General features: G+C 28.0%; 1 protein-coding gene across 2 annotated transcripts; it reads right to left on the bottom strand.

Annotated features, from left to right (window-relative positions):
• Positions 1-18,401: 18,401 nt before the first annotated feature.
• On the bottom strand, positions 18,402-65,560 carry LOC107452295 (uncharacterized). 2 transcript variants are annotated; one of them, XM_087167961.1, is made up of 3 exons: positions 65,405-65,560; positions 23,426-23,746; positions 18,402-21,559 (listed from the first exon to the last, which is right to left on the bottom strand). In XM_087167961.1, the coding sequence occupies exons 1-3, from the start codon at positions 65,460-65,462 to the stop codon at positions 21,123-21,125; spliced, it is 816 nt and encodes a 271-aa protein (XP_087024087.1). In that variant the 5' UTR covers positions 65,463-65,560; the 3' UTR covers positions 18,402-21,122. The 2 variants fall into 2 exon arrangements, with proteins under 2 accessions (XP_087024087.1, XP_087024088.1); XM_087167962.1 differs by lacking the exon at positions 65,405-65,560 and adding an exon at positions 35,608-40,229.
• Positions 65,561-72,089: the final 6,529 nt, after the last annotated feature.

Genomic DNA, 72,089 nt, shown 5'->3' with positions numbered 1-72,089 from the left:
GCACAGTTTGTCAAAAACAGGGTAAGTCACACTGGATTTCATAAGCAAACTTCAAACTTTGTAAATTAATATTAAATTCTATGAAATAAACTTGAAAATTACTTCATAAAATTCTACTTGAAAGTTATTTTATGTTTAATTTTAAAGAAAGCATAAAAATTAAAAGACGAAATAATAAAATTTAAGAGGCTGTCAAAACCTAATAATGTGGGAGACATTAAAATAAAACGTATTCTTAGAAAATCAATTTTCTTTTTATCACATCTTACGTTTACCTAGGCACAGTTTGTCAAAAACAGGGTAAGTCACACTGGATTTCATAAGCAAACTTCAAACTTTGTAAATTAATATTAAATTCAATGAAATAAACTTGAAAATTAATTCATAAAATTCTACGTGAAAGTTATTTTATGTTTAATTTTAAAAAAAGCATAAAAATTAAAAGTAGAAATAATAAAATTTGAAAAGCTATCAAAACCTAATAATGTGGGTGACATTAAAATAAGACCTATTCCTTGAAAATCAATTTTCTTTTTATCACATCATTAGTTTATCTAGGCACAGTTTGTCAAAAACAGTGTAGGTCACATTGAATTTCATAAGCAAACTTCAATTTAAAAGTTCAATAATTCAGTGTAAAAATTTCCAATTTATATTTTTAATCAAAATGAATAAATCGTTATCAAATAAAAAATAAATGTTTCAGCAGTCAATGTTTAAATTTTTTTTTCTACCTTCTAACTAATTATTAATTTTGTCTTTGAGCAAATGATTTATAAAAAAAGAAAATCATCGATAGAAAACGAAAAAAAAAAAAAAAAAATTCTCCCGATGAAACTGGATTTTTCTTTGCTTTTAATAAAGTTACACGGGCTTTAATGAAATGTTTGCCAAAGCTTTAGGAAAATCCATTCACCGAGAAAAATTATGGTATTAGAGTAAGTAGAAAGACACGTGATTTACAAAACTGCTTTAAATGTCATTGAAATGGAAGCTAATTTTCCAAAGTCAATGTTAACTTACTGAGTCGAAAAGAGTTTTGAATGCTTTAGATAATAAACCGGAAACTAATTAAAAGCTTTTAAGTGCTTTTTTATGATTCTCCTTTCATCACTACTAATAAATTCTCTTTATTAAACAAAGGAATAAAAATAGAATTTCATAATGCAAAATACGTGTTTTCTTTTTTGAAAAAATTTAACTGAATAGGCCCTTTAATGCAACAGAATCATACAAATCTGACGTTAAAATATTGGAAGCATAAGTAATTGTATCAAAATGTGCTTTTTTTCCCGTGTAGCTGAAATAGTATTCAATACTTTTTCCTTGACTTTTACGCTTGTAAAAGATTAAGTAAGTAGGTTGTGAATTTGTCTGTAATCTTTATGATATCGATTTTAACATGTTGAATAAAAAGTAACCTAACTTTAATAGCATTTCATTCCATCAAAATACTTAATTTTCGCTAGTACCGTGAAGTTTTTTAAACTTTAAATAATGTGAAATAAACGAAATAAAGTTGACTGATGCAAATGAACTAAAATTAACAAAAATGTCTTTTTTTATTTCAGTTTTGTTTCTAAAAATTTTACTTACAAAAGTAAACATATTTGCGTGCTATTTGACCCTCGAATGACCAGCAAAAAAATTGAAACATAGAAGATCAAAGGAGGTCATTTTGAAAACAATGTTTTTGTTTAACGTAATAAATAAAACTCAAAACTTCACTTTTAATGCTCTACATAAGAGATACAGACAAAGAAGAAAAAAAAGGAAAGTACCATGCAATATACACTATCTGGAAGAAAGTGACGGGACAACTGTAAAGTTTGGTGGAGGAGGATTGATGGTATGGACCTCTTTCTCCTGGTATGGGGCTGGCCCACTGGTGAAGGTTGATGGTATGATGAATGCCGATGGATACTGTGATATTCTCGACAATCATGTCCTTCCTACCTTGTGGGCAACGTACGGTATGGGTGATTGCTTGTATCAAGACGACAACTCAAGATCCCATGTTGAAAAGAATACTCTTGATTGGTATGTGAACAGCAACGTTAAACGCATGGAGTGGCCGGCGCAGAGCCCTGATCTTAACCCAATTGAACATCTCTGGGACGAATTGGACCTGGAACGAATTGGTTGAAGGAAATTCCTCTTGCCACTATTGCTAATTTAGTGGAAAGCATGCCCAGAAGGGTTGCAGCCGTGATCGCAGTCAAAGGAGGTCCTACCTCCTATTAATTTTAATAAATATGGGTTTATGTCGTTATGGTGTCGTGTCCCGTCACTTTCTTCCAAATAGTGTAGTTTCAATCTCAAGATTTTCAATGGTGGTGGGATTCCTTATTTTACTGAGATGTTAAGTAATAATGACCTTCAAGTTACGTAGTGTGGGTATCTCGATCATGATTGCTTGTCGAAATGTGGCATTTGTTTCTGTCAACAACTGTTCTTTCCATTCTATTTCGAGTAAGCCAAGTAAGTCAGGTTTTAAATCTCTTAAATGTATGTAATAAGTCTTAAGCACATTCTATATTCTTTCACAAGGATTTAAATTACCGCACTATACATTTTTTATTTAACACAAAGTCAGGCTCAAAGCCATGTAGAACATAAGCAAATTTTTTCGTGCTATTAAATCATAGTTAGGTTGTTAAGCCTGTGCCTGCAGGTACAGTGAGCGAAAAAAGAAAAAGATATCTCCCAGAATAATTCACCCTGTGAAAGCCCATCAAGTATCAATTCTCTTAAGAGACACATTTATTCTATATTCTTACACAAAGATTCTTTCACGAAGATTTCAATTCTTTCACTATATATTTCTTACTCAACACAAAGATAGGCATGAAGCCATGTAGAGCATAAACAAACTAATTATGCAGAAAAGGTAAACAAAGCAGAAATCTATCACGGTTACAATAAAATACATAAACAAATTATAAATCCAAGTTAAGTAAAAGAAGTAGACGAGAAAGAATTATATTTCAATAAATTCGATGTGCGGTACGGCGCTGCATTTTATTAACTTCAGGCTAATTAACATTATAACTTATGTGGAGAAAGTTTGCTCAACTTTAACACGCCATTTTGCTTATTATTATCAATTGACGAGTGATTTAATATCATCTTCACCTAAGTCTAGCTGCATTGGCAGAGGATTACCACATTGGAATTCCAATTAATCTGAATCTTGAAAGTTTATCTTCTGTAGTTCAAAATTAGGTTTTTGCACAACAAATTCTGGTCAACCAACAATGTATGCTGTACATTTTAAAGAGAATCGTCAAGAAATATTCTCCAGAAGACTAGTTCCTTCATCCCCTTCAATTCGGATAACTGTGGTCCACCAAGTTTTTGGGCAGTATATAAGAAGGATCTTAAAAGCAAGACAAACTTTTCTAAAGAAAAAGACTATTCGAAATTTTTTACTGCCAAAAATAAACTTTCAACATTCAAATTACTTTGAAATCATTATTAAGAATTCTTGTGTAAGTATATTCTTCCCCAATGTAGTACAACTAAAGTGAAGGTGATATGAAATTATGAGAAATTCCAAAATTGCTCTATTACTCCCACGCTGGGGAAAGGTGTCTCAAACTTGATAAAGAGGCTTCAAATAAAACATCTGAACTTGAAGCTAGAGATGGATATACCCGAGCAAGTCTAGTTATGTCTCAATTTTCCAAGCAATCAGATGTGTGAAAAAAAGGAACCTGAACAATCTTGTAAACTAAAGAACCTTACTCCATTGAAAATATTATTGTGACTATCTGTAAATATAATTTAAAAACCACATCAAAAACTGGATGGTGTAGAAGAGTGGATGGCTGAGTGTAAGTGGTATCTCACGTGGTAAGCATCTTCACGTGGGGTACGTGCAAGTATTTTCCCGTGTTGTTCTGTCCTAATATAATAAGAAGTACAAATTAAGGAAAACTGGTAAACTTCTGATTTTCTTACTTCTAGAATGTAGCTTTAACGTAAAAAAATTGCATTATTAACTAAAATTTAATTTATTCAAACAATGAAGCAAGCAAGAACAAATTACGTGTGTCTATTTCAAATGGCTTAACTTAAGAAATCGTTTAAAAAGGCTTGATTTTTTTTAAGTCTTCATTATTTTCAAGTACGATAAATACCTGTTTTAAAATTTATGTCAAATGTGAAATCCTACATTAGGAAGCAAACTTCAAAATAAATAACATATCTGAATACCTAAAAAAGACTTATTTACCTTCTACATAAATGAATAGAAATTGAGTAATCGTCCACGCTCGAGAAAAATTATACTACAAGAAAAATTTTCTCTTTCTAGAGAAGATAGGTATGAATTTTTTCTATCTATGAAGCCATCTTCAACAAAGAAATTTTCGGAATATGCGACATAGAAGTGGAAAGCGTCCAAAGATCTAAACATGGACGAGGAACTGTTGCTAAAATACATAAAAGTTGACGTACCAGAGAAATTTCGAAATTTCTGAGTATAGCATCTCCATCTACTGTTGAAGAACTTACTAAAAATTTACTCAAAATTAGAAAAAAAAATGAAAAGAGTGCCTTCAATTGACCTCCTTCCCAACGACAACACTGGAATGATAATCCAAGATACTATGAACAGTCAAGACAATGGATTCCCCAAAATCGGCACAGAATGGCGGAGCCGAGGAAGTGGATTCTCCAACATCGGTACAGAATAGAGCAGCTTAAGCTAGTTAATTCTCCGAATTGCTATGGAGTACCTCAGCATGATTCCCATCCTTCGCAGCACAGCAATAGCAACAGCTGGCCATCCAATGATTATTTATGTGTGACATCACGTGTGAACCATAAGAATTTACTAACTATATTGGACACATGATCTATCATCACAATAAGTTTGAAACATTTTATAGAAAAAACAAAAAGATAAAACATTTGAACTCTACTAGGATTATAATTTCTCGATTTCAATAATCAATTTTAAATATCAAGGGAAACCTCCAAAAGGTAAGTGTTAAAATAGGAATTGTTGCAAAAATCATTTCATGCGCATTTATAGACACCCCTCTTAATTTTTCTATACCTAGTCTTAACCTTCCGTTAGTCGCGCGCACCTCACAGGTGCATCCCTACTGCACTTCCACCTCCTTTGCCGTCAATAGATTTTTCCGGGGGTCGAGCCTAATGTTATGTTCCTAACTTTGGATTACTCAAATGTCTGTGTAAAACCGACCTTAGAACATGTCGATGGAGAGTTGGAATCGCTCAAATCACCCCTCTGGTGCAGCGCGACCATTGAAGCAAGTATTATGGATATAATATTTTTCTGAATTAAATATATATATTTTATCTCATTTTCTGTCCTTCTCAACGTAGCAGGTATAAATGGTCAAGTTATATACACAGAAAATGGTTACGGAGTAAAAAACCGCAGAACCTTCTTGCGTCAATTGGTTGAACATCTTGTGATGGAAGAAGAGATCCGACGCGGGAGCAAGAAAAATTTATCTTCGGTACTTCGCTAAATAAGTTTGTTGATATTTATCTCTCTAAAGAGTCTTAAATTGGTAAGAATTAACTATTTAAACTAGACTAAATTTCATTTGGCTTTCAAAAAATTAGAAACACCTCATAGGTGCAACGCGACTAACCATGTCAGAAACAAGTGCGCGACTAACGGAAGGTTAAATATCCTTTTTCAAATTACCTATTGATTTTAAAAATTTTAGAATTTTTCAAAAATTAAAAGATGTTGCATATTATGATGACTTTCCTAAGTCTAATAATTGTTATCGCGCTAAAAGTAAATATCATAAAAACATATTTTACAACCAAAGGAATTGAGATAATCTTAAGAATGTGACTTGTTTGGTAAATGATTGTTTTAATAATAGGTATATAGAAATTAATAATTTTTATAATGCACGAAATTTTTATAGTTTAAACTTCCATTAGCTTTGGCATAACCCACCCTCAGGACCTTCAGGAATTTCAGCACCTGCAATTTCCGAAGAGGATAGGGCAAAGTTAAATAATCTTTTATCTAGATATGATCATGTATTTTCGAAAAATTGTTTTTATATTGGCAAGTTAAAACTATTGTTAAAGTAAAGTCAACTTCTGAAATGCGTATTTTATTGCGTAAATATCGAGCATCTTTTAAAGATGATGCTGAAATCAAAAATCAAATTGATAATTTATTAAAAGCTAACATAATTAAGCCTTCCTAAAGTCCATGCTCCTCTCCAGTTACTCTCGTTTACAAAAAAAGATGAATTTAATAGAACCAGATTATGTTTAGATTTTAGATAACTTAACCAGATAACCAAAACTGACTTTGAACCTGTACCTAGATTTCATGATTTAATTGATAAAATATCTGATGCGAAATGTTTTTCGACTATTGACTTAAAATGTGGTTAATTGGAATTTAAAAATAGATCCAAATAATACAGAAAAATTAGCATTTACAACCAATTTTGTCCTTTATAAATTCTTACGTTTACCGCTCGGTTGGAAAAATTCCCCCGTATTTTTCAAAACTGTTCGTTAAATTTTACAAAACATGGAGGTTTTTGCTTTAAACTATTTTGATGATATTATCATTTATTCTGATAACCATTTAGAACATTTAGAGAAAATTTTTAAAAATATGTTAAACTGAAAATTTAAAAACTTAATTTTCAGAATGTCAATTTGCTAAAACTAAAATCAAATGTTAAACATACCAAATAGAACAAGGTCAATGTTCAAATGCAAATGCTAAAATTGAAACTATTCGACAATTAAAACCTCCAAGAAATATGAGAGAGTTACAACGATTTCTTGGTAATGTATATGTATATCATAAATTTATTAAGAATTGCGCGAAACTTAGATTGCCACTTAATAATCTCCTTCAGAAAAATGTTAAATTGAATTGGACTGTAGATTACGAAGCATCATTTAATCAGTTAAAGTCGTCTTTAATTTCTAAACTTATTTTAACTTTATATAGTACTAATTAAAGTCATTTGCATGTTGATGCCTCAAAGATGCAATTGCTGCTGTTTTAAAACAGAAAGATCCATATAGGCTCAATGCACCCAATAGATTTTCACTCTATTCATTTCTGAACCTGTTTTTGGAGTTCCGTTATTCTATTATTTTTCAATGTATTTATATGTATGAGTTTCTTTAATTATTATTTGAAGTTTGAGAGTTGAGGCAAAAGTTGAGACAAATTTCCTAAATTTTATTTTTGCAAATGGAATAGAATGACGTAGAATATTGCTTTCCTCATGTTTTCTTCTCAATATAAAGGATCAAACATGAGTAAACAAACTTAAAACCATATCCCCCCCCCTTTCTAGTTGGGAACATTTTACCCAACTTAGACAATCGAACGCCATCAATGAATAATGCATATATTTTTATAATTTTTGAATAAAGTACGTTTTCTATAAAGATTTATTATGTACTTAGTGATTAAATTTTTATGCTATTGAAATATTTTAAATATTATTTGTAAAAGTAAGCACTTTAAATTAGATTACTTGTATTAAATGTTAAATGATTTTTAAGTGTATTTTATATGTTGTGAATAACTTTACACACAATATTTGCAAAAATACATAATTATTAATGAGATATAAAGTAAAAACTATTTGAATGATAAGTGGATTCAAATGACTTTATCAATAATAAGTGTTTGAAACACTGATGACAAAGACTGCAAATATTGTTTCTTCTTCCATGGATGAATAATTTAATAAGTTTAGAAAATTACAGGCCAGAACAACAGATCCAGATAATTTCAAGAAAAGAATTTTTACACAAATTGTGAAATTTTGGTTCGTTGTTCTTAGATCTTTTCAACAGAAAAAGGAAATGTGTACTTTATCATTAGTAAGTATTATAAAATTATTGTGTACAAAGTTATGCTGAAATATTATATTATTTTTATATACATGTTATTGTTACAATACTTTATTTATAAATGTATAATGTTGGACAATGTTCTAAATTTTAATTGTAATCGCGTGAATGGGGAATTTCTGATCAGTCTGCTAGCATACTAGCCAACTATATAGTTGGCTAGTATGCTAGCCAACTGGCATACTGGCCAGATCTTCTTTCCTAAGGGGAAATATAATGTACTGTTAAAAGAATTATATACAAATTATAATACATAAATAGAGTTTACATCTAACACGCAATTGTTCAAAATTTTCCCTACAAGGAAAGTAATAATATTGTTCTAATTATCCCGGAAAATGTGATAATGTGTCTTTAGTAGCTTGGAATACTGATCAGTCTCACTTAACTAAAACCTATTAATATTTAATTATATTGTCTGGAAAGATATAAAAACACTCTTTCAAAGTTGAATCTTTCTCTTCTCTGTCTACCCACTAGCATGTGATGTTCCACTTTTTGACCTTTCGACCTTTACTTTAATGAAATTCTAATATTTCTTCATGTTCCTGCATCTTTTTCAATAAGCACCGGCCACACTTCGAAGAGTAACAATTCGATTATATATATATATAAAAAGAGAGAGATAGACATATGTAAATGATGCAGAATAATCAGCAAAAAAAAATGCTTACTTTATTTATCAATAAATATTTGGAAACCAATGCATATCGGCGAAGGCAGAATTACTGACTAGGGGTGATTCTTCTATTATTGGATTGAGGAGCTCTCGGTTCAAAATGCCGATACGTTCTGGCGAGGCTGGGATAGCCTGGTTGGTAGGGCACTGGTCTTGTCCAAGAAATCGTCAGTTCGATCCCCGCCGTCCGAAAACTCCCCGTGTAGTAAATGGTGACTGATGCACGGTAAATCTGTCAAGTCGCAAAGTCTTCCATGTTCCCATAACAAATCAATACCTCTGGGGGTACTGATCCAGGAGTTTCCTTGTCTTCTGGATTCAAAATTACAAGGCTACGGAGTTGAACATTAGTAGTCGTAAACCCAAAATTGGGTCTGCTGTTCAACGACGGATATGAAATAAAATAAAAATATACCTTCTGGTAGACCTATTTTTTTAATTGCAAATGTTTGGCATAATATTACTTTTTTTAAACACTTCATTTGATTTATATTGATCAATTTCGAATAATTTATAGTAATATGTTACAATAAGTAATAATAAATTTCCAATTTATGACAAAATGATAATTTTTTAGTCAATCGATATGTCAATCGATTATTCCGCCAAAAAAGAATTGTCTAATTTGAGAAATCGCAATAAGTTCTTGACAAACAACTTTAAAAGATATTAGAGACTGGATATTAGGATTTTCTTCTAACTTTATAGAAACCAAAGTAAACAATAAATTTCACACCACAAGTTTTTCGAGTAGTCTTCTCTTTGACATAAACTTGAAAATAATTCACATCGGAGTTGGGGAAGAAATCTGTAAACACCATTCCGTCGCAATAGAATTCTTTGGATTCCGAAGCTCGTGGGAAAACAAAGAAAGAAAGAAATTTGAAAAGAAAGTAGAATTCTATGTTACCTCCGGCAGAACAAACGACTTGGCACCATTGCGAAGTCTTCTCAATGTAAACAAGAAACAGAACTTGTCAAAGATTAAGTGTCTAACTTTAACAGCTCTTCAAAATCTCTGAGCCCTTAACATTCAACTTTCCTGTGGATTACATTCATTTAATTTCTATTACATTTGAATATTAAACGACACTCCGTGTCATACAAAACATTAGTGGAGCCTTTAATTTTTATATTTACCCGAATACATTCGGTGTCAAAATGCTGAAAATTTTAATTTAGAAATTATTATTTGGAATTATGTGTGTACTGTACACTAAAACATGGTATAAATACAAAATACTTGAAAATTGTTTTTAGAAAATATGGAGGGGAAACTAGAAAAAAAAGACAAAAAATCCTTTTCTTTGCAATATCATTTACCTTTATTGAAACCTATTATTTTTTCCTTATTCTTGCTTTATAATCCTCACCAAAAACCCCATTTAAAAAATAGATTGTGCATTAGATATAATATTAACAACACATCAAATAATACAGCAAATATTGAAACTTATTTGGCAAAAAAGCCAAAATGTTTACTTTTTGCTAAGAAATATCAATTATATGTTTATTCTTTTAATAATTTTAAAATATCGTACTGACAATCTCTTCATTTATAGTTGCAAAAAAAAGTTTAAAATGTTAAACATATTATTATTTGCATTTCAAATTACGGATTATTTAAAAAACTCTGAAAGCGTGTGAATAGAATATATGCTTCAAAGCAAAATGCTTTTATATTCCATAGAAAATTTATCACCTTTTCATCCTCAAGAAATCTTTGTTATGCAAACATAATAAGTTTTATTCAAATTATTAGCAAAATAGAATAAAGCATTTTATTCAAGCTTAAAAGATCACAAAACAATTATAAAAATGCTTAGTTTAAAGAATTTCTCACTCAAAAACTGTGTTATTTCTCTACCGATGTAATAATATTCATGTATTAAATAAATCTTATCAAGACTGTTTGTTTAATTTGAAATATTTGAAAAAACAAATTTAAGCATATAATTTTGAAAACCGAAGAAACATCCGATTTTTTTCATTAAATAGACAATATTAAACATTAAATTTATTTAAATACTGTCTGCTAATATAAAAACGGGTCTATTTATATTCGAAGTCTTTTTTTTTCTCCCTGATACTGTGAGCCTAAGAAAATGGAATAATATTTTACGAATGCAATTTCTTCTTGAAAAAAAAATACTCGTTTACGGAAACTTTTTAAAAAAAATCATTTTGAGAGGCTTTTGAGACTATTTAAAAGTATCCCAAATAATTGTGAATATGATTATTTGGACCATTTTTGACTATTGTAATTCACATATTTAATTTTTAAAAATTAGTTGCAAAATTTTTTTTCTTATTTCGAAAAACTTCTCTTCATCTGTTTTTTTTTTTCGTTACAGAAATCTTTTAAGTGACTAACTTCAATGAAACAAGTCACTAAATGGAATGTACTTCTCTCCACTTCACTGAAATGATTTCTCTAAAAAGTAAGTATGAGTCGCAATTGGCAAAAAAATAACTCTGTGGCCTTAAAAAAACAAGTCATTAACTAATTCACATGTGACTTTCAAGGGATCAAAGTTGCATCTAAGTGGCAACAAAGTTTCTCTGTGTCTCTAGCCCCAGTAAACTGCTAACTGTCAATATTTTCAATAAATAGTCAGGGGGACTTTTATGTGATATCACAAGATAAAATAACATCCAAGTCATATTATGACCTCCTAGGGACGATTTGAAACGGATATCCCTGTGAATGTGACTGTTGTGACCGTTTTTGACTTTTTTATGTTGTCACTGTGACAAACTGTGATATGTCTTTAAAATAAAATCATTACACACTGATAGTTTTTGCATGGATTATTATTCTTTTGACAGCCTATTTTTGTACGGGATGGTTAAAAACAAATCCCCTGCAAATGCATTTACATCTTAATTAGAGAGCGCTAATTAGAAGACCTTATTTATCATTCATATAGATACTTTTAATTGATTGCCTCGTGTTATTATCGTCCAATTATAAAGAACTTTCAATTAATCCGCAAACTACTTTTTTAAACAATAGCTTTTGTGCATCTTATCATTTTTTTTTCAAAATTCAAACGCTAAGCCCTTTTTTTTCATCTTTTTAATTTAGTTTTAATTAAAAACAGCGTTATCTTTGAAAATTCTTCCATCAGTGGCGGTAAGAAAGATAAGATTTATAAGAAGTAAAAAAGTAAATAAATCGAACTTTAAAAACCATTTTTTAAACAATATTGCATTAAAAAACTTAATTAATGTAATTGATTAATTACTTTCCCGAGCTCTTTGCTACGATATCACTCTTATTTAAATAAAGATAGTTTTTTATTGTTACATTTCCATCTTTATCTTTCTAAGTGTAGAAGATTTTTTTTTCTTTCAAGAAAATAATTCCCTTTTAAATAGAAAGAAAAAATATGAATGAATGGTTATATTTAAAATAAATCAATTCTTTAACTAGAATTACAAAGAGTCTCCAATTATAATCAAACTTAATATTTTGATACAGAATGATAATTAAAAAAAAAAATCCTGTAAAAATTTTATGTGATAGAATTTATGTTTTTTTTTTAAGAATTCATGTTTTTCGATCAAATTTTTTCGTCAGAGGGCGCTGACAATGGTAAAAAGAAAAAAAAATACATTTGAAAATTACAAGCTTCCTAAAATCTTTTAATGAAAGTAAATCATATTACTCTATTTTTGAAATGTCCAAATACATCATCTGATATTCTTTATTTTTTGCATACATCAAAGAATAACAGCGGGAAAAACTATAGAATAGACTTATAGCGCCATCTACCAGAAATTGTTTGCATTATAAGAATGAATTATGAAATTTTTTTTCTTCCTTTTACATGAATTTTTTTCTTTCTAATATGACCATTTTTCTATACATAAATATTTGAAAACTGTCAGTTTAATTTAAGACATACAGTATATGAAAGTTGTGAATATTACCGATTACTTAAATATTGCGCTGACGATCTTGCTTTTAAGTTTACTTTTAGTAAAAAACTGACACTTGCTTGAATAGTGGATAAAGTGGCTTATTTTACAAGGTCCACAATTTTCAATAACTTCTCGCTGCCATACTTTAGTAGTTCTGCGAAAATTAAATCCTCTTCAGGTGCTTTTCCGTTACGTAACTTTTTAATTGCTTCTTTAACTTCCTCCATCTCTAACGGTTCACAATCACTCTCTGATGTGGCTAATTCACCTTCTGTTTGTCCAATTACTTCATTTCTGTTTAAAAGGCTTTCAAAATGCTCTGCCCACGTTTCCAAAATCTCGTCTTCTTTTCCAACGAAGATTCCATTTTTTCTACGACAAAGTGTGGCTCGTGGTTGGTACCCTCTTTTTAAAGAAGATAATTTCGCATATATTCCACGGATGTCCCCTATCACAGATAGGTCCTCCTCTTCCTGTATCTTTTCTTTTTCCAATGTTTTTTTTTTGGTACGAATTATTCTCTTAGATAGTTTTCTCTTTTCATTGTACACTTTTTGGTTGTTTCTTGTATTGTGGGCAATTAACCGAATCTGAGTTTCACGGAGAGGAAAATCATAAGACCTCCCACGGTTAGCCAGACGGCAAGGGGACTCTAACCCATGATCAGTCTACCACTGATGATATTTCACGTCAGCACTGTGGTCGGTGCCAGCCTGATGCGGAATCCGTGTCGACCAGCCATCGCTGGGATTCGAACCCGGTACATCTAATGGAAGACAAAGTCTCTATCCTCTGAGTCATAGCGACTATTTTATATATATTTTTTATTTTATAACCGTCATTGAACAGCCGACCCAATTTTGTATTTATGACTACTAATGTTCAACTCCGTAGCCTCGTAATTTTGAACCAATCCAGAAGACAAGGAAAGTGATGGATCAGCACCCCCAGAGATTCCATATGATTTGTTATGGGAACGTGGAAGACTTTGTGACCTTACAGATTTAACGTGCATCAGTCACCATTTACTACACGGGGAGTCCTCGGCCGGCGGGGATTGAACCCATGACCTGTCCACGATGGTCCTAGTGCCATACCAACCAGGCTATCCAGACCCTTTCAAATTGTAAAGAAATAAAAAATATTTTTTGAAGCACAAGTCAACCCCTGCGATTTATCATGAAATGACTTATCATAGTTTTGCACAGATAATGTGTTTCCTCTATTTTCGAGTGTAGTACAATGCAGGCACAAGCTAACCACTGAAAAAAAAATTTACTGATTTACTGTAGAATAACCTGTCTTTTATTTAAACCGCCATCACACAAAAGTTTTCTCTATTTCGAATGTAATTATTATGCCCATACTTATCTTAAAAACAATGCAGGTAGAAGCAAACATTTAAAATTTTATTGTAGAATGAATTACGAATTATTTTACACAGATAATATAAATTCCCCTTCTACTTTCGAGCGTAATTATTACGCGCATTGTTTTAATGGACTTAGTTTATTTTAAAACGTTATCTAGTGAATTTCTTATTACAAATTTGTTGTATAAGGAAAAAAAAACGCTGAAACTGAGAATCACTACAGATTTCAGCAAGTTCCTTTAGATTACTTATTGATAGAAAAAGAAGATGAAATAGAAATTCTGAAATCAGAACAAAAGAATATTTTCTAATCACCATAAAAATATTGATAAAGAAATGCCCGGAATGAAAAATCAGAGGCTTAATTGAGCTAAAAGCAAAATCTCGGAATTTCTTTTTTATGTTTTAGATTAAAACTACTATTTTTAGAGACTGTATATTCTTTTAAAGTCACATGACTGGAACATTTTCATTTGAAAGCTGATGACACCCTAATATTATTTGTTATGAAAGTGAAATGTACGTTTTTAATCAAAAAATGAACCAAAGTTTCTAAGTATTTGCAATATGAAAAAAAGCATGTCTTATTTTCCGGCTATTATTAAAATCAAAGATATATATTTGCTTTTCTCATAACTTAATTTTTTTTCATTCATTCATTCAAAAAAAAATGTTTTTACTTTGTTATCTCGAATTCTCTTTTTCTTCTCCGTAAAAGGAAATAATAATATTTAAAAATTTTTTTTATAGTTTCCATAAAAAAAAATATTTTTTTATCATTGTATTCTAGATTACACAGAAGATAAAGGAAAGTTTCAGTGGAAACGTCTGATGAAAGCTATTTTTTATACTCCATGAAAAAATTAGTTTTTTCGAAGAAAATTCGGAATATTTTAAACCTATTTTTAAAGGTTATTAACTGATGATAACGTAAAAATACTTTTACATAAATTTGTAAAAATGCTTCAATGTTTGAAATACTCTTACGAAAATTGATGAAATTATTTTCTTAAATCAATTATTTTGTTGTGAAAAGTGCTATTTACTTTAGCTCGACTTACTACACTTACTACACGTATGATCATAAGTTTGACTTTAAACTGTTAATTAGTTAGACTGAATAAATTAGTTTTTTCGAAGAAAATTCAGAATATTTTAAACTTGTTTTTAAAGGTTATTAACTGATAATAACGTAAAAATACTTTTTCATAAATTTGTAAAAATGTTTCAATGCTTGAAATACTTTTACGAAAATTGATGAAATTTTTCTTTTAAATCAATTTTTTTGTTGTGAAAAGTGCTATTTACTTTAGCTCGACTTACGACACTGACTACACTTATGATCATAAGTTTGAACCATATTACGTGCTTTCGGCAACATTAATTTTGTAATTCAAGGTGCGAAATTGATTTTGAAACAAATTTACGTTTTTCATCTAAATATATGTATTATTTTCAATGCTTTTTTTGAAATCAAAATAAAGGGATAGCCACAATCGAAAATATAGCTTCAATATTTTTTATAGTCATGGACCTGGAAAGACCCTTAATGTTAATTTGTTAATTTTACCTGTTGATCCGTAATTTAATTAATTCGCCATAATTAATCAATTTGACTTAATGAAATTGAAGCATTCAAGTAAATCTAAAAATTTTCGCTCTTAATTAAAATAAATGTGTAATTCTATGTAAAAAATATTTTTTGTAGTTATTTATTTATTTTTGTCATTTAGATTAATCAATAAACTGAGTTGCAAACTGTAAAAATTTTTTCACAAGAATAAATTATTTAATTACAAATTAGAGAATCTATTTTTGAACGGAATCGATTGGAAATTTCTCGAAAAATGAAATTTAATAAATATTACTTTATTGAAGTTTTATTGTTAAGAAAATTCTAGATCAATTTCAATCAAGTTTTAAATTTGGTTATTGATGTAGTTGAAAAAAGTAAAAAAGTTTGTGTTCTTCATGATTTAAAAGTGTTTTATCGTTTTTTAATAAATAACAAGAAATAATAAATGATCGTAAAAAATATTTTTCCTGGAATTTTCTTTGGATAAATGAGTTTTATATTTGTGCGTACATTCTTTTACATCCCCTGAAATTAATTCTAGAGACATATTCATATTATGGGGCTTAAACTTTTCACCACATGGTACAAAATTATGGTATAAAGTACTGACACTTAGGGTGTATCATCCGTGAAATTCATTTTATTGCAAAATAAATTTTTACTGTAAGATATTATAAAAAAAAATTTCAATAATATTTATTTAATGAGTAATTCAGTGATTTTATGGTATTTATTACTGTAAAAATTACGATACATCAGATTTTTTGTATTGCAGCAAGTTCCGGTAAAAATGAATTTTACGATAAAAAATACCGGCATCCTCAGTGCGGTACTTCTTACCGTAATTTGTTTCGGAATTTTTAACTTTTTTTTTGTTTGTTTACAGTGCATTTACAGGAAAAGGCATTAAGATTTATTCGTCGTGAATCATAAAAAATACAGTTTTCACATTTTTCAATAACATCAGAAATATAAAATAACCCTTTAAATATACTTTTAGGATCACCATTAAATGCAAGTTAATTGTCCCCCGTTTAGTAAAACCCTTGCGCACTTTAATTCTTAAGTAAAATATGGTCTGAAATATTCGGAGATGTAATGACTACATACATGCTATATACGGAGTAACTTTGTTTTGCTTAAAACTTGACCCCAGTACCTCAAGTCACCGCTTAAATCATCGGAGTAACTCTTCAATTGAGTACTGGAACCCTTCTCCTCTAAATCACTGCTTAAGTCCTCGGGGTAACTTTGTTTTGCTTAAAACTTGATAACAGTACCTCAAGTCACTGCTTAAGTCCTCGGAGTAACTTTGTTTTGCTTAAAAACTTGATCCCAGTACATCCAATCACCGCTTAAATCCACGGAGTAACACATTGAAACTTGATCCCAGTACCTCCAATTCTCTAATTATAGCTGGGAATCACTGGCTAAGTACTGGAACCCTTCTCCTCTAAATCACTGCTTAAGTCCTCGGGGTAACTTTGTTTTGCTTAAAACTTGATCCCAGTACCTCAAGTCACCGCTTAAATCATCGGAGTAATTCTGTTTTTCTTAATAACTTGATCCCAGTACCTCCAATCCTCAAAATTCTACTTGAATCTTCGGAATGACGCTTCAATTGGGTACTAGAACCAATCTCCTCTAAATAGCGCTTAAATCCGCGGAGTAACTGATTTTTGCTTATAACTTGAACCCAGTACCTCAAATCACCGCTTAAATCATCGGAGTAACTCTTCAATTGAGTACTGGAACCCTTGCCTTAACAATTGGTATCTCGATCATTTTCTAGTTCACGCTTGCCCCTTCCCCCTATTTTAAGGAATAAAATACACCAAAGGAATAAAATACACAAATAAGGAATTCACCAAAAAAGATTTTTTCCCCAGAGAAAATACGCTTATGTGTCTTGTTCTGTAATTTGAACCATTGTATGCATCTAATAATTAGCATATTTATGGTCTAATTTTTGAACCATTAAAATTACTTCTTATTAATACTTAAAAATTTGATTTTTAGATAAAAAGTTATTCTTGTGTTCCATATTTATTTGTGCTATGTATTTTTCTACAATATACAAATGTTTTCACAAATAATAAAAGCATTCATTTGAAGTTTTTTTTACTTTTATATATAACTCGATTAACAGCGCGGAAAAATAAATAAAAAGAGTCGAAAATACATCATATCTAAATGTAATTTGTGACTACATTATTGGAAAAAAAGATAAGTGCACTGTAAAATCCTTCTGTCAAATTTACAGTTTAAAGTATTGCACTTTGTACTACACAAGTAGATGCACTTCAGGTGCATCATCCGTAAATTCACTTTTACAGTAAAATATTATATCGTAATTTATACAGTAATATTTAATTGTGATTTTGTGGTAATTAGTACTGTAAAAACTATGGCCAATAAGTTTTTTCTGTTCCGTAAAATGTTCTGGTAAAAATGTATTTTACGGTAAAAAGTACCGACACTCTGAGTGCTGGAACTTTTTACATCATGCCTAAAAACTGATTGCGATGTGCTGAAAACAAAACACAAAAGATTAAAAATAAATTTGTTCCAAACAAAACAGATAAAGAAAATTTATCACAATATGTTAAAGAAAACTGATCTACTAAGTCGATATTTTTTTATATGTCTAAGTATTTTGAGAAGAACATTCAGAATACAACTAAATTCGAATGAAATTGTAAAATGAAAGTGAAAGGAAATTAAGTGGTTGGAATGAAACTCCTCCGACACGACACATTAAAAAGAACGTTTTTAAAAAAATTTAATCGAAATTCCCTTCTAATTCATTTTGCATTCTCGGAGGAGCATTTTTTTTATTAATTTCAACTCCATTTTTTCTTATACATATTAAAATTTAAATTTTTTACTTACTCGTTGGTCATTCTTGCATGCGTTAATTAAGTATTAAAATGACACGAAACAGAAAGTAGAATAAAATACTTTTATTTACATTATTTTATTTACATGTATGTTACAAGTGTAAATATATTAATTAAAATTAAAAGAACTTTTTTTTGAAAAATGACATATTTCTAACATGACATGAAACTATGTACACACAACAGATAACTCTTATGTTTTCCTTATTTCAAATTCCAGTGCAAAGATGGTAAACAATGCGCTTTCGAATTATTTGACAATAAATTTATAAATTTATTTTCAAAAAAGCATCATTTAATGAGAAGACAGAAAAGGCTTGGGGAATATTGTGATAAATAATGATTGATGAACCATACTTTTTTCCTAGGGTCTGCAAACTATTCTTTATTATTAGTTAAAGATATATAGGTACTTTAAAAGCTTCTAGATTTTCCTCTCTATACCAGATATCTAACCCTACATGTAAACAAACGTGTTATAACCAAAGACGATCTTGAAAGGAAGTTGAATATGAGATTTATCGCCATAGTAATCAAGGACCTTGAATTTATAAAAGATGATATATGGCTTATGTTATCTTTATTAGTAGAACTTTACAACTTTTCTTTATAAGAATTAAACTAAAATATAAAATGCACAATTTTTTAAAATAATTTTCACGTTTAAAAATAGAAGATGGAATCTAAGCAAATTATTTTATACTTCACGCTTAAACATTTCATCAAATATAATGACAAGAAAAAATTCGTTCAAATAATTCAGTAGAAAAAAAAATAAGGAGAACCAATACATCGGTCGACAAATTTGGTGAGTAGAGATTTACATGTTAGATTTTCAAAACTTCTTAGAAAAAAACAAATAGCTAACAATAGCGTTAAATCAAAGGAATATTTATTGAGAAGTAAGAGATATTTATTGATTATGCATGGGATATTTATTGTAAATTATTATTTTTGAAAATTGTTGTAATGAAAAAAAATATGATTTTCTTCTCCTTGCTCTTATTTTTCTCTCAGATATATTCTATAGTTGACCCTCCTATTGAATTTATTTAAGTCTTTTGAAACAGCAATGTCAAATCTTTACATCTTTATACAGCATTTTTTAAAAACTAATAATAGACAATTAATGCATTTTTATATTCGGAATAAGTTTGTGAAGTTGACTTGTGAACTTTGAACCACTGTAGAAAGAGCTTGCTGTTTTTTTGTCAGCAATTCAAAACTATGAATGTTTGAAACTCTAACATTATTTCAGAAGCTTTCAAAGCTTTTTACTTTCTCAATTGCTTATACATTTAAATTTATTTAAATATTATTTCGAAAAACAAGTTAATCGCATTTTTAACAAAAATGTTGTTTTCAATTATATCAAAAATTTTTAAAATATAACTTAGATGATCACACAAAGCTTAGAATACTATACTCTTTAAAAAAATTTTTACAACTAGTTAGAAAATATTCAAAAGAACAAAGGCATTGTAATAATGATTATTAAAGATGTAATCCATTGTTAATATAGAGCAATAGTTAAGAATTTATTGTAATGATTTTTTTATGTATGAAATACTGGTAAAATTCAGCATTAGTTACTACTATGCAACGTTAAAGTAATGTTTTTTTTATAGTATTTATAGAAAAATGTTTACTTCATATGCAAGTGTAAATGTTAAAGTAATGTTTTCTTTATATGAATTCGTGACTAAGTGTAAACAATAACAAGCTTTCTCAAACCGGAAGAAAGAAATATAGAAAACTTCCGGCTTATCCCTCAACTTTTATTACATTTACGAGGCGGTTATGTTTACAAGTTTGGTATTCTAGGAAGCATTGTAATTTTAATTTGTGTTTAAATTTACCTATAATTTTACCTTTTATAAGAGTTTCCTGTAATTTTTGAGCTCAAGAAGATCGTGGATCATGAATGAATTTGAGAAATTTAATATCACAACATGAGTAAGATTTGCTATGTTTTAAATGTTATCCCTTATTTGGCTATATGTTTTAAATATCACCGTCTATTATTTTTGGAAAGCATCATAGGATGTTTACTGAAACCTTCGACAGTTTGTGGTTTGCTTCGCTGAAGGTTAAATTGAAAGAATGTGTTACATTGTAAACACAACTAGTATAATATTATTAGATAGCGCGCTTTTTCAAGTTAAAGAGTAAAAATAAATCGGAAGAGTTGTAATCCAGACGTCTTACGACGATATTTAACCCCTAACGCCATTTGTGCTTTATATGGTTAATTAACTATCCATATAGTATGTATAGCATGTACGGAATTTACATCTATAATCTTGTTATTTTTATAATATATTATAATACATGAGTTAATTGCTGTTTTTCGGGTAGGAAATTTTAACGTTCAATTTTATGTTTCATAATTCAAAACCTTTACCATTTTAGAAAATATGGCGATTTTGGAAGTTTCGTTCCTAACCGGTAAGGAAATTTTGTTGCTGTCAAACAATCAAACTGATCAAACAATTATTATTTTCATCAGCAAGGTTGAAAAAGGTGAGAGATAGATATAAAAAGATTTGACTATGACTGGGAGCAATAATCATTCTTTTTCTTTTTATCATTCACTGTCAAAGGAATGATTGTTCGCGTACACATTTTTATGCTTTACTGCATCACAATATTCTTTCCATTCTTATCACAAATAGTATGCGTGCTATTTACATAATATCAACATTTATCATTTACATATTCATGTCTAAATTGATCATCAATAACTTAAAATATAAATATCAACAACCTTCAAGTGTTGTTAGAACTTTGATTCTGGTACATGGCGTGAATACAAGGTTGAGAACCAGTGTTTAGAAGCTCTACTTGAGAATCACAGTCACAGTGAACATGCACAGATGACAAATGTTCGGTGGCATGTTTTAAGCAGCACTGTTCTTGTTGCTGCTCTAATGCCCCATATTGTTCCAAATAAAACCTGTTGCTGCGCTTGAGGACGACAGTCGCTATAATGCCTATAATGATTAAGCTTATGATACCCAAAACGAGAACAGATATGTAAATTGGACTGATTATGTGAGGTAGAGAAGATGATCTGGTTTTGGGTTTCAGTGGGATGTGGAGGATGGGTGGAATTTCGCTGGAATATGAGTGCTGATTGGATGACGGAGATTCGACGTCATTCTTAATAGGCAGACCATTTCCAATTTGAGAAACTTCATTTGTATCTGTAATGATAAAATATACATTAATTTAAATCCACTTTAATACACTATTATTTAAAACACTCGCGTTTAAATACATTTTCAATTAAATCAAAATTAGAAATGTAAGCGTTTATACAAAAGGTCTATCTATTATTTGTTTTCAATTACAAGCTATAGTATATTTTTCTTAAACTGTTTGTTGTTCCTTTTCAAATTTCGAATTGTTCATTGTTCAGTGATAATTGTTGTTTGTTCTTACTGTTACTTTGTGTTGCCGTGGTTTGCCCTCATTAAATTGATTAATTTTCAACGGAAGCCATATGTAACACACAAATTTTTCTTATATTTTGATTTATCATATTTTATATTTTAAAACGTGATGACTACTGAAGTAAAAATTGAAAAAGAAAATGAGAATAGTAAGCTAAATAAAAGTCCTTTGACAATTAGTGTTAGCCTCACTCAAAGCAAACGGCGAACAGAAGTATCAGATCACTATAATTTTTTATATCTTATAAATTTTATATTTTTATGCTTAATACCTGAGCCAAATGTTTATATATAAGTTGAAGTAAGCTTTTGAAATTTTTATCATGAGCCCGAGCCTTAAACCTTTTTTTTATTTTTTAATAAGCGAGCTCGAGCTGACCCGGTCTCAGCTCTAATTCTGTCTACGGCTCACTTGTGGGCTGAAACTCTTGGATTTTAAACTCCTGAGAGTGCGATGATTATTACAATGAAACAAATGCCTATAAGATTGTAGACAATACTTTTAAGTTTAGTGAAAGGTATACTTAACAAAAAGGTATATAATATTAACTGGCATGTGTTTTTTTTTTTTTTTACTTTTTGACTGTGCTTATAATTTTATTTCATTTATAGTTAAGTTTCTCAGCTATCACATAAATAGTTGAATGCAGGGAGACGTAAAATATCCTCAGTGGTTGACAGATCGTGGGTTAGAGACCCATTGCCGTCAGGCTAACCGTGGGAGGTTTTCGTGGTATTCTTCTCCATGTAACGTAAATACGGGTTAGTTTCATCGAAAAGTCTTTCATGGAGACAAATTTCTCCCGATGCTTGATCCAACAGTTTCCTTGTCTTCTAGATTGTATTCAAAATAACAAGGCTATGGAGTTGAATATTAGTAGTTGTAAATTCAAAATTAGGTCAGCTGTTCAACGACGATTATAAAATATGAAATTATAAAATATAAAATTATAAAATATAAAATTATAAAATATAAAATTATAAAATATAAAATTATAAAATATGAAATTATAAAATACAAAATTATAAAATATAAAATTACAAAATATAAAATTATAAAATATAAAATTATAAAATATAAAATTATAAAATATAAAATTATAAAATATAAAATTATTAAATATAAAATTATAAAATATAAAATTATAAAATATAAAATTATAAAATACAAAATTATAAAATACAAAATTATAAAATATAAAATTACAAAATATAAAATTATAAAATATAAAATTATAAAATATAAAATTATAAAATATAAAATTATTAAATATAAAATTATAAAATATAAAATTATAAAATATAAAATTATAAAATATAAAATTATAAAATACAAAATTATAAAATATAAAATTACAAAATATAAAATTATAAAATATAAAATTATAAAATATAAAATTATAAAATATAAAATTATAAAATATAAAATTATAAAATATAAAATTATAAAATGTAAAATTATAAAATATGAAATTATAAAATATAAAATTATAAAATACAAAATTATAAAATATAAAATTACAAAATATAAAATTATAAAATATAAAATTATAAAATTATAAAACATAAAATTGTAAAATATAAAACTATAAAATATGCTTTGTCAATGATATTTACCTAATACTTGTTCTTCAGATATTGCTGCAGTTGAATTTTCTCGATTTTGATTTTCAAACCATGGAGGTGGTGTTGGTACAACATCCCTGTTGCACAAATTGCTGTTGCAGCAGAGAAGGAGAGGCCAAGTTCCTCTAGCAACTGCTGGCCTTCTGTTTTCACACAAGAGTGGAGTTTTACTTTGTATACAGCCCCTCACTACGGGATAACTGCCGTCGTGCCTGTCAAGATACTGGCTAAAACAGACACCAGTGGTGTTGCAGTGTTCCATGTGATGTTCCATACAATGTGTTGTGGTGCACTCGCATGTTATGCTCCCTCCTATGGGTAAAAAAAAAAGAAGTATATATGCACTGTTTTTAGCAAGCGGACTCATAAGTTGTATTGAAATAATAAAATTAATGCATAGGCGTTTTCAGAATGAGTGCTATTTTTCGTTATTTAATTCGACAGCGTAGTTTATTCCCTAACTCCCTAACGACCACCCTTAATATATATTTTTAGTAAAAAAATTAAATAAAAAGCTGAGGAAAAGAACTTTGTAAGATAAAGTAAAATAAAAACGAAATAAAAAAATCTTGTAGAAATACAACCATTAATTTTAATTTTAAATTTTTTTTTGGCGTGTTTCGTCATATTTAAGCAAATTAAAAGAAACTGCTCACAATTTTGAAACTTATTTATCCAAGGAATAATTTTTTTACAAGTTTATTTTTTATGTAATTTAGTAATGGTCCAAAAAATTTTGAATTGTAACAAGGAGCAAAATTTTTTATTTCATTCAGAATTGCCATAATATAAAATTTGAAAGGAATCGCTCGAATTAGTTTCAGAGATAACATTTCTAATAAGTTAAAATTTCCAAGCCTTAGTTTAAAAATTTTAACATTACTATCTATATTTCTTAACGATTCATTTAAATTTTGTCATTCAATACAGATTTTAACATGACTTAATTATATAATTCCCAAGTTTTTGGTCGTTCATTAAACCTTACAGTAAAAGAATACATAATTTATTTTTTTTACATGAATCTATCCATAGATAAACGGATTTTATAATTGTGAATAAAAAAGCTTTTAATTCGCTCGAATAATTTCAGGAATACAGGATGATTCCAGAAGGGACACTGGAAATTAAAATTTTTAATCTGTTGCTATATGAATAAGAATAAAATTATTCTTACGTATTTACGTTTGGTATTAAGACAAATCAGGAGTAGATACGTGTTAATGAAATGTTTTAAATTAATTTATTAATTAATTTATTAATTAATTTATTAATTATTCTCATCTAGCAAGTGCATGATGATACCTTGAAATCGCTCTGCAACTTAATACATAAAAAATAAAGTTAACATAAGGCGGATCAAACTTTCGACTCCTGAAAACAATCTGTAGAATGTTTTTAAGAAATCGGCTACCCCTCGTATTTTGAGGGTCAAGAATCAAAATCTGGCTAAAAATGTTTATTCAGAGAAAGTATGTTTTTGTGTTTGATTGCCTAATTTGAAATATCGTCTGCCCAAATAATTGACATACTTTTACAGTTAAAATTGCATTTTAGTGCATGGCAACAAATCATTAAAAGCTACTATTTAGTTAAAAAAATAATTCTGAATAAGTTTTTATTCCATTTCCTTATTTACTGTTCGTCGTGTTATGGATAAAAAATGATTGCCAAAGGAACACTTTTTTTATGAATTTCGTTCCAAATAAGAAAAAAAAATTCTTCCTCATTCAATAGCAAAAGATAAAAAATTATTTTCAGAAATTTTAGCCTTTTGTTACTCTTTGAAAAATAATTATAAAAAAAGTAAGAAAAAAGTGTTCGGCAAATGAAACCAGACACCCATTTTTAACTTTCCAAACATATAATAAAATAAACCACTTTCAAAAACAAATAATATTCGATCCAAAACTTTCTTTTTTCAGTTTTATGAATATGAATAGTAAAAATTTCATTAAAAAAAAAAGAAGAAGAAGAAAAGAATGAACTGCGCGCTTAATTGAGCAGACGATAGTGAAAGAACACTAACCTTCGATCGATGTACTTATACGAAAGTTTTTACTAACCACTTTCTACATTGAATTCTTTGCTAATGAACTTAATAAACGGTGGAACTACTTCATTTTCGTTTTCAGTAGCTACTGTTTTTTTCATACCTTGCAAGTTTATGTTTTTTTTCTTCTTTTTATTATTTTTTTCACAAATTTGATGCATAAGAAAAAGCCAGAGGGCTAGCTCATTAGTAAAAAGACTAAATGCATGCCTTTTGTTCACTTCAGTTTGTTATAATGTTTGTGGTCGATAATCTCAAGAAAGTCGTGAAAAAAAATTAGCGTTCTTTAATATTCTTGTACAAGGTTTATGAAAGGCTGAAGTAAAATGAAAAAAAAAAAAGAAACTTGAGTGTTTACTTTTATTCTGATAAGTTTTAATCGAATTAAAAGATAAGTGTTAAGAAGATTATAAATAAGTCAACTTAAAAAAAACAACAACAGGAAAGCTTGAAGAAAGGAAGATAATTAATTAGAGCAGGCAACAAAAATCCTTGGGTCGTGAAAATAGTTTGTGGCTAGCTCAATAATTATGTGGGAAACATTAAAAATTACTCTATATTCCGTAATTTAGAGTTGTAAAATAGTCAAGGGGCAAATTTTCGCAACTTTTGTAAAGTTCATCTAAAATCTAATATAATCTAATAAAATCTAATATAATAATAATCTAATAAAATCTAATATAATAATAATCGAATAAAATCTAATATAATAATAATCTAATAAAATCTAATATTATAATCTAATAAAATCTAATATAATAATAATCTAATAAAATCTAATATAATATAATCTAATATTTCGTAAAGTTTTATCTAAATTTTTCGAAATGCTATGAATTACGCAAAATGTTTGTCTGGCTTTTAATCTCTCATTTGCCTTTAACAGCAATTAGTATGTTTTTGAAGTATTAAAAAAAATGATAAAATTGATGATAAATGATGAAATTGATAAAAGTTTTAGGAGAATAAACCAAAAAAATATATTAAAAATAAAAATTAAAATAAAAAAGAAAAAGAAAAAGGAAAATAAATGGAAAAAATAGTTTAGAGATAATCCTTATCCTGTCCTTCAGTTTAATTAACGTTTAGTTATAATTAACGTTAAAATAATAAGTTTAATATTTTAATGGTGGCAAATAAATATTTGATGCTCAACGAAGCATAAAGTAGAATAATTCAACACTGTATAAAATTTTGTATTAAAACTCTGTTCATTTGAAATAAAAATTAATTATTACGAAAAATAGAATGAAGCAATATATTTGGCTTTTTTATATTCTTTTTTTAAATTATTATTTATGCTATGTCAAGTACTTCAATGCATATTTTTTCCCTTGTGTTCCCACGAAATTTTCAAAATTTCCCGACATTTTTTCCCATCATACTTTTCTAATCTTATAACCATAACATAATTATTTACAGAGACTTTAAATGAATTACAAAAAATAATAATTGTCATCGCATTCGACATAAATTTTTTCTTTATGATAATTATCAATTTTACGACACACAATGATTTGTTGATTAGACTATGCGTTAAGAGAAATAATAACATATATGTTTAAAATGTAGAAAACATAATAAGAAAATAATATTAGAATTCGTAATCTTTTTATTTTTAGTTTATAGACATTTCAAGTTAATTGCATTTAATTTCAGTAAACATTATATCATGCTTGTAGAAAGGTAAGTGTTGGCACCTTGGCGAATTTGAGTAACGCCATTCGCGAAAACACTTTCGCCATTCACATTGTTCGTTATTGGATTCTATCGTGAATAGCAACCATTTATTATATTTTTGGTATACATTTATTTCTTAAGTAATGTTTCGTTTCTTTGGAAATATATAATTGTTGACCTATGTATTCGAAATATAATTTGTTACTTTTTAATGCTAATTGTTTGTTATTTGCTTATTACAATTAATTGTTATTTGTTTATTGAATTCGTTGTTCGTCATGATTAGCATTTTAAACATACTAATTCGCATCCGTCGCACAATGAGACCTTACAGCAAGAATAAAAGTCTCTGCATGGATGTTGCAACGAATATTTACTCAATCAGTACTCAATGTTGCTATTAGATTTGTATTAAACCAGAGCTTTAATTAGAGAATTATAGTGAATCAGATTAATTGAGCTATTAGTTGATTCACAATAATGATCAATTTTCTCATTAGTCTTCTGTGTTTCTATCAAGCATTCAAAATACAGCTGTATAACCAAACATTGAAATTTGTTTAGAAACAGAACAAACATTTATACAAAGCTAAACAGAAATGAAGAGTATAATCAATTAGGTTTATTTAAGCCTTTGGGGTAACTTTGACCATTCTCTAAAAATAGTTCCGACAGTAAAAAGTCATTTACTCGTTGGCCTCTTTAGAGCAAGCAAGAGACTTTCTCGTATGCAATAAAGTCAAATAAGTCTTGCTATCTCCACTTATGTCTATATATTTTTATGATTATAATAAGAAATAGTTCTTTGCGATATTGTGACATTATTGAAACTAATCATGTCAATTATTACAATTTAATCCTAAGAAAGTGTAACGGATTCTTTTTGGCAATCTTATTTTCCCTATAATGAACTTTAAAGAGTAATTTAGGAAGATATTTTTCTCCCTAAAATTTGTATGTATTATTTTGATTGCCACTTTAAGATCAGTAATTAATCTTGATTAACTACAACAAAATTCCCGGCTTAGTCTGTTTGCTATATTAACCCTACTTAGAGGGTTACATTTTGCGATCGGATGAACAAGATCAAAGTTAATCAAATAAGCGCTAAATTTGCATCCCGCGCAAATTATTATGTGAGACAACTTTCCACAGTAAGTCATTAGCAGTCTTTTTTAAATAAATATTGCTACAAAAATTATATGTCACTTTTAGTGATCGTAATTACTCTCAAACTAAGTTAGATAATATAAAGAAGGCTTGCTTGCTTTAATGATCTTAATTGCTGTTGCGTAACCTCGAACTGAGAATTATATATCTCGTTTGCCATTCTATCGTTAATCATTGTCAAAATGTACTCCCCGAGTCACTGACTTGCAACTTTCATGCTGCCATCTTACGATCAAATTTGTAACTAAGACACAACAATTAAACTCATATAAAAAAACTAAACAATGATTAAAATAGTAACAAACGTTTCAAAATTTGTTTAAAAATGCTTACAATTATTTTACTTATAAATAATTTCACAGAATTTTATACAATTAATTAGATTAGGGTGTAGAACTTTCTAATGCAAGATGATAAAAATATATTTTAACAAAAAAATAAAATCAGAAATGTTTCATAATCAGTGAAAATCTTGAATATGTTGTGCAGTTTTATAGGGAGCAATTAAAATTGGAAGGCATATATTAAACATTTTCTTGTAGGAAAGAAACTTAACAAAGTAACAAGATAACAAAGTAAAAGATAAAATAAAATTCTCTAACACCGCCATTTTCACTCATCAAAATTATCTTAAAGATCCTTCACGTTTATCTAAAAATATAAATATTAAACTTGCTATTATTTTTTTCTTATTTATTTAACTTTTGAATTCGAAAATTCTGCGTGCAAGAAAAGAAAAAAATTAATCACAAAAAAATATTAGAATAAATGTCTCTAATTGCAAGAAATAATGATAGATGGCAGCACTATGAATCGCGTATCATGACCTATTTAAAAATATTAAGAAAAAAATAGAGGAGCAATTTCTCCATAGAAAATGAGATTAATTTCACAAAAATATTTTTCTTATTAATAGAAGCGAATAAAATATCATTTTTTAATTTGTTGTTTTAAAATACTAAACAGTATGCTACAGGTATTCCAAATATAAAAATAATGATATTATACGAGAATTGAACGTATGATTTCAAGTAAATAAATAAATATAAAACAAAATTAAATTATAGTCGGCAGTCAAATTTTATTCGAAATTCGAAATAATTTTCAAAATAAATAAACTATAACAGCTTAAAAAATTAATTAAAATGTATGCATCGAACTGTATATTATAGAGATATTCGTTAACTCAGAATCGTTCAACTCCGATTATAATAAATAAAATTAAATAAATCATTATAAAGTAAATTATTATTTAAAGATGCTAAGTTTAATCCCGTCTTCTGCTTCTGCTAAGTAAAGTGGGTGATAACTGAAATTTTGAATTAGAAGGTGGCAGTAGTCGGACGCCACTGTAATACAGCAACAATCAAAACAAATATTTAAAGAAAGTTTTTCGTCTAGCCATGATTTTCGAAGGTGTCATGACTAATTGTAGGTATTATAAATCTCAATCTCAATGATTATTTTACTCTCCAATGATGTATTATCTCTTTATTTCTAAAAATTTCGTAGCTGCCACCAGAAAGAAAAAGAGGAGAGGATTAATTTTATTCATAGATAGTTTTTATTTTTATTCATTCATTCATTCATTTATTTATTTATTACTATTTTTCTGTTGTTGAATGAATTGATTTTTTTAAGTGTTGAAATTCTGAAAATGTGCTTTGCTTCATCTAATGATATTAAGTCACGAATAAAGGCAAAGAATAATATTAAAAAGTAAAAGTAACTAGTTGATGTTCTTCAAATTTTCTGTCGAAAAATTAAATAACGCTACTTAACAAATAATGTGCAATTTCCATGGCTGTTGTTTGTTCATGACAATCACTTGCACCAATGCTATCTATGCTGATTATGAAAATAGCGCAGTTATTAATATAAAGCAGCAGTCTTGTGAAAATGAAAAGCGTTTATGTTCGAATACTTTAATAGTTAAATATTTATTCCAACGCTGCGTTATTTGGGCTCGGGAAATTTACAATAACTCCGAAACATTAATTGATTATAATGTTTTTCTTCAGAAAGGAGAAATCTTTTTACAAAGTTTAAAAATATCTTTAAATATTAAGCAATTTGTCAAATAACACCTAATAGAAGGGAGAAGGCCTCCCCACAGGTCATGGCAGACAAGAAATTTTGTTATTTAGCAGTGTAAAGGTAGTGACATCTTTCGTATTTTCCCTCCACTGGCAATTTAGTAACTCGAACGTAGGGACATATGTCTTATTAATCTTCCACTGCGTAGTCTAAATTCATTACTCGCACTACTAAATTGATCCTTGCAGAGGCCTTCCCTTCTCAAAAAGGTGTTACTCTAGAGCCCTGATAATTCTTATAGCAAGATATTATTGTTTAAAATTATATATTTGCATTAAATGTAAGGTACGTAAGCAGTGACGTATTTATTTATTTTTTTTTTGGCAAAATTTGTGCATGATTACGTAGCGTTAATTTATACAGATTTATTGATCTTTTACACTTTTTTTAATCCCCTGAATGAAAAGGAAGCATTTAGCTAGAATATAAATAGCTGCTTTCAACTTTCATTATTAAATCGCAATTAACGATTTTAACTCTTGACTTAAAATTTAATTAAAGATTATTTTTAATTATTTGCAAGGAATTCCAGAAATGAAAGTTTAATTTTTCATTTAAACATATTCTAAGTACTATATTATGAAATAGGATTTTTTTAAAAACCAATTTTATACTAAGGATATTATAACTTATCTAATAAACAAAACTGACTCCTATAAAAGCGATTTTAACAAATTAATTCCCACTTTAGAGTGCTTTTAATTATTTTTTATTGAACAGAAATCTAGAAGGTAAATTTCACACTATAATTTATGTTTACAATTATTCTCATTTATGCATTAGTGTTTTGCAAAAAAAGTGACTTTCACAATTTAATTCGCCTTTTTGACCATTTTTATGCATATTATTTTTGGATATTAAATTCATTATTTATAAATATCGAAAGAAATATTTCTATCTCGAAACAATTGTAAATAATCAATTGGTATCACTAATGCCATTTTAAACCATAGTAAATTGGTCTAATATTTTTTTAAAAAATATATATATGTTCACCTGTTTGGCAGGGACTGAGGCAAAAGAAATAAAAATGCTAAAAAAAAAATTAAAAAAAAACTCACTAGAGCAATAATTTTCTTCTAAATGATATAGTAAGGAAAAGTAGAAAATAAAAGATAAAAAGAAAGGGAGTAGAAATGGACTGAGAAAACGAGATGTAGAAACAATTTGACGAGAACCAATTTGAGAAAGTAGTCATTGGTAGGGTTGCCTGCATTGAAAAGGTCGCCAAGTAAATCGCCAAGAATTATTGGTACATTTCGGTTAGTTGGACAGAAGTCGATTCAACTAATTCATGTATAAGTTTATTATTTATTTAACACAAGACAAAATTGAGGTTCCAAAATAAAATAAAATAAATAAAAAGATACAAAATAAAAAAAATATTTCAATTTACTTGTGCCACGCTAACCGAAAAATACCGAATTTTTATATATTTTTCCAACATAGCACAACAAAAAATTGACAGAATTCTTGAAATTATATTAAAATGTAGCTTTATAAGCAATTACTAATATATTTTTGAAAATTTTTTATTTTGTACTTAGGCAAAAAACAAGTATTTTTGAAAGTATTTTAAATCGAGAGATTTTGACTAGTGATACTTTAGGTGCAACTTGAGAAAGACATAACTTTGTAACTCAAATTTACTTTAAAATTAACTTAGCTTTACGTAAGTTAAAACAATTAATATAAGAGTTAAAGTAAGAAATATGCGAGATTATTTTTGATTATTTTAACGGAAACAAAGTAATTATTACGAAAAAAAAGTTAGTAATTTGAATATGATCAGTGCATTAAATTTTTTTTTATTTAATTATCATACACGAAGCAAGAATGATGATATTCCTAGAAAACAGTTCTAACTGGTCAAAATTATCTTGCATCTGATAGTTGATAAAAATTCAGGGTAATTTATAATTGTCGGAAACAATTAAAAACGCATAAGCTTTTCTCAACCTAATGTCAGTTTTTTATAAAGGTACCATTGTTCAAATTGATATTTAAGATTAATGGAAAACAAATACGTATAATCAAGTGACATTAAAGCAAATATTTACTTTATTAATTGTTTAATTGCGCAATATATATTAAATTAAATATTTATTTGCAAGTTTTAATCATTTGGAGGCGCCAAACAAAATGACCTCGATGATGGCCGCATGTGGTTTGTTTATAGCACGCACATTTTAGAAAATTTTTTGTGGCATTGATTTTTTAATCGTGTAATAAAAATTTATATGAATACATACCTATTACAATATAATTATTCTTAATGAAATTTGATACAATCAAAAAATGACCTAAATACATACATTCTAACGATATTTCCGACCTTCGAATTTTTATTTAGCCAACCAACAATTTCACTTCAGGGCTTGGCAATAATAGTGTGCCTAGTTTATATAATGACAGTTGCAGCCGCGGCAGGAAAAACCAAGATTTTTCGCGAAACAACAACATTTCCGGCGATGCTCATAAATATGTAACAGTATAATTATGAGTCGAACCTTCTCTTACACCGGATCTGTTACGTATAATTTATTGCTAATAAACAATATTTTTGTTTCTGTATCTGTGATAATGTCTCTAATGGACAATTCGGTAATTAACATTGAGAGTGAATTATACTGTTTTCACCTTTTACATTTGGTGGGGATAAAAAAAAAAAAATTTTTTTTTCGCAGGGACTAATAAAAAAGATGTAGTTTTTTTTTTTCAGTTTTGGAGCAGATATTTGGAGAGAAGGAAAATTTTGCAGGAATCGGTGGTAGAAAAATGTACTCGATTTGGGTGAGTTAAGAAAATTGAAGAGAAGGAAAATTGTGCAGAAATCGGTGGTAGATAAATCTGCCCGATATCGGTAAGCTAAAAGATTTGAAGAGAGCGAAAATTTTGCAGCAATTGGTGGTAGAAAAACCTACCCGATTTCAGTAAGTGAAAAGATTTGAAGAGAACGAAAATTTTACAGGAATCGGTGGTAGAAAAATCTACCCGATTTCAGTAAGTTAAAAATTAGGTACATATCAAATAGGAGAAAATACATTTTTGATGTAGAAAAAAATATTTATAACTATTTATATAATACAAAAATATTTATAATCTATAGAAAAGTTCTGCTGAAATGAATATTAAAATAATTATTTGAATTATAACTTATCACACACTTACTATGCTATTGAATGCTTTTGAGGAATGCTACTGAATTTCATACACACATTTTTTTAGATAAGTTGAAATGTTTAATAAAAAGTTATGCAAATGAATTTAATGTATCAGTTAAGCTCCTAGTTCATGAACATTCCGAAAAAAATATTCTTGTGATGAGAGGAATACATATTTGGAAATGTGTGTTTGAAATATTAATGTTTTACTAACATAATATAAACGTTTTGCGAAAATGTATTCTTTAAAATGAATTTTTCAAATAATTTGTCATAATACAAAGTGTGATTTTAATAGAAATAACATACACTCTTATTATTCATAAAAAATAGAAATACATAATTTATTATTAAAATATACTTAATAATAATTTTTTATCGAGGAGTTGGTAAAACTTTTTTATCGAATATAAGTCGATGTTGGATGGATGTCTAGCTCTCAGAAAAGTTCGGTATAACACATTCAAATTACTGATTCCCCAGTTCTAGTTTTATTTTTAACATTTTATTATTAACATAGCGATACAATGCAAGCAAAAGATTACAAGAAAAAATATGCTTTTAAAATTAGCGTCAGGTACAAATAAGAAGGGTAAGACTTTGGATTTTGGAATCAAAAAATTTTGTTTTTATTTTGTTATATAATACACTAATCCTAATTTCATTAGAATGATTTAAGTACACTTTTCGTTTCATTAGCTATTGATAATATAAACCATTATAAATTTTATATTCAGTCTTAATTTCCCCTAATAATAAAATAAACTAAAAAAATCGTTAAATACAATTTTTTTCCGAAACCATAAAAAAAATGATCTTAGAACTCCCAATAGTTAGTTACTTAAAAAAGTATAGTGATGCGTGATACGACTCATAACACAATAATAATAATTAAAATAAGTCAAAACAAGAACAGTATTTTAAATAAACTTTAGCTGATTTTAAATGAAAATTTATAAACATTACATTCATAACTGAAAATGCATAAAATAATCTACGCATTTTCAGTTTTGAAACTTTATAGTAAACTTGAAAATGTAATAATTAATAAATTACCGTTAGGTGTTTTTAAAAAAAATTAAGTCCATAAATTTCTTGACTGAACAAATGTTTCATCGATATGATTGTTGAACTAACATTTCTTTTCAAGGACTAAAAGCCCTAAATGTGTTTTTACGATGTGTTATATGATTCTTTTAGTTATTTAAACAAAATATAAATTGCTGCGTTTTTAATAGCAATCAAGGTTATATGTATTATTTTTGTATCTTGTCTACAAATATATAATAATAATCTTGAAATTGTTATCATCAGAACAGTTTTCAGAACTTATTGAAACAAATATTTGAAATGTTGAACTATAGGTACGTGTATATGAATTCATAATATGCAACCTGAGAGAATTTCCTATTATTATTTCCAATAGTTTTTGAAAAAATGTATTTAAAACTTAGAATTTTTTTAAAACTTTCTTCGTGCTTAAAGCAATAGTTTCAACGTTTCTATTTATAGAACAGTTTTATAAAATCTGGAACAAATTGGAGAATTCCTGGTCTAATTAATAGTAAAGAAACGAAAACCGATAAAATTTAGTAAAACATCTTTTTTCCATAGCACATGAAAATTCATACCAGGAAACAAAAATGTCATTAAAAAATATATTTGAACAAACATTTATCAAATTAATATGATGGCTAGAAAAAAAAAATTTCAATTTAACTGATTAACCAAAGTAAAATTTAAAAAAAAAAATAATTGTTTGGAAATTTCTTGTTTGCTAAAAATAAATAATGTTTACATTTTTAATTTCGCCAAATAAGACGATTTCGAGAAGCATAGGCAAAGGCAGTGAGAGAGCGTTGTGGTTTGTGAATGATGAGTTGCCGATGCGAAAAATCAGAATGGATCATTATCTGAAGCAAAGGTAGGAATTAGAAGTCATTCAAACATGCGGGTTTCTGCACCTTTGACCTTGAATTTAGCAAATTTTCGTTTTCCCCAATACTCACTTTAAACATTACTTTTCTTTTCTTCGTTTTTTTCTTCTTTCTTCTATGCATTCATGTTCAAATTTTTGGTTTACAGTAATGTTGCTTGAACAAAATGCTCCGGGGCGTGTGACTGCTGGGATGAAAAGCGAAAATAAAAAAATAAAAATCAGAGGTTGGAAAAAAATGAAGACTAAAAATTGTAACTCTAGCATTGCTCAATGGAACTAATAATATAGGTTATCATTTGATCAATAGTATTCGCAGCATGGGTACCTTAACTAACAAAGAAGATACAGAAATCTTCGGTTGCCATCAACATAAAATTAATAAATTTATAATGGTTATAATTTTATCTGTAAATTTATTTATTTTCTGCTTGTTGGTAGTTTTTACGAATTATGAACTAAAATATTTAAGGACGATCCACTCTGACTATTCAGGATGCTTTTCTAAAAGTTTCTCCTGGCACAACAGCAAAACCTAAATATTCTAGCAAAACCTAAAGGAAACTGTTAGTTGAAGCAGTAGAAATATATAGTTGACATTCTACGGTTATACCTCATGCAAATATATAGAGTTTCCACTCTATTGTTAAATCATATTAAAGAAAAAAAAAACAAAAAATGAAAAGTTTTTTTTTTTTTTTTTAAAGGCGTGGCAAAATGACAACCACTGTCTCAAACGGTCTTAGCACCACACTAAAGCAAAAAACTTTGTTTAGATTGATTGAACTCTGTTTAGATTGATTGATATCGTTTCACTTTATAATTTTTAATTGAATTTATGAAGTTAGTTTTAATTGCTTGGTTATTTGTTTTATTTTTGTCCTATAATGCTTAGATTTTCAATTCTTCAAGTTAATGACTTCTGTCGTGTAATAATGAAGACTAAAGTACCTACATTTTGCAAAATAAAGTCCGATTGATTTTGACTATTCTAATTTCTCACCATTTTTTATTGCGTTCTTAATTTAAGTCAATGATTAATAAAAATGTATATTTGTATAGATGACTGGCACCATTACTTCCTTTAACCTCAAGAAAATATTCCGAAAATGCTAGTAATGCAATTTTTTGTTTGGTTTTCTGTTTTTATACTAGAATTTAATATACGAGAGAAATAAATAAGCAGAAGTAAATAAAAATATGGCGGAAATACTTTTCATGTATAATAAAACTAAAGTCTAACATAAAAAATTTGAAACTGGTAAGAAAATTGTATGTTTTTACAAAAGTACATAGTATGAAAAAAATTTCGAAATTCATTAATTCAACCTTCCCTATCTTTATTCAATAATTTTATTTTAATGTAGCAGAAAAAACTTATTTTTAGAACTAATCACTTTTAGAGAAGTTATAGTAAAAATCTGATCATTGTTCTTGATATAATCGCATAGAAATAAGCAAAAAATGACAAAGAGTCTCTAGAAAGGCTTGTAAGTAGTTTTTTCCACTAATCTTTTAAAATTAAATGTCGGAGTCACAATAAAGACAAAAATGGCAGCAACAATTACATTCACAGGGATGATCTTTTTAAATGTTTCCGAAGGCTTCTCAATATGATATTGAAAAAAAATTGTTTCCGCATACTTGTCCATCCTAATTCTCCGAATAAGGTTTTAAATGTAAATATTCCCGTTGTTCGAATTACCGAACAATATTTAAAGAAATATATTTTAATTTTATCTTATTTGAAGAAAGCTTTTGTACACCTTTTCCTTTTGTTTGTAAAATAGTAAATGTACATGCTTACATTTTCTTTAAGATTAATGTCGAAAATTTGAAATTTAACGTAACTTTTATAGTCACTACAGACTTAATAAGATTAATTTTATTCAAAAATATTATCGCAGTACACAATTACTAATCATAACACAGTTTTTGAGTGAATAATTTTATAAACTGAGCATTTTTGTAATCTTTTAATGCTGATTAAAGTACTTTATTCTATTTTGACGTAATATTGATAATGTTTGCGCAAAAAAGAGATTTTTTTTTTTTACTAAGAAATATCGAAAACTTTTTAATAGAATGTGAGGGATTTTGGATTGAAGTGTATTTCGGGTTCAGTCACTTTAAGGTTTCTTTAATAATTCACAGTTTAATAATAGTTAGTGCAAAATTTTAAATTTAATTTTATAGCTCAAATGTAAATAGATAGATAGTTTGTAAATCTGTATTATAGTCCGTGGTATAGAAATACATATTTAAAATAAATCTTTTCTTATACTTCGAATGAATATTTTTCTTAATGTTCAGTGTAAATGTTTTTATTTAATCGAAAATACAATAAGAATTATCATGTACTTATTTCAATCATTCTTCGAATTAAAAGAATTTAAGATACTTAAATTCCTGGAGCAAAAAAAATTCTTTAATTAGGTTGTTCCATTACATTCTTCCGAACGAAATTATGATTGAAGATTGAAGAGGTTGTCGTTAGTGTCGAGAATTCCCTCCCTCTATCCCCCCCCCCCTCAGAAAAAGGAGACAGAGGATGGACTGGTTATGATTTCTTCGTCCGACCTGCATTCCTGGATGAACCATTCATTTGCAAGATAATGGATAAAATAAATGAATCTATCTTTGTAATTCTCTTTAATTACAAGCTTCTGAAGCCATTTCGTTTTCTGCTGAGGTAAAATAACAACCTCAACAATCAGAAAGTTATTTAATTTTGTTTTAAAAATAATGTGTATAAAATGCACTGTCAAATTATTTTCACCGGAACTTTTTACCGTCAAATACATTTTTACTGGAACATGTTACGGAACAAAAAATCTGATATACTTTAAATTTTACAACAATAATTTACGGAAAATCACCGAGACACTTTATTTAAATAAATATTCCTGTAAAAATTACGGTTTAATATTTTAAGTTAAAAATGCATTTTACGGTTTCATGGACTTTACGGATGATACTCCCAAAGTGCCAGTACTTTTTACCATAATTCGATGTGAGTTACAGTATGTACAGTATGGATGGTATATACAGTATGTACAGTATGTTACAGTATGGATTAGGCAGGAAATATTTTAAGATTAAATATAGATGTGTCTCTCTTTGTATTTTAATTAATGATATTCCTTTTCCCACAATAAGTTACAACAGAGTTTAAAAATAGTTAAAATTTATCTAATTCAGTAAAAGTTATCTGTGGCAGTCTGTCTTTGTTCACAGTACTACAGTACACATTAGACATGAACTCTCCTGAGGGAGTAAGATATACAAATGTAAAATAAAGAATTAAATTTGTTGTTTTGCCGCGAAAGAAGAAAATTAATGGATATAAATATTTTTCTACTTCAGCTTTAAAATACTACGTAGTGTATATAAAATAGTGTTGATAAAGAATTGTTAAACAGAAACAAACCAACAAATAGTCACGTGTCTTGCCGAAGCAGACTTAATTGCGGTTAAACGGAGTCTATTTTTGGATCAAGTGATTTAACCAATCCGATTTTGTTTTGTTTTGTTTGGGCCCGATTCTGCTTTGTTTTCTCATGAACATGAGTTCTATAACTTCTCATCTCTCGTCATCATTCAACCCAGACCCTCTAATCTCTTGTGTACACTTTTAATATGTAAGTGTGCCCCTTTTCCCATTTAAAGTTGTTCTACATTCTACAATCTAGGTCCTTTCCATATTTGAACACTCATTAATGAAAATAAAAAATTACAATTTTACAGCTTTAAATCTTTCTGGCAAAAGTTTGATGAATCAATTTTACAGCTTTAAATCTTCTGAAAGTTTGATGGTAGGAAAAAAAGACTTTGTTCTTCTTCAAACAGAATTTCTCCAAAAGTAATGAAATTACAAAATATCAGTTTTACCAATTCAAAATGGTGATGATCCCCTTTATTAAGTTTAGTCTTTTAAGTAATGCTATAAGTTCTCAGCATTTCTATATAATGTGTTGATCATATTTTCATGAAATGATAGAGATTAAAACCATCAAAATAAAATATATTATATTTTTACTAGAAGTTTAGCTCGAAGTAATTTCGTTTATCCTGACAACTAGACTGATCCTTTTCACTCTTTAAAGGTTAAAAAAATGGTTTTGCTCTTTATAAAACAGTTCTTTGTTGATTTGGATTATATTCGACACTTCAATGCAGTTCTTCTATAACTAAAGAAGTGTTTAGCAGAAATTTCTAGATTTGTATGATAAGAAAACTGTCACCTGTCAATCAGAAAAAAACTACCAGAAAAAAAGCCTTTTTTTTAAATTTCAGCTCAATTTAACGAAAAGAAATATACGAATATATTGCCTTAGCTATATGGTAGCATGTAAGTTCTGCATTTAATTTTTAATATGTCTGAAAGTAAGCACTTAACTAATGCTAAGTTATTAAAATAAATGCATCAGTCGTCAAAATAAAAATTCTGGCATTCTGCACTTGCACATGTCGCTGACATTTCGCAATGCGCCAGGATAATTAGGAAAGTATGTACCATTAGGCCAATTTGGAAATGAGAAAAAAATTTCTCAAGCAGATTAAATTTGTTTAGACTTATGACAATACCTTTTTAATAAGGCTATTTACAATAAACCTTTACTACTCTGGGCTTATTTCTTACTGTTTAAAATAAATCAGGTTAATGGTGATATATCAAGAATGATATATTAACGGTGCTATTGGCTCACCGCAGCAAGTCCAATATGGGCTAGTTTGATAAGAAGTTTGATAAGAAAAGACTGGAAACTTTTCCAATCAACCTGTCTCCATAGCAAAGTGCAGGCAGCTGTTTTTACAAGGATTCTGATTTTCCATTAGCCTGCTACATATACATCTATAAAAATGCCAAAAATCTATACCATTAACTTTTTTTTATAGTAAACCTAACAAGCATAAATGGAACTCAGATAGAACCAAAAGTAACATACTTCAGTTGTTTATACGAACTCACAATAAAAAAAAGCACTTTTTTCCTGGTGCCAACATAATCTATGATATAAGGTTGATAAAGCAATGAACTTCGAAAGGAATATATCATAAATACCTCTCACGCTAAAGGTCTTAGAAGGGTTTTTGATGAAGAATGCTCTATAGAAACCAGTTCGTCCCGTTTTTTATATTGATAATTCCGAACATAAACAATACCCATACATTCTTAGTGTCCATTAATCAAAATGGTATTAATTTCTAAGATTGGAGTGGGAAGTGTTTGTTACTTGACGGAAGTTTTTGCCTTGAGGTTGAGGATGTTCCTTGATCAGTCCGGCCTTACGAATAGTTTGGTCGACCTTCCTACCTTATTTAATTTGAATTTTTAATCTTGCGTTCTGGGTCAAATTTTGAAGCATCTTTCACACTGATCACTATTTATTTACTCAGCAATCAAATCAGCTTCAGTTTTGCAAAATGGAATCACGAAGCATTTCAAGGTTACCACATTTTCTTGATTCACAATTAGGTCCTCGTGTTAATTGAACATTGGTATATTATGATAATTTGTAAGTAATTAACAAATGCCATTACGTTTGAGGTATTATTATTTGTAAATAAAAATTTAGTAAATAAAGAAATCTGCTCTTTTCTTTAATTGCTACAGAAATGCTATAATTTTTGAAACATTCTGAAATGATATCAATATTTTTTTTCGTTCAAACGGTTTTTCACACCGATTAATTTTATTGAGTTTTATTTAGCTAATTTATAATTTAATGTTTTCCAAGTTAAGAGACTTGAGCATTTTCTTAAAACCAGATTCATTAGAAATCGGCTTATTGAAGGAAAAAAAATTGGAAATATTTCAAATCGCAATTTTTGATTTTTATAGAATAAAAGGCATTGCTTACTAATTCTTAGAAAAGTGTTGAGATTAATTATGATTATATTTCATATCATAAAGAAACAAAACGCGTTTCTCCCTTCCTTCCAAAACTATATTTTTCATTTTTGTAGCTGGATTAAAAAATTATACTCGAATTCTCTTGAATTTTTCAAGAAACATTAAATTTTTAATTTTTGCTACTACGAAAAAAAATAATTATATAGTGAGAAAAATACTAAGCTTAATTTCTAAGTTATATTCATGACATTATAATGCATCATATTTTAATCAAAAAAAAAAAAAAAAAGAAAAAAAAACTTTACGTTTTCTTAAAGAAAATAAACACTAAAATGTGGTATAAAATTACTTGATTAAACACTAATATTTTTCATTTATTTTATATTCTACATGGCAACAAATTCTGATGAAATTACGGAAAAGTATCGGCACTCAGGGTGCCGGTACTTTTTACCGTAAAATCCATTTTTACCAAAGCATGTTACGGAACAAAGAATCTGATAAACGGTAATTTTTACAGTAATGATTACCGTAAAATCACTGTATCACGCTAATTTAATAAATATTACTGTAAAAATTACGGTATAATATTATACGGTAAAAATGGATTTTACGGTGTTGCAGCCAAAGTGTCGGTGCTTTATACCGTAATTTGATCCTGAATGTTTTACAGTGTATTATAAAGCTTATCAAGTTTTAGAAAAGAATGCAAATAATTCTACAGTGTGAGTTAACTAGTTTCATAGAGCAATATTAAATTGCTTGCATCCATTGTTATATTTAGCCTTATTTCTTATGTTTATTGCGAAAGTAAAAATGAATTGCTTATGTAAATTTTGTCCAGACTTGAGTTCAAAAAAAGAATAATGTGTTTAGAAGTTAAAAACAATTCATTATTTCATGATAAGTTGTTTAAAATACATTTAATCAACTCTGCAAACAAACATTTAGTCATTTTTCCCAGAAGTTCCAGTTTTAAAATAGAAAAATTGGCAACAGTCCCACAAAGACTTTAACTACTACGTCGCCATGCCAACGTGACGTAACATCTTGTTCGTATCCATTCGAGAGACTGCTCGTTTTCGGAACCTAAAGGGTTGTTTTCGATGCTGTAAATATTCTTCAGGGAGTAGAGTTTATCTTAAGCTTTAATTACATTTTATTTTTTTGCTTTAAATCAGTCTAGACCAGAAAGCATAGTTTCCCGGGTGGCTAAAATAGTTTTATATAATTTAAATAAATTAATTATATGTGTATTGTGCAACAATCATTGTTTAATTCCCACACGGCGACGCTTTTCAGTAGCATTAATGTTGGAATCCACTTTTTCTTATTAAAATATTATAATCACTGTTATTTTTCTATTATATGATGACAAAACTGTAATAGTAAATCAATATTTGATTCAAAAAAATCTCATTGATACATAATTATCCATTTAAAGTTTATATAAATTTGCTCTATCGGCAATGTATAGACAGAGATGTTAAATTATTCTTCGCGGAACGAAATGGGGTCGATCATGGTCATCACATCAATTTTCCATTCATATTTTTTTTATTTTATTTATTTAGTAGTTTAAATTGGTAACTGAATTTTTCATTATTCAGAAATCTATTTCAGAAATATCCTAACGGATATTAAATAAATAAGCCGACAGATAATAAAATAAATTTTTTTCACAGCAATTGCAAAACGTGCGTTCATAATGGATTTCGCATAAAAGCAAATGCTTAAAATTTGAGAAAAAAAAATTAAACTGAATTAATGAAATTTAAATTGTCTAAATCAAAATTTTAAAATATTTTTGGGCTCTAATTATATTGCTCGAAATAATTAAAATTGAGTTTATTAACCGTTATTAGGAAGGATAACTATTGAAAAATATTTTTTAAAGATCAATTTATCAAGAATTGAAGAACCAGTTTGAGCAAATTATATTTTGAGTAAAATGTTACAGTTAGAAATAAGATGAAGTTTTGTAATTGATTTAAAAGCTTTATTAACTAAAAAAATTCAAAATTTTGTTGTACTATAAAGATACGTTTCCACATCTGCTTATTTATAACGGTATTATTATTAATAATAAGTCAATATTACTTGATAATATTTAAGTTTTAATAATTTAGAATAATGAGCTACAGGTTTTTTAACTAATTATTTTATGTTATGTTATTAATTATTATGTTATGTTATTGTTATTATATGTTACTAATTATTTTCATTTTATGAGAGTAATTCGAAATTCAATTTAAGAAAAATATAAATACTTCCTTCATTAATTTTAAGCTGAAACTTCGCATGATAATTTCTTTAAATCATTTAAACAGTCAATAGTATATCATATTGGGATTTTTTTAAAACAAAACAACATATTCCGTGGCCAAGTGCTAGAAATTTAAAATTCATGTTAATTTTGCTTCTATAACTGTAGTTTATAGAACGAATAATAATCTTAAATACCTTATTTTTTATTTTGCGTAATTATTTCAAATTAATTTCGTTAACTATTCTTTTAAATAGAAGTTGTTTAGAATTAAAGTTTATAAACAGGTAGGTATAAGAAATTAAACCGAAACAAATTCCAATTAGAGAAAATGGAAAAAAAATAGATGAAATTTTACTTTGAAAAACACGTCGTATAACAATCTACTCACTACCTCATTAGGGATTTTTAATCTTGATAAAAAAATGACAATTGTAATAATTGATCAAAAAATAGTAAATATAGTTAATGAATATGAGTATTATCGGTAATCATTTCGGATTTGAATGAAAGATAAAAATATTATTTTTTGAACAACTGTTGAAAAAATAAATGAAAAATATCCTATAGTAAACAAGCAATCGAAATAACGTTATCTCCATCAATTTATTTAATATTTATTTTATTTTTGTGATAAAATATCTGCTTGCGTTTAAAAGAAAAGCGTCACGGAGTTTGTAAACATCTAGATGCTTGAAATTAAAAATGTATTCATCTCATCATATTTTCCTTTCATATTAAGTTTTAAAAATGAGTACACTGTAAACAAATTCGGCTCAAATTGTGGTAAAAAGTAACGGCACTGACCGTAAACTTCATTTTCACCGAAATATGAAGGACAAAAAAATTAACTCACCGTGTTTTTACAGAAACAATTACCGTAAAATCACAGTATCACTCTAATTAAATAAATAACACAAAAAAAATTACGATACAATATTTTACGTTAAAAATACATAGATATTCAGATGATGCACCCAAAGTGCTGGTACATTATACCGTAATTTGATACGCAATTTTTTACGGTGTACTTTAAAATTAAAAATTGCATAAAATAAATACAATTTTAAAAATAAAACGCAAAAAATATTGCTTTTCTTATATTTATAGCAGTTTAAATAAAATGAATGGAGGATTTTTATTGCACATATGTATAACATTTTTTTAATGTCACAATCAATTAAAAATTTGGAATCAATAAACCAGTTTATATCAGCAACAGTGATATATATGTTAGCACATTCTTTTTATTGCTTTTTTTTCCTCAGATTTATGCGAGTAGAATTGCATATCACCAAATCAATTCCATTTAATGAATATTTTATGTATCTGTTTCCAAAAAACGGCTAACACCCTGTACCGTCCTCATTATTTGCCTATTTTTATAAGATTATTCTTCCATACTTATGGAGATTATGTGCCCATATAACGAAATACCACAAAATTATATCTTTTTCCTGATTTCCCTTAAAATAACTGAAGTGATAAAAGCACGTTTCTTGCTTTTATCATTGGCATTTCAAAATAACCAAGATAGCCAAGTCATAATCAATCGTTTATTCTAGCTCATTAATAACTTCTTAAAGCAACTGTCGCAATGGTAAAAGATTCTCTAATCTCCTGAACTTACCCTGCCTAATACATTTTCCCTCAACTCGTCAGGCTGAGGACGAGATAAGGTCTTGACAGGATTTTTGCTGGAGACAAACTCCCACCCCCCTTTGTCGTCAATTCCCCCCTCTCAGAGGGACTTAATAAACAGCAGGCACTTGCTTTCAGTTGATGGTTATCATATTAGCATTTTTTGCAGGACGAAACAGTAGATAGTTATGATGATTTTTTGTACAGTTCTAGAATACTGGGTGGGTGCAAAAAGATACCAGGAAGTTTTCTTAAGACCTGTTAGATAAGACGGGAAAAAACGGTATTTTATTACAAGGGTGTAAAGTTGATAGTGAAATTTTCTCTCTTCGTCTGGATTCTGAATACAGCTGGCTGTTTTCTTCCAAGATTTAAGCTTGGAAGCTGTGGATACTGTTGTTTGTTTGCGTTAGGAAGAGGATTAATCTGTTTGCGATATTTTTAGTGCGCCTAATCTCTTCTATATAAGGAAAAATCTTCTTCAAAGATTTAAAGAAGCCGCCAAAAAGTAGGATTAATTCAAGCCGCCAATTTGGTTTTACGAAGGAAAAAAAATAGCTATAGTTTACGTGTTATTTCTTTGAAGTTTTGATTAAAACCTGAAAGTTAAATATATGACTTTAATTTGTAAATTTTTTTAGACTGCATGAAGTACCATGGCTTTATTTCTTAGTTTTTAAGTATAGAAAAAAATATAATACACAAAATAAAATAATAATAATATTAATAAATTAAAATAAAATAAATAGCACAAAAGCACAGCATAAAGTAAAATAACCATCAAAAAAAGAATTTAAAGGAACATAAGAACGAAACGTAACAAAATAAAACGAGAGAAGTTAAAGAAACCTTAAATATGCAAATGAATTAGCGTTCGAGGTATTTCATATCACAAAATCTGACGAATCTGACATAAAAATGTATTTTCTCGCTATTATCTATCTTTTTTAATTTTATATTTAGATTTTTGATTACCCAAATGGTTGTTAGGAAAATAATCAAACATGAGTCTCTTAATGAGTATCTTACTACGGATAAGAACTAGGAAAAGCACACTGAGTAAAAAAAAAACTACTGGAATTTTCAGTGTTTCTGACTCTACGGAAACACCAAGGAGCACATCAATTTGTACCGAAAGCGCTTTGGTAATGACTCTTGGTGAAATGAAAAATAAAATATGGTTTAATTACCATGTTGTTGGGTCGTAAAATTGTGAAATTTGATTATGATATATCATGATACCTAAGAGAACGGTACCAAACTGAGCCTAACGAACGATACCTAAGAGAACGGATACCTAAGAGAATTATATCGTGATATAATTGGAGAATGGCATAAATTTAAATTTATTTTTCAGTTTTGTATTTTTACTAAATGTGTGGTAATAAGAACTATAATTTTGAAAACCAGAATTTCCGGTAAACCGTTACCATATAAACTTAAAAATTACCAAATGAATGGTTTTGAATACCGTATATTTTGGTTTTATTACCGGAATTATTATTATAATTAAAAAAAAAAAAAAAAACAGGAACGTCATTACAATACATGTACGGTAATTTTACAAGAATTTTTTTTTTCTCCTCGCATTCATCATATTAATTGCTAATTAACAAATAATAAGGTTGCGCAATAATGAATGTGTTTTTGCTGCCGAAATTTACATGCAGCGAGTAAATTAACGCCAACATCGTGATTAAAAACAAGCCCACTCATATCACACATACAATCACAACCTAATTGAAACATGTTCCGGACGACCTTGAAATGAAAATTCATCAACGTAAAAGTGACCAACGAGCAAAAACAAACGTTCTTTTTAAGAAGCGTAACCTGCTACCAGGGGCAGATGCGTTCTACTTACTAAAAAGGAACAAGTTTCTGAAGAGGACAGTTCTTGCGCAAACCGCCGAAGGATTAAAAACTATTATCTGAAAGAAAAGATGATGGAGGAGATGAAAAGGAAAAAAAAAAAAAAATGCTTTAGAGTGCTGTTGAACCCGAATGTTTTAGTGAAGTTGACCATTGCCTTTTGGCAAAATTTCGGTGCTAAAATAATAAGGCTTCGCCAAATGAAAAGAGAATGAATTCATTTATCTTAGTGTGATGTTGGGCAATGATAATAGGCAAATCATTGCCAATCTTTACCGAGGAAAATCAATTTAAAAGAAAAGAAAAATGCATCGACTCGAATATATTTAAAAAACATTAACATTTAATTATATTTGAAAAACATAAATGATTTTACTTGTTTTAGATTTCTATCGTTTTAGATTAACTTTCAACATTTTATTTCTTCTTCATGAGTTCATGATTTGAAATCATTATTTCTTCACCGTAAAATATTCCGTATCAAATTACGACTACCGGTACATCCGTAATATCCATTTAAATTTGACCTTCGTATATCAATTTTATTAAAAATGCGTAAACATAACTGACTTTACTTGGAAAACATAAATATAATTATATTTGAAACAAGTTAACATTTAATTACATTTGAAAAATATAAATAATTTTACTTGTATTTGATTTCCATCGTTTTCAACTGACTTTTAACATTTTATTTCTTCTTCATGAGTTCATGATTCGAAATCATTATTTCTACACTGTAAAAAATTCCGAATCAAATTACCATATGAAGTACCGGTACTTTGGGTGCACTATCCGTATATTCCATTGTTACCGTAAAATATTATACCATAATTTTTTTCAGTGATATTTTTTTAATTAGAGTAAGTCAGTGATTTTACAGTAATTATTACTGTAAAAATTACGGTAAATCAGAATTTTTGTTTCGAAACATGTTCCGGTAAAATAGACCGGTACCCTGAGCAGGGCCGGCTTATGCATGTCGCGGCCCCTAGGCAATGCTCGTCTCGGGCCCCCCCCCTACCGTCTTCTAACTTCCTAATTTTTTCGCTAACACAACACTTTATTCATAATTACGCTGTTTTTTACTACATAGGTACATTTACTTACTACATTGCTTACTACATTTTACTTTTGAAACTCAAACTGTAAAACTCTCTTTTCATTCACAGCCGTAAAACTCGCAAACAAATTGCAAGAAGTGAAAATTCAACGATTACATTAAAAATGTTTCAAAAATGTTGTCTATGACACAATACAACGTATGTATTTAGCGGATCGGGGAAAGAACCAGTACTGCCAACCTTATTTTTACATACTCTTTGGTTGCTTGGCCATAGAATATACATACTTATGGTAGGTACCAGAACAGTAAGTGTGCATTCACAACGTAGAATTTTGCGCGTTTTTCAAGCGTGTTTTGTTAAAAAAGCTGCTCTTGCTGTATAGTCATCTGATTAGTCGGCGTTAAAATTACCGCGATAAAATTGCTTGCGATTATATTACTGTGTTATATATGAACTAACTACCATAATATTAATATCTAATTTGGAATGCGTTCAGAAATGTACTAAAATAGCGTCGATGTAATGTACAGAGCAAGACAATCGTCATTGAAATTTCGAAATAAATTTTTACAGTTTTTAAGAAACATTGTCAATTTTTTTCTCTGTAGCAAAGGGCCCCTGAACGTGGCGGGGCCCCTAGGCAGTTGCCTACAGTGCCTAATGGATAAAACGGCCCTGACCCTGAGTGCCGGTTCTTTTTTCCGTAATTCAATCCCGGAATTTGTTATAGTGTAGAAACATTTTAGAACAAGTATAATCTAAAAGAAATACGAGTAAAATAATAATTTCAGTTTTAAGTTGGTTTTGTAGTTGGGTAAAATTGTCACAAAGCATGCCATGACTTATTAAAATTTGGTCTTCAAATTTGTTTGCGAATAAATTAAACTTTTAAGCTGATATTCGTATTATAATTATTTATTCATGATGAATTTAAACTAATATAGCCACAAATTGTTTTCCTTTATTACTCTATTTCATTAGTGTGTGATATCATTTCAAATAATGTGTGTTTTAAATATTAATTCACGTGAATTAGATGATAGTACACATTTTTTTAATAAGCTTATTTATTGACACTGTACAAGCGAACTCAAATTTGAACAGCAATAAATCATTGATTAGGTATTTGCATTAAAAGTGAAACAATTGAGCACAAAAAGTTGAAATAGTAAAAATGAGACGGAATGCTAATTTCGAAAATAGTGCCTCTTCTAACCTTTATTGACATACAGTTTATAAAGAATCATATTTAGTGTCTTCTATAAAAAGTAGAAATCAAAAAAATTTAGTCACTGGTCCGTTTATATGGCTCTATTAGATTTTTTTAAAAATCTAATAGAGACATATAAGTTAATACAATAAAGTGAATTTGAAAGAAAATTACAATGTGAAGAAAGTGTAATGTCATAATTGTAGCGAAATGTGCAATTTTGGGATAATGACACAGGAAAAAAAGTTTACCATCCATTAACATCGCTGGTTCGGGAGACCACTGATAATTATTTTATAGCGATTCAGCCAAATTTTAGTGGTCTAAGACCAACAAACTATCCTGAATTTTGAGCTCTAGTAAACATTACTAGAGCAACCACTGGTTACAGAATCTATGAACACAATAAATTCTTACGAATTACGAAAACTGTATGTATGCCTGTTAAATGTAAGTACAAATGAAAAAAAAATACAGTTCTTTTTGTGTATGGTTGAGAAAATGCCATGTATAAACAGCAGAAACTGAAGTGCAATATCTCTTAAGATTTGGAGTTGAACAGTCTTAAAATTTTTGTTAAACAACGCTTCATTAATACTTAACAAATTAAACGTTCACACACACATTAGAAGTAGTAGTTAATGTATAAACACTAGCAATAACAAAATGGTAAGCCATTCTCAAAATTCGTGAATTATTGTCACTTTCGAAAACGCCAATTTTGGCATACTCTTGATATCGCCAATAGTTGGTTTGCAATCAATTATAAGATGTCGTCAATTTGTTGTCTTCAATGCTGCACTACATCTAGAGAAAAGTTCGTCGTTTCAAAATGTATGAATATTTTTCGTTGTGTAATAAGGATAATAAAATTTAATATTTAATATCTATAGAACATTTTTATAACATTGAATTTCTATCTCCGCTTCTACTGTATTAAGCCTTGTTCGATAGTATCAAAATAATGTGCTGTGTGTAGGTTTGATTAACAGACTACATAATTTATTACAGACTACATAACTTTGATTACAGACAACATAAACTTATACATAATACCTTTCTACTTTTCTCGATTTTCAATATTAACTTTCAGTGATTTGATGTTCTCCAAGCTGCATATCCTTGAATTAAATTTTTTTTAAAAAAACGAATATATTTTAATCTTTCACAAAATAAGAATAAAAAAATGTAATAAGTAAATAAAAGATAAAATAAGATAAAATATAAAATAAGAATGGCGAATTTAGGATGCATACATGCATTGATTTTTAAATTAATTTATTCCTGTAAAATGTTTCGGGGGCGGTATTATCATTTGTCAGTATAAAAAAAAAAAAAAAAAAAAAAAAAAAAAAAAAAACAGTTTTTATTATTTTCTTTTGTTGCTAATAAAAATGCAAGACAGTTTTTTTAGTTAGATTTAACAACGTTTTTATTTTACATTTTTTTCTATACATTATTACATTGCATCATTTTTATTATATCGATTTCATTAAATTTTTACCAAATTTTTAATGCATTATTTAGGGTCTCACCAAAACAAAATACAGTTTGGCGGTATCGATATAATAGTAAGCTTAACAAAATTTTCTAAGCATATAATGCAAGACATTCCGGATCAAATTACTGTAAAAAAGTACCGGCACTGAGGGTTCCTATTACTTTTAACCGTAAAATCCATTTTTACTGGAACGTGTTACGAAATAAAAAAAACGTGATTTATCGTAATTTTTATTTTAAAAGTGGAGAATAAAACATTTAATAGCAAACAGAATGTGATATACTTTGAAAAATAGCCCAAAATAATTTTTAATTTGAGTTCTGATTGAAAAATATAAATAAATAGATTTAAAAAAATTCTGTTAAAAATTGTAAAACAAAAAAAAAATATCTAAAAATATCCCTTTAAAAATATCCCAAAATAATTTTTAATTTGAGTTTTGATTGAAAAAATAAAGCAATTAAATTTAAAAAATCTGCAAAAAAACTGCAGAAACAAAGACTGCAACTCTGAAAGAAATTGAGAAAATAATTTTGTATACCTGAAACGATTTTCAAAACGTTAATAGTTTTGATGTTTGGAATAATCTTACTTAAACGCAAATCTGTTTATTTTAAAATTATTATAGTTCATAATATCAATAAAGTTTAATTTTCTTAAAAACTACATAGAATTTTTAATTCTTAGCTTACGAGAAATTGCATTGTTTTTTTTCCACACAAAGAGATACACTTTAAAACAAGTTTTTAAAGGTAGTTTAGTTTTCAAATTGTGTTAACTTTCTTTAATGAAGTCATTTAAAAACCTATCTTGCAACCCACTTTCATTTACTACAAGGATGTAAACATGAATAATAAATTAATTTAAATAGTTTCTCTACGATCTAGTAAAAAATTAACTCGAAAAACTGGTTTATTTTTTTTTTACCCAAGATTAACTAATATTTCATAGTTAAGTTCATAAAAACAAATGATTACCGCAGAACGGTATTCTCTTAATCGTATCTTAATATTTATGTTGTTTTAGTGATTGTATATGAGATATTATAAACAAAATACAAAAATAATCTTCAATCTCTTAACTGATAAATATATATGGAATTACATACGTTAAAAATACTACTAATCATCTTATACTATTCGTCAATAGGAGAAGAAACAATGTCACATAAGGGTTTTTACGATTCTAGTGGCAAAATAAATTCCAGATAGCTTTAAACTTTAACTGTGACCTACAGATGGGCTATATTATTAACAACTTTATTTTTATTGCTGAAATAACTTGTTTTTATTGCTTAGATTGTCAAAGTACAGTAGCGCTAAGATTTTGAAATACTTATGTAGTAGTGCTATTATATGTAAGTAAATTTAATTTTTCAAAGCCTCGATTTTTAAACAATAATTTATCATGAAATAATACTGACTCTTTTGATTTATTTAGTTAAGCAGATTTATATGATGGAGTTCTTTAACCCATTTTACGAAGCGCAATGTAGTTTCAATAAGGAAAAAATTGATTGGGTCAGAGGAGCTCCAAATCGAGGTAATTTTAATCAAATATTTTACATAGTCTCTCTTTCAATAGCCATTAAACTTTTAAATATATCCATTGGTCATTTAAAAAACACACATTTATGACTAATTATCTCAAATGCGTATCACTAAAAAAGATTTTGCTTTGTTAGACTTGTCTAAATGTTTTAAAAAATTTTAAACAATGAGCACTGTTTTCAGTGCTTACATGTGACATTCATAGTTAAAAATTTTTCTATAAGGCAGTCAGTCATTTAAATAATTTAATTTCAGACAATCACTAGATTTTCTATTCCTTAAAATTGTTTTTTTTCTATAGTTCAACGTAAATGATATGTCCAATACTATGGAATATTTCAAGATTAAAAGGAAGTCTTGTATTTGTTGAAATATTTTCTGAACATAAATAAAGGAATTGAAAAAACTTTTTTCTTAATATTACGAAAAGCAATTTACGAGAAGAAAATAAAAAGGTTACATAATCAACCGAACGTTTCGTGTAATTATTAAATAAATCTAAAAAGAAAATAAATAAATAAATAAAAATTAAAAACAAAGAATAATGAGAAGAGGAATCATTTCATCACTTTATAATTAAAAAATATTTTTCTGATAAGTTCATGTTGAGCCGATAAGTTTTCTGAGTTTATTGTTTGTTTTAAATTTTACTTAAAAACGACCGTAGGCTCTAAAAAGGGTCAGATAGCTTTAAAATTAGGTGTGATTGGACATTTTAACTGTCACTTCAGTCTGGTCAATTTAGTAAGGAGCAAATTTAATTTATATTTAATGCTAAAGTAACAATAATAATAATAAATAATTGGCGTGATGCTAAACAAAGGAAATGAATTTTGCCTAACACGAAATTTAACAGAATATTAAGAAATGTAACATTCTATTAAATGAGGGGATTGAAATTGTTCAAATATGGGTATGCTTAAGTAATTTCCCCAATTTTTTAAAAAGAAAGTAAAATCGAAGAAATGAGTTATGAAATAATGATCACGAATTTCCAATTTCGAAATAAAGTCCACTTATTATTTCAAAAATTGTTCGAAATGCAAGCGATTTCAAATTTTTATCTAATTTGTGAATTTGACCGTTTTTTGGAATTGTTTTAAAATTTAAGAAATTTTATGTGCCAGTTAGTTGAACTGTACCCAAATAGAACTAAAAAGTAGAACTAAACTTAAACGCTCGCTCCGACTGAATCCAATTGTAAGAAAAAAAAAAGTATAGTCAAAACAACCAGAATATGGTAAAACTTAACGTGTTTCTGGACACCACAATGCTTGGTAATTTTTATCGAAGCGCTTTGGTAATGATTTTGGTAAAATTAACAACAATATATTGTAATCGATAATTGGTAATCGATAATTGGTAAATGAGGTAAAATTTAGTAATTTTATCATGATATCTTCGAGCATAGCATGAAAACCATTTATTCGTTTAAATTTACTTTTAAGATTTGCATTTTACCAGAAATATGATAATGTTTTTTTTTATTTATTATTATTTTTTTAAACCAGAAATGTCATTACCATACAGTGCGGTAATTTTACCAGAATTCTTTTCTCTGTGTATGACTGATTCTAATCGAAATAAAATTTAATATTTGAAACTAACTTTTGTATTTAAGTGGTGAGGCAGAATATTAATATGCTGACGTCTATGGCATGCATATGAAAAGAACTATGTATCATGTTTGGTTCCTAAAAAAGAAGATAAAAATTTCACCACGCCTCTATATAAATCATAATGATTAAATGTTTGGAAAAAAGGATAAATATATTTTTCGATTGGAGTTTTGACAGTGGAGAAGTTAATTATCCTTAATTTCGCAGAGTTTTGACATTGAAAATGCAAAGGGTACCCTTTTACGCGTTAGTAATTTTAATGCGAAGTCACGTACAAACATAAACAACGAGAAAGTTAAGAAGTGGTAGAAACAGAGTTAGTAACTCAACTGAAAAACAGTCACAAGATAAAGAACCCATCAAAAGTCATACATGTCCTTGACATTCCAACTTTTTTCTTTTTTTCTGTTTTTCAAAATCTGAACTGTTTTCTTTAATCGAGGTACTTTGGAATTTTAGGATGCAGAGATAATTACAGTGAAGATCAAGACTCTTGTCACTAAAAATTCTGTTAACACATTTTCGGTTCGAAATAGGATCGAACATAGCACATTTTGTGCCACCCATAAGCTAATTCATTCTCCCCAAAAATATTTTTTAAACATTCAGTTTTAAACTTGCTCTTGTTTACGCTGATTTTTCTTTCGCTTTAATTTCTGTTTTTTAACGGATTTTCACTTTGCAGATTTCAAATCTGCAATCAGTTTCTCTTTAAAAGCTACAGCATTTTTAATGACATTTTCAGTCAATTTTTTGTGAAATGTATTCGTTGAAAAGCGATATTTATTACCATGGGTCTCGTAAATGTTGCTACAAATTTCTTGGGGAGTAAGTGCTCATCATCGGGATTAAAATTGCATAGAAACCCATGTCCGGAAATATCATCATACACTGCTAGGGGCGCTTCCCTATTATGAACTGTCTTTTCGTGTGCTTCTGACCATGTCATAAGTGCCTGTACTCGCTCATGACAATATTTCCGGTCATGGATTTCTATGCAAATGTAATCCTGATTACGTGCCTTAACTCCCTTAGACGTTTGTCGCAGCATTAACAAGACTCATTACGCAGCATTACGCTTTTTTCAACTTGTAATTTTGACAAAAAAAATAGAGGAAAAATGTCATCTAAAAAAATTCTATAGCTTTAGAAAGAAAACTAATTTTAGATTTGGAATCCCCACTCCCGAATTAGGCAGGATCCAGTATTTGTATCAAACTCGTTCCCTAGATTTTTTTTTTAAAATTAATTTACCGTTTTTTTTCTAATTTTAATGGTTTTGATTCAGAAATGCTACTTTTCTTTTAGCATTTTGATCTGAAAAATGAATTTAAAAAAAAAAATAATAAAAATTCATGTCTATTTTTCAATTTAAAAAAAAAAATAATTATATCTAATGAAATAAGTATATCTAATGAAATGCATGAATAAGTATATCTAATGAAATGCAAGCATAAGCATTATAAAATAAAATTCCCCCTCTTCTTTTTTTCAGTTTTTATACTCTATTTTTAGGTGTTTTTAAAAAATTTTTGAGATTCTGGACGTCAGCCAGTATTCAATACAGAATAAAAAAATATTTATAAACCAGTAAGACCAATTTTATCTTGATCTGAAACATGATGTCTTAGAAAGTCAGACATCCGGAGACTTATAATTTTTCAAAACAACTGTCCCAGAAAATTTTTCAAAATCTTTTGGCCTGTTAAAATTAGAAACAAAACAATAAGAGCAAACTTACATACTATAGAAGACGAAATCATTAAGAAAATATGGAAATGGACGGGACATGTACAAAGAACGCCAAGAAAAAAATAAAATAAAATAATAAGCCCATGAAAACATAATGCTCTTTCTTGGGCTCCTGTTGGCAAAAGAAAAAAGGAAAGGATGACTTGGCTGAGACAATTGAAGACGGATTTTAAAAGAATGAAATGTTAAGGATTAAATAAAGCTAGATACCAAGCCTAAGATCACAGCATGGAGAAGTAGACTGGTTACCTTATGCTCCTAACGGCGTAAGAAACGTAAGAGTATAAGTATACTTCTGAGAAATTTTGGTACTGTTTACTCTACTGGTTAACCACTGAAACTGGAATTTTTTTTTAGAAACCATCATTTTATAACATTTTCATGGAAATTGTTAGTGCATATTTGTAAGAATTTGTGCGAATTATAAGTGCCACTATTCGACGATTTATGTGATTTGAAAGTTTTCAAGCGACAGTATGCACTAGGTATGTATGCCTAGGGAAGACCTGAAAACAACCACTCGCCACGTGGAGAGTCAACACAAAAAAAAAGCTGTGACTTAAATTAAATAAACAAACAGTCACTTTTTGAGCTGAATTTTTATTAAAATGTCGAATGTCCTCATTCAAAATTTCGATATTTCTGAATTTGTGGTGGAAAGATTCATGTGGGAGAAGAGTTCTTTGAATACATTGAATGTATACATTGAATGTATTTTGCCTTCAGCCGTATATTACTTTCTTAATATGGATTTTTTCTAAGAAAAAATTAATACAAGCAAAAAAAAAAAGTTCACAAAAAGTGGCTATTAAGTGGAAAGGGCATATCGATATTTGTCATCGACTCAAAAGGTTTGAAGAAAAAGTGGCTATTAAGTCATTAGAGTCTACTGGCCATTGATTGTTAACTGAAAATTTAAGTTTTCAGGTCTATTAGGTACATCTCTAAATGGTTCACGATTTATAATGTTTTTATTTAATTTTAATTCGAATAACTTTTTATTCAAAATTTTGATTATAATTTTATTAAGCTTATAAGCGTCAATTCAGAAAATATGCTTAATCACAAAAAAATATTCATACGCGATTGAATGCGTTATTTACGCCATTCTTACTAATTGTTGTAATTCCAATTTAAAGTTTTATTGCATTCCATTACATGGCGGTGGGACAACTATGAATTATAATTTCGCACAGTTTTTTTTTATGAATATGAATAAAATTTCCTTTATCTATTAACTTTCTATTCTAAAGATATTAAGAAATTTCATGTATAAATAATACTGCCTAGGAATATCTCTTACTGGGTCACAATTTCAAGTATTTTTTATGTTATTTTTTTCTGAATAATTTTCTGTTCAATATTTTAACTTTAATTTTATTATGCTTATAAATATCAATTAAAAAAAAAGATTAATCATATAAAAACATGCATACAGGATTGACTGCGTTGTATACGCTATACATACTCAATCCTTGTAATGACAATTTACGGTGCATTACACAATGGTGGGGCAACTACGACTTATAATTACGCACAGGGTTTTTCATGAATATGAATAAAACTTCTTTAATCTACTCACTTTCAGTACTAAAGGCATGGTTGCATTTTTTGTACATAAATCAAAGTTGACAGAATATTTCTTGACAAATATATCAATTTGATTTCATGCTCCACGTGTTGCTCTAAGCCAAGGAATCTCTTAGTAAACTATTTAATTGTAATTATTGAAGCCGGACCTTAATTAGAAACTTAACTTTACTGTTTCAAATATTTTATAAGAAAGTGAATATGTTTTAGAAAACAAGATATCTATTAAAAATGAAACAGTAGTAAGTAATACACATAAAATTTTTTAAAGTTTTCAATGGTTACTAATAATGTACAGTACAAACTGTAGAACCAAAATAAATAAAAATAAAATAAATGAATATACAAAATAAATAAATAAATAAAATAAATGAATAAACAAAATGAATAAATAAATAAAATAAAAATAAAATAAATGAATAAACAAAATGAATAAATAAATAAAATTAAAATAAAATAAATGAATGAAAGGAAAATATAAAATAAATAAATAAAGTAAAATAAAATAAAATAAAACACAGCAAAAATATAATTCCAGTTTTTTAAAACTGAAAAGAAAACAATTTACAATGCCGAGTTTCTTTTTTAAATCTATAGACTTTAAAATAAAACTCAGACTTTTTCTTTATTCATTATTATTTACACAAAATTTTGTTACGCCTGATTTAATTGAATTTAAAAAAAATATCATCATCTTATCTTACGAAGAAAATACCAATTTTGTTAAACAAATATAGTAAAAAAATATTTTTCAAACATACTTTTTTAGACATATATTTCAAAAGTGTTTAAATAATAATTTTTAAACTAACTTAAAATACATTTAAAAAAGGCACATAATTTCATAAAAAGTGCGTATAATATCACATAATTTCATAAATAGTATTGTACTTAAAATTCATATTTAATTTCTCAGTATTAATAATTAATTAACTCATGATAGTAATAAGAATTAATTTCATATTAACAATAATAATTGATTTCACAAAAATTATTACAATTTCATATCATTAACCATAATATTATGTTATTAATATTATTTCATTGTACTAATGCAGTTATTTTATTATATTAATGACATCTAATTATACTATTAATGTAAAATTATTTAGGAAAAATGTGCATTATAATTTTTAGTTATTTATTTTTACGAAATAAAGAAAGTATTGATCATAAAAATTTCTGAAAAATAAGGTATACTTGAATTTATTCGAAAAGAAATTATTTTATATTTTCATTGAAAAATATATTTATTTTCAATTAAACTGCGTTTCTTTCATGAAGCATCGCGAATTAGTCTAAGGAGCTTTAATATTTTTTTTAATAAAACCAAATTTACAATAACGTAATAAATTAATAATAATTATTTTTAGTCTTTACTTTAAAATAGGAAATTTCTAGCCTTTATAGGGAACACTTTCACTGACCACCAGTATCGTAACAAAATATTTAATAAAAATTCTGCGTTTTTTTTTAAACATGATATAGCTAAGAGATTGAAAGTGCATTTTTCTGAGGCTTGATTGCGTTTAGATAGTCTTTATAATTTCCTAAAATTATATTATTTCGAACATTTTTGAGAAAAAATTCTTGAGAAAAAAAGACATTTGGAAGAAAGTTTATTGCATTTTTTTTTTGAGAGAAGAAATGTTAAAGCAGAGGTTCCCAACTTATTTTAGATCACTGTCCCTTTTGCGAGTCAAAAAATTCTCAGCGTTTCCTTTGCAAAAAAAAAAAAGTTAAATAATTATTTAATAATCTTTTTTGTCCATTTAAAGTTTATTAATCTTGTTATTATACACTTTTAATAATCATTCCTTTAAGATATTGAAAATAGGCGTAATGATCAATGTATTGTATGTAATGTATACTGGAATTGTTTATTATATTAAATTGATAAAAATAACTTAAACAAAGAATTTAAGTGTTTTCATAAAAACAAATTCAACATAACATTCGAAGTTTAACTTAAATGCTTTATTAAATAATATTTTTCTTATATTTTATTAAAAAAAAAGCGAAACGAATGATATTTATGAATGTAATCAGTTTATCTTGCAATCCTTTGCTTGTCCTTTTTAATGCAGCTACTACTAAAAGAAACTTATTTAAACAACTAACCACATAGTTATATATTTTATAAGTTAACAGTCGGCTGACTGAAGATAATTGTATTTTGATAATACCCCTTTCCATTTACTTAAAACTAAAAGAAAAGTAAACAAAAATTTACGCATTTAAAAATTATTGAATACTAAATTTCTGGCTTTAAAAAATCGTGTTTTATTGCCTTATAAATTGCATCCGTTGGCTCGAAAAATTTCAAAATGTTAAATGTTAAAATGTGGATAAATCAATGTGAAGGCCATTATTAAAATGTGAATAAATTAATGAGAAGATCAAAGCTAAAATGTGGACAAATCAATGTGATGATCAAGGTTAAAATAGGGATAAATCAATGCAAAATTAATGTTAAAATGTAGATAAATTTGTGTGAATATTACAATACTTTTTCGTGTTATTGTTAAAAATCACAAAAGTTAAGAAATAACAATTTTAGAATTTACTTTTATTGCTTTGAGGTAGAAATGATAATAGTTTTTATCAAATCAAGTTTCTTTTAGGAATTATAATTTTATAATTTTGTAACCGTCGTTGAACAGCCGACCCAATTTTTGGGTTTACGACTGCTAATGTTCAACTACGTAGCCTAGTAATTTTGAGCCCAATCCAGAAGACAAGGGAACTCCTGGATCAAGTTGTGGGAGAAATTTGTCTTCGTGGAGGACTTTTTGATGGAACTAACCAGCATTTTCGTTACACGGAGAGGAAGACCACGAGAACCTCCCACGGTGGGCATGATGGCAAGGGGATTCTAACCCATGATCCTTCGACCACTGAGGTTATTTCACGGCAGCACTGTGGTCGGTGCAAGCCAGATGCAGAATTTGTATCGACTGGGATTCGCACCCGGTTCACCCTATTACTAATTAATTAGCTAGCGGCCCCCTAATTGTCTTTACCACCCACTTGGGGCAAAAGCACCCCCGTTGGGAGCCTAGAATGAATTAACTCATCCCAGAATTGTTAATCGAGACATTCATCATAACAAAACAACAAAAAAATACAGCAAACGGTAATATACGCTGTAAAAAATTCTGGATCAAATTAGGGTAAAAAGTACCGGAACTTAAGGTGCCAGTGCTTTTGAGGAAAAAAGCCTATCCACCGTAATTATTACTGTAGTAATTGCCGTAAAATCACTGAATTACACTAATTAAATAAATATTACTGTAAAATTTACAGTATAATATTTTACGGTAAAATGGATTTCATGGTATTTACGGATTAATGGATTTTATGGATCATGCAACCAAAGTGCCGGAACTTTATACCATTATTTGATCCGAATTTTTTTACTGTGTTCTAATTTTAGTCGATATTTTAAAGGAAGTTTATTTTACAGTTCATCCCAGTCTCTAAATTACCTGTATCAAAAGAAAAAAGCGTCCAAATAAGTATACTCTAGAAAAGTTGAATGAATTTGATTTCAGTCAACATATATCTACAACGTTTCAAAGTACTTAATAACGTTATAAAGTACCGGTACTTTGAGTTCATCATCCGTAAAATGTATTTTATAGCAAAATCCAATTTTTTCATAACATATTATGCCGTAATCTTAACAGTGATATTTATTTAATTAGAGTGATTCAGTGATTTCAGTAATTGCTACTGAAAAATTGACGGTATATCAGATTTTTTTGTTCCGTAACATGTTCTGGTAAAAAGTGCTTTTAAGGTAAAAAGTACCGGCACTCAGGTATCCCCAGTGGTGCCTTGAAGCCCTCACCCAGCTTCAGATCGATGGGTACCAGCTTGTCTGACCCATCGTTAAAGGCGGCCTACGCGCAGTGCTAACCACATTGCCACAATCATATGGTTGGTGACGAAATTGTGGAACCTTACCCTCAACATTTGTGGTGCCTTACCCTCATTGTGGAGCCTTACCCTACAACTCCCTGGCTTAGAACGGTTTGTTTCAGGAGTGCTTTACTCTGAGTGCTGTTCTTTATACCATAATTTGATCCTAATTTTTTTGCAGTATATAGACGGATTCCACAGTAATATGATAATTATAAATGTACACAGATTTCTTTTAATTAATATAAATAAAATTTATATTCTACAGATGCACACTTGATACTAAGGTACTTCAGGCACAAATGCAAATTTGAAAAATGTTCCTTTGACTAATATATTAATTAATATTAAGCTAACTCTACGAGGAATCATTCAAACGTTCTGATTAAAAATAATTATTATTCAGTCTTACAAAATTTGAATATCGTAGCTATCTTTTGTAAAAGTTATTAAAGCGATTCATATTCACGCTTTCTAAAAATATTTAGTTTGATATAAACTTATTCAAATTAACCAAACAATTTGAAAAACATAATTTTTATTTCGAGGTTTAAAAATAACAACAATGCAAAGAAACATTTAATTTTAGTTTCTAACAACTTTTCTAAATTTTACACAGAGAATGTCCGTAAAATGAAATTTTGTCTCATGGAATATTCATCGGTACGAATTCCTTGACCGATTCTATCGGATGCTTCTATTTGCTTTTTTTTTTATATAAATGACAAATTATTTAGTTTAAACTTTCTGTTATGTAAAAGTTAGAATTAGAATTAGAAATATTTAATTGCAAAATTTGTGAAAAATTAGTAAATATTAAATAACTAACTCCACGAAACTGAAGCAATAAGGTATTGCTTGATTAAAAATTTTATTCGCTTCAAAAACATATTAAGTAGGAAATAAGAGGGAAAATATTTCAAGCACTTAAAAACATGAGCCCATTTTCAAGACTTGCCTAGCGTGAATGAGAAGAAACAAAAATGATTTGAAAGTGACATTTTATTCACTTTCAAATCATCAAAATTTATTTGAGTGAATCATCAAAAGTGAAGAGAATGAAGTTTTTAATCAAGCAATAGTAATGCACATTATAAATAGAATGATCAAAGGCGAAACGCAAATGAATTTTTTTTATCAATAATTTCACTTTTTATGGTAATGTTTTAAGTAGAATTAATAAAATTGCGAAAATTTAAGCATTTTAATTTATTTTTTTATAGTTTTGATGAAATTAAAAATAAAAGAACATGAAAAAAATTTGAAAGTTCAGATGTCTGTTGCAATTTTAGTAAGTTTGTCAATTACTAAAGGTGATTCAGATGTCTGTTGCAATTTTAGTAAGTTTGTCAATTATTAAAGGTGATTCAGATGTCTGTTGCAAGAAAGGAAATCCCTCCAAATCATTTTGTGGCTGACCAGAATGATTTGGGGATTTAAGCACCACAAGTTATTTACCACACGAAACAAAACAAGGTTTTTTTTTTCTTTTTGGTTTCTTCAATCAAATCAATAAAAAGAAACTGCGGATCAGTATATAGCAATGTCTTAATAATATTTTAATTCGAGCAAAACAAATCATAAGGAATATATATATTTGAAAAAAAAAATTATTTTATAGAAAGATAATAAATTTGAAATAATTAAATTTGTCTACAAAATCTATTGTTTTTCATAAAAATATAAAGCATTTTTTTATTTCAGTTTTATAAAATGTTTTCAATTTCTATAAATCAAACATATCCTGCTATTTTCTTTGAAATTTTAATATCTCTGTAACTCATAGCAAAGAAATGAAAACCTGAGCACTTTCAAGAGAGAAATATCCAAGAGAGATATCCAAGAGAGAAATCATCAGTTTATAAATTTTATTTGTTTGTCACGCAATATATCAATACTGTCAGTTATAGATATAACGATCCCGTAAGTAATTGTTTTACATGAATTTACGGAATTTCAAATCAAAAACCTCGCTTTAACTGGTGTTCTTGTTTTATTGCGAAAATGTGTAGACGCATTTAGTAACCTTGTATAAACATTATTCTTCAGTTGCTAAAAAAATTTTGGGCGAACAAACTATCAATGTGTTTAATCAATTGAATCCGCTCACTTAACAGAGTCGTAGTAGTTATTGAATTCACTAAAAATGATTTGAATCAATGCCATAAGAATCTGCTTTACTCATTGGTTCGAATAAGTTGATTACTATCAATTAAAAAAGTTACATATTTTCCATCTGGACCTAAACACTATTTAAAAAAGAAAACTGTTAACTCTAAATTTTTTAAAATTCTGTTTGGCTTAGGTTATTATTTATGAGTATTTCTAAATTGAATCAACTAGAACTGATTATGATATAGAATAGACCGAAAATTTAATGATTTAATTGAGTCATTGATTCAAGTTATTCATGCCTATTTATGTAAATTCCTAATTTAAATCGTTCTTTTCAGAAGCTGATTTAGTTCTTCAAAGCTTTTAGGATCACTGAATTGATTTGGTTCATCGAATTAAATAAATTAAAAGAAACAATAAACTAAGCAAAATTAGTCTGATTGATGAGAAGGCCTATCCTTAAATATATCTATGAATTCGTCGAGAAAATATTTTAAATTACGTTATAAGGCACAAATAGGTCTCGTCTCTGAGTACTTTACATACTTTTACTAATTTTTATTACTAAATATACATTTCCCCCCAATGTTTTTGAAATCTCTGCCTTCAAAGCTCCAATATTTTGGTCAAAGATAAATCCAGTATCCAACTTAAGGACGCATATATCCAACAGCAGCCATTCACCATAACGGTTCAGTGCCTGAACCACTGAGCCATTACGGATCAGCTTTGTTAATAGTCTTCTTCTAATTAAGTTCAAGTTAAAAGATAACTGAAAAATTTAGAAATCATTTATTTTGCTTAAACTCCTTCAATTCAAGACTTTTCTTAAATTTAAGATATTAAATTTTGTTTAGAAATGTGTTTTATCGCTAAAAGTAAAATCATTAAAAAAAAAGTAATTTTAATTTTTCGAATACTTTTTGTCAACTAATCGAAAAACATTTATTTAAAAAAAAAAATGTTTCAAATTTTGAACAGAAATATAAAAACAAGAAGAGAACAAAGTTATGAATGAAGGAAATTTTATACAAGCGCAGCAATGATTATCTACAAAAAAGCACTGATAAATAAGTATATATTAGTATTATTGCTTTATGGTAAGAATAAAACAATTTCGAAGTAATTTTAAATGAAAAAAAAAATAGATTACAATGTTAATAATGATATATTATCGATTATTTATTTACGAACTCAAAGACTCATTTTCACACAGTTCTTTATTTCTAAAATGACACTGGAAGTTAATTGCAAGTTTAGCTGAAATAAATGTAAGAAGATATATTTTTTTAAAAAGCATGAAGAAATGAAATTTTCTAGATTTTGCTGAAAGAAAATATTAGCAAAAAGAAATGTAATTTTATTTAAAAAGGAATGGTAAAATAAAAACACAAAATACTTTAAAATAATATGACAAGATATTTCAAAATATTATCTTATTATATTTTAAAATGATATTATAAGGTATGTAACATCATAAACTAACATTTATTATATAAAAAAAATAACGAATTCAAAATTTGTAATTCTTTGCCATTTGAGATAATTAACAATGGTAAAATATTGTATTAACACTGGTTATGGAATAAGAAGTATATGTTTGTAGTTATTTGTCCCGATGTTTATGGACAGCCTAAATAAAACAACCAAATTTTTAATTTTCTGTCGTTTGAGATAATTAACACTAGTAAAAATTGTAATCTTACAACCCAAATAATACGGCCAATTTTTTTTTTTACTTTCTGCTGTTTGAGGTAATTAATACTTGCTTGATTGTAAAAAAAATTGATAAAGAATTGTAATAACACAGGCTATTAAATAAAAAGTAAATGACTGGAATTATTTGTGACGATGTTTATGGTACAACCCATTGACATTTTTTTAAAAGATGGTATAATATATTTACCTTTATAACCAGCGTGCGCCCTTTCCAAAATGCATATGAATAAAATAATCCAAATCATTGTGCGTTGAGTTCTCCTGTTGCATCCGACTTCACGTGTTTATGGACTGGAACAGCGGGAGATGAAAAACTTCTCCATTAAACAGGGTTGCTACTCCGTATTATCTTGTCTTCATCGCAGTATCGCCAGATTGAATTAAAAGAGCGCCAAGATCGCCAGATGAATGATTTTTCTTGATTGATAATGATATTAAATGATGGTATTATTGAAGTGTGGAGGTATTGTATTATTGGGGATAATAATAGTGTATTAATATTGTATACAAACAATACAAGAACAAATATTGCCTCTGGAATTTGAAGAGTGCCATTTTGTGAGATAAGAAAAATCGAAGATGAAATAATAAACAAAGTCGCCCAAGTCTCCGCGATGTGACAAAATTAGGAGATTTTACAACTGAAGAGTGGCCACTTTTCATGACATGTGGACACCTTTTACAAGATTGAAAATCTTACACGAGTAAAAAATAACTCTCAAAATTAATTCTTAAAATTAGGTAAACATTGCATGCTTAATTTATAAAATGAAGAAAAATTTTAATAGCGTTAAAAAAAGTAATTATTATAATACTGCAAAAGATTCTTAATTATTCCATATTTAATGACAATATTAAAAAAAGGCTCATGAGTAGGACTGGGCGATATTAGAAATTATATATCGTGATGCATCGCCAGTTTTGCATCGCGATATAGCGATGTATCACGATATAGTATTTTTGAATTTCATTTACTTGTAAGGCGCCGAAAGTCAGATTTCTGTTAAAACTTCATACTCAGATTGATTTAAATCAATTTATAAATTTGAAGATATATATGTTTTGCTTAGAAAGATATTAAATAAATTGACTACAATGTACAAATCTTACTTAAAATATTTATTGAAATGTTTGTTTAGAAATTCATAATACGCGTAAAACAAAGTGTTAAAAACTTTTTTTAAAACGTTTTTTACAAACTAATATTTTCTTGTACTATTATGCATAAATAATTACATAATTATTAAGTTCGATCGTAATGTACAATTTCTAAGTGAAACGTTAAAAAGTATTTGTATGTTTATAAAACAAAGTGCTAAGTAAATTTTAGAAAAACAAAAACGCTTTTAAAACACTATTTTTTATTATCATTTCAGTTATTATAGTTCTGTTATAGTTCATTTACGTCACACTAGAACTGCACAATGGGCTATTGGCGACGGTCTGGGAAACATCCCTGAGGATGATCCGAAGACATGCCATCACAATTTTGATCCTCTGCAGATGGGATGGTGCCCTCGCTTCGGTAGCTCGACGACCTGCACGCGAAGTCGAGCACTTTACGGTAGAACAGTTTAACGAGGACCAATACCGCACACCCTTGGTCCATACGCAGACTGATCCAAGTGGTCACTCACCCGCACACTGACCGCAGCAAGTGATGCTTGACTTCGGTGATCTGCAGGGAGCCGTGTCTTAACGATCAGTCCACTGCGGGACCTTATCATTTCAGATAAATAATTAAATTAAATTAAATAATGACCGAATTATGAACGAAAAACAAAGTAAGATTTAATTTCTTAAAAATAAAAAAAATTGCGATATTCGATAATATATTTAGCTAATTAACAAATAATATGAAAAGAATATTTTTTTAGAAAAATTATTATACTCTCTAATAAAACGAAGTGCTAATATGATTTAAAAAAATGAATAAAATACGCAAACCTTTCAAATTTTTTTGTATAAACAAAGTTGATTGACTTATGTCCAAATCCAAATGACAAAAATAAATTTTGTTTCAACTTTATTTCTAAAAATAAAAACAACAAGATTTATAAATTTAAAATCAGTAATAAAAACTCATTAAATTATTAGAAGCTTCATCCAAAAATGTTTTAATTAATTAAAAGAAAGTAAAAAAATAACCTAACAAATTCAATTCTTTATGGGCGCCTAAATTAGATTGCCGATAATTTTCACATTTAAAAATAAAAAGAAGTTTTTTTTTAAAAAAAAACTTATCTAATTAATGAAGAAACTCTTCTTTATATATTCTTTTCAATAATAGATTACCTTCAGAACAAGGTAACATCAGCGATCACGAAGTTAGTCCCACTGAAAATAATCTACAAGAAAAGTCGCGACAAAGAAAAAAAAAAAGCTACGAGGTGCGAAAAGGAACATGCGATATAACGATATGTGTTCTCAAAACTCTGGGCCATTTCAACATAACGAAACGAACATCGTCTTCCACAGCGCGAGTCGACATCGGAACGTAAGAGAAGAGTCTTATATCGCTATATCGTTTTCTTATATCCTTGCGTGTCTTATATCGCTATATCGTTTTGCGCTAGTTGTCTTTACTCGACGGCTTAAATCAGATTTCTGATGCATCGCCTTGAATGAAAGTCGCTGTATCGTCTTGCCGATATATGCGTTAAATCGATATGTCTCGATACATCGATTTATAGCCCAGTCCTACTCATGAGGTGTATTTTTGACGAAAAAGAGCAGCAATCGAGTGGCGATTTGCAGTAACTTTTTTAATTGGCATTTGCTACATTGTATCGCATTGTAGCCAGTGACAACGGTTAAGTTTGTTATTTAGTCTCCATTGACTCGGGAAATCTTTGTGATCTAAAAACCATTGGATGAAACAACATAAAATGTTACCCATTCAAAAATAAATAAAAGAAATAATACGGTCCTTAATTTTAGCTAATTATTGTCGTATAGCCAATGGCAATGGTTGATTTTGTTATTCGGTCTCTATTGACTCGGGAAATTTTTGTCATCTAAAAACCATTGGATAAAACAACATAAAATGTTACCCATTCAAAAAAAAATAAAATAAATAATACGGTCCTTAATTTTTGTTAATTATTGTCGCATAGTCAGTGGCAACGGTTAAATTTGTTATTTAGTCTCCATTGACTCGGGAAGTTTTTGTGATCTAAAAACCATTGGATGAAACACAATAAAATGTTACCCATTCAAAAAAAAAATAAAAAAATAATACGCTCCTTAATTTTAGTTAATTATTGTCATATAGTCAGTGGCAATGGTTAATTTTGTTATTTAGTCCCCATTGACTCGGGAAGTTTTTGTGATCTAAAAACCATTGGATGAAACCACATAAAATGTTACCCATTCAAAAATAAATAAAAAAATAATGCGGTCCTTAATTTTAGTTTATTATTGTCAGATAGTCAGTGGCAAACGGTTAATTTTGTTACTTAGTCTCCATTGACTCGTGAAATTTTTGTGATCTAAAAACCATTGGATGAAACAACATAAAACGCTACCCATTCAAAAATAAATAAAAAAATAATACGGTCCTTAATTTTAGTTAATTATTGTCATATAGTCAGTGGCAATGGTTAATTTTGTTACTTAGTCCCCATTGACTCGGGAAGTTTTTGTGATCTAAAAGCCATTGGATGAAACCACATAAAATGTTACCCATTCAAAAATAAATAAAAAAATAATGCGGTCCTTAATTTTAGTTAATTATTGTCAGATAGCCAGTGGCAAGCGGTTAATTTTGTTACTTAGTCTCCATTGACTCGTGAAATTTTTGTGATCTAAAAACCATTGGATGAAACAACATAAAACGCTACCCATTCAAAAATAAATAAAGAAAATAATACGGTCCTTTATTTTAGTTAATTATTGTCATATAGTCAGTGGCAATGGTTAATTTTGTTATTTAGTCCCCATTGACTCGGGAAGTTTTTGTGATCTAAAAACCATTGGATGAAACCACATAAAATGTTACCCATTCAAAAATAAATAAAAAAATAATGCGGTCCTTAATTTTAGTTAATTATTGTCAGATAGCCAGTGGCAAGCGGTTAATTTTGTTACTTAGTCTCCATTGACTCGTGAAATTTTTGTGATCTAAAAACCATTGGATGAAACAACATAAAACGCTACCCATTCAAAAATAAATAAAGAAAATAATACGGTCCTTTATTTTAGTTAATTATTGTCATATAGTCAGTGGCAATGGTTAATTTTGTTATTTAGTCCCCATTGACTCGGGAAGTTTTTGTGATCTAAAAACCATTGGATGAAACCACATAAAATGTTACCCATTCAAAAATAAATAAAAAAATAACGCGGTCCTTAATTTTAGTTAATTATTGTCAGATAGCCAGTGGCAAACGGTTAATTTTGTTACTTAGTCTCCATTGACTCGTGAAATTTTTGTGATCTAAAAACCATTGGATGAAACAACATAAAACTCTACCCATTCAAAAAAAAAAAAAAAATAATACGGTCCTTAATTTTAGTTAATTATTGTCACATTTTCTTTTCTTTCTTTCTTGCACCGCTTTATTCGATTTTTTGAAAGCTAAAATCAGATATGCGAAAGTTAATAGTCTTGAAGGCTTGTCAGAAAATTAGTAAGTCGTCTCTCTTTCCAAATCAGTTTAGGTGTAATTAAATAGTTTAGACGGTCAATTTTTTTTAATTCGTCGATGTAAAGGAAAAACTAATACCAAATTTATAACTTTTGTAGCTGCGTACTCTCATGATTGAAGTTACAAAAATGTGTTTTTTTAAAAAATATTTTGAATTTGTTTCAGAGTTATTAAATTGTAAAAATTCTGCTATTTTTTTACACTCGTAATTCCAATCATATAAATTTTTTATACTCTCTATACACTGTATGATGATTAGGAAGAAATTTAAGCAAACTACAGTTAACACCCTCTGGTATCGAAAAGGAAAGTTACACCTCATAGTCATCTCAGTTGCCTGAAAACGGATAGAAATTCGATAAAATGATATTCACTAAGCAATGGATTATTTTACCAAATTTTACTTTCTATCCGCACTTTGAGAATTTAAACTTTATAATTACGATTTAATTTTTCTGTTGCACTAATTTTCATGTGTTTATCGTGTACGTGTTCTTTTCTTACAGCAATCTATAGTACTAATCAGATATAGTACCATCAGTAGTTAAAGTATAATTTCTCAAAACAATTAGAGACAAGTTTTTTTAGTTTGAATACATTTATTGGAATGTTAAAAAATATAAAAAGATCAAACTGAATTTCTCACCTACCTTAGTTCATTATTATAAAAGGAGAAGTGAAACAATTACAAAATTTAACAATATTTTCAATGTACTTAATAAATATACTTAATATCGTAGAATAAATTCAATACAATTAATTTTTCAATTAATGCAATTAATTATTCAATAACTATAACTAATTATTCAATAATTAAAACTAATTATTCAATAATTAAAACTAATTATTCAATACAATACAATTTATTATTTAATTAATACAATTAATTATTTAATTAATTACAATTAAATTCAATTAATTATTAAATACAAAAAAATACCCTTTGCGTGTATTTTAAGTCCATTTAATTCTATGTTTGCAAACATATGCAATAATTTTTTATTATATATTACTATAAATAGCTTAGAGAAAATTAATCACATCAACCATTTTAAATGCTGTTTTCAGTATTTTTATCAATTTCTTTCAAGTGTTTGATTACAGCTTCAATTTTTTTATATATTTTGTACCTAAAATTTATAGACACACAGGATTAAAAGATTTATTAGGTTTAATATTTAAAGAAATATTAATTTGAATTAAATTTGATTCTTGAAGTAATGACTAAGCGATTCAGATGAGAATGAAATCTCATGTGCAGAACTGACAGGTTATTACACAATATTGCGCTGCAACATAAATGAATTTTTGTAAATGTAGGATTCCAATAAAAATTTTGAAAATTGACAAAATTGTAGTCATTTGCAACTTAAAAGCAATAATCACCTGATTTCCTTTTATTATTATTCATAATACTACAAAGCAATTTAACAATAAAAGTACATAAGCTAAGATTAACTCCTCGACTGATGCATAATTAATTATAAAAATAGAAAATACGGTTAGTATTAAAAACATATCTATATATAAATAAATAAATAAATCGATAAATAACGATAATAAATTTAAGAAAAAGGAATTAAGTTTACAAGATTAAATAGATTGGTTCCTTTAAATCACATATAGATGGCAGCACCACGATACTATAACAATCACTTAAGTTTTTGTTCCAAATATATTTATTATAAATATTAGAAATCTGTTGACTTTTTTTAAAATTAAATATCTCTATTGTCAAAAATTAATTTTCTTATAACAAAAATGAAAGAAATTATTTTAACCTCTTTAAAATTTACACTGCGCTTATTTCATTTCTTGAAAAGGTGAACTTTATGTTAAATTAAAAAAAAAAAAAAAAATGTTTCAGGCTATTTATTTTCTATCTCATCTTTTTCACTATCGAACGCAAAAAATAAAGACTAAGTGTGATCACAAAATCATAAAATTATCAATGTATGTTATTGTTTTGATAATTGTAGAATAATGCTGAAAACATATTTTTTTCATTTAATTAAGTGATTAAATGTTAATAAAAATACTGACTATCGAATTAAAAAATTATTTTTTAAAATTTAATTTCCGATTTTTGAAAAAAATTTGTTCTATGAAATGTACTCGAAAGTAAGGAAAAATTCTTCATATTAATTTTCCTTTCTATTTTTTTTCTTTGTTTTTTAAATATAAATTTTCACTCAAAAAATATTCATTTTATAGATATTTTTT

This window comes from Parasteatoda tepidariorum, chromosome 7 (genome assembly GCF_982258835.1).
Source record: "Parasteatoda tepidariorum strain Cologne lab strain chromosome 7, Ptep-v5.0, whole genome shotgun sequence".
In the NCBI taxonomy this organism is placed as follows: Eukaryota; Metazoa; Arthropoda; class Arachnida; order Araneae; family Theridiidae; genus Parasteatoda; species Parasteatoda tepidariorum.
This window is presented reverse-complemented; position numbering and strand designations above follow the sequence as displayed.

Bases quoted from the DNA above. Each gene is read 5' to 3' on its own strand.
- LOC107452295 (XM_087167961.1), bottom strand. From the start codon at position 65,462: ATGATTTGGATTATTTTATTCATATGCATTTTGGAAAGGGCGCACGCT. The intron at 23,747-65,404 runs GTAAATATATTA...TTTTACCCATAG, and splicing joins GGCGCACGCTGGTTATAAAG to GAGGGAGCATAACATGCGAG. The intron at 21,560-23,425 runs GTAAATATCATT...TTATCATTACAG, and splicing joins ATCTGAAGAACAAGTATTAG to ATACAAATGAAGTTTCTCAA.